The following is a 72,089-nucleotide window of genomic DNA, read 5'->3' as shown; positions in this document are numbered from 1 at the left end:
AGATTCACTGAGGCAGCCACCTCCATTTGTGAGTGTTTCTTATACTTGTTGAATCTCATCTCATGAGCAAGAAGAAGAGCTTCAACTTCTTCAAGTTCTACTGAATCAAACTTGCTTTCAATAACTGAAATAACAGAGGCAAAGTCTTGAGGAAGACCTTCAAGAATCACATCAATGTGTTGCTGATCTGGAACTGGATCTCCTACTGAAGCAAGCGCGTCAACAAGAGCTTTGATGCGAACCAGATAATCACCAACAGATTTGTCTTCAAGTGTTGTAGATCTGAGTTCCGCTCGTAGTTGTCTTGCTTTCGCACGTGTAAGCTTTTGAAAATGCGCAAGAATACGTTCCCAAAGCTCGTAGGAATGAACGCATCCAAGAACACGTGAAAGAATTGAAGGTGAAAGCGTGGATTGAAGCCACGTCATAAGCCACTGATCTTGCGTAATCCAGGTGCGATACGCAGGGTTCTCACGAGCAGCGGCACGATCTTCATCAGTCAGGTATCGATTCGGTATGTCACGAAGGTAAAGGTAGTTTTGAAGATTGTTCGCGTTAACGAAAGGATCTACTTGTTGGCGCCAAAGTAGGAAATTCTTCTCATCAAGTTTTTCTGTGATTTTGAGTTGGAAGGACATAGATGTTGGGGTGGCCGGAGCTGTAGTTACTGGAATCGCTGCCATGGATAGAACCGAAGCTCTATGATACCATATTAGAGTGAGATATGAGAGAGAAGAGAGAAAAAGCTAAAAGAGAAAAGAGAGAAACAGATTCTGTTATTGCTGAATTGGAAAGGAGCATTATGCTCTATTTATACAAGAGGAGATGAACATTCAAGAGTTGAATCATTCAAGCTCTACAATTAAGGAAGACTTTTCTTATTCTATTAAATTAAGGCTGGACTTAATTATTCTATAGTGCTGATTATTCATATTCTAAGATATAACTCTAATACCCACTAAGTGGAGTCGGCGACATCACATGGATAAAACTACGTCATAATGTTCTATCAACAAGACGAAAACCATGTTTCTATCAGATTCATTTGTGCCGAGATCTTTCTTAATAGCTTTTCTTAAGTTTTTCTAAGTCTTCCTCTACCTTTATCGGTCTGATTACCTTCCGAGTGAAGGAAACAGAAAAACATTGAATCATATATTATATTAAAATTCTGAAATATAATCAGCAAGGATGCAAAAGACCTACTCTTTTTTTTCATCTTTGTGACACAACTTATCTAATTGTTTATAGCACAATAGTCTAGAACATAATGATAGCTGATGTCATAAGTGCTTAATTGAATAGGCTAGTTGTGTTTTGATATGTACATTGAAAAGTACTTAAAAAATTGGAATCGTTATTACATAAGCAATTATAAGATACTATAATTTTTAAACTTAAAAAAACATGGAAAGTTAAACCATAATTAAAAATATACTAATAATTTATAAAATACCATAATATATCATATTATTTTTAAAAATAATCACCAACCTCCATAATGCAAAATTATTATTTAAACAAAAAATTGCAAATCAAACTAAATACATTAAGAATAATAAATATAGAAAATGAAATTATTAAACAAAGACTAATAACTACATGTATAAATATGTCATAAATGTATGACACTTTTATTTTCCAAGCACTGTGTGCCAATATCGCATGGTATAAATAAAAATTGAATTAATAAAGTTATTTCAGTGTTAGGATAGAACGAACGAGGACTGCTTCCTTAATTGAGACTACATGATGCATTTGGGTGAAGAGATGAATGTGTCCACACTTAAAGAAAATTAGAGGGGTTGGCGTGGACTTGTTGGAAACTTGGAATACACTAGAAAGTAGCACCTATGGAGTATGGGGTAGGGCTTAAAATTGTGAAATAAAATTTCAGTGAAAAAGGGAAGACGTGATTGAACGCAGGTCAGTTAAGTGTGTTATGCATCTGACATGCATAAGGTCCGCACAAACCAATAGGTAAGCTATTGGTTAGAGTTTATGAAGAGATGGTAAGCTTATGGGATAATCATAAAGATTTTTCATGAGTTCACCAAACACACTTACAAGTGGTTATGTAGTAGATAAGCTCAAGTAAGCTAACAATAAGCCAATTCAACCGGGCCCTAAATATAATAAGCCCTATAAAAAAAATTTGAATGTTTATGAAGAGAAGAGAATCATGCGTGCATAATTTTCACATGAAAAGTTCAAAATATCTTTTTAAGAGTAACTTAGTACCTTATCAGTACTTGTATCTGATATAAAGACAGAACTAAGGGGGATATTGAAAGCTGATGCCGCAATCTGAGCCACTTTCGTATGTAAACCTTGCCCCATTTCCACACCACCATGGGTAACTAGGACAGTTCCATCTGTATAGACATTAACCAAAGCCCCTGCCTACAGTTGTTGAGAAATTATTTCATAAATAAAATAGGAATATGAAATAAAAACAATATCTTCAATTTTTCATACTACAATTTTTCCTACTCTTGATCATAACTCTTAAGAAGTCTCTCCCTATCTACTTTCTTGGTATCAAGAGAGGAACAATAAAGTATATTGGTACTTAAAGGAATAATAAACTTAAATTTTTCACTATATGGTAATGTTTTAACCTATTTAAAAGGCACAGTGCTCGAGAGTTCAAATGAAACATTTATTCGAGAAAGCTTGACTACGGACAGTAAAAAACTGAAGACAGAAAAGTTAAAGAATTGAAAAAATATTGAAACCAAATTAGGAGACATCTATAACAGATAAATAACCTCTGAACCTATCCCTTACAGCAGCTACCCAATCTTAAGCCAGATAATTGTTACCACGTCAACATATAAAACAAAGTTGACACAATTCCTTCTAAACATCCCTGAATTACCTAGAATTTCAGTTGCAATCACTTTCTTTTAATTAAATAACGTGATAGAATTCAGAATTTACCTGGTTCATAAGCTTCGTTGTAAAGGATATACCAAACTTAGTAGGAATCATAGCAATGCCACGCTTCCTCCAGCGGTTGTGAGTATTGAATTGGTCAACTTCTTCACGTGTCTTCACAAAGTCACAGGATAACTTCAATTCACTCCATAGCCGGGATAGAGGGCAGTGCTCAACTATCTGACCATAATGCAATATGGATCCTTCACCTTGAAAATTAATTTCCTAAAAAGAAACTTGGTTTAAGAAGATTGCCAGGAAAATCCCACATTATGTACAAGGACAGTAAAATTTCAAGTGTTACTAAAAAATGATAAGATAAATTGAAAATAAACCAAAATTGTATATCTCACCCGTATCACTTCTGGGCTCATATTGAGTTCCACAGCAATCCTATTAATCCAGTTTTCAGTAATAAGCATGCCTTGAGGGCCACCAAATCCACGAAAAGCAGTGTTACTAGGGAAATTAGTGAAGCAAACCCTTCCCATTATCCTCACATTTGGTATTTCATACACATTATCCGAATGAAACATAGCACGTTCAAGTATAGCAAGTGACAAATCCAGTGAATTTCCAGCATTGTTATAAATTTCAAGATCCAATGCAAGCAGCTTCCCTTCATTTGTAAATCCAACCTGAATCAAATAATGTCTCTAATTAATTACTCAACACCATCAATAATTAAGAAAATAATGTTGATAATCAACTCAACGCCTCAAACAATGGGCAGGAACAAAATAAGGTCAATTAATTCTCCTGTGTCAAATTTACTTTCCAACATTTCATTCTTGTAATCTTTTTTCTTATTCAGAAAAATGCAAACACCTAAGACGCAAAAGCTACACCTCACTTTTATTTTTTTTATTTTTTGAGGGATTCAGGAAAGATTTTGCCCAACGGTTGGAGTTTCTTGTCACTGTAACTACACGGGTAAAGGTTCAAGTTACGGAATCACACTCTTACATAATCCGAGGTAAGGCTATTTATAACTGACTTACAATGGGTTCAACATCTTAGAAATTGAGCTAACTTATAAGGTGAAGTTTGCCCCTATTTATAAACATATATATTCAATTCATACATTGTCCGAAGTGAGACTCTTAACATGCTCCCTCACGCTCAACACTATTGGGCTCGGTGCGTGGGTGACCCGATAGCGAAAACCTTATAGCAAGTGGATAAATGGATCTTAAACTTGGTTTTGATATCATCTTAGAATTTGAGTTTGGCATAACTCATCCCAACAACCCAACAAAACTGACCTGTAAAGTGAGGTTTGTCACCATTTATAAACATATATTCAAGTCCCAAATTGTCTAATGTGAGACTCTTAACACAACTCTTCCGGGATCCTACCACGGTGGGTTCTTTATAATGTCAAGATGCTTTATTTTTGTGGGATGTCACAGTCCTAATTAACAAGTTGATAGTAGAAAATCTAAATTGAGTCGTGCTGACTGCTGAGAGGCTTTGGAATAAAAGGAATTTTGATTAGTAGGACTAGGAGGTGAAGGTTGATAAGATCATCATACTAGAACCTGTATAGTTTCGGTATATTTGATGTATCTAACAAAGTGATGAGGATGTTGATGGCAATGTTATACACAGAAATTTGGAGTAGCACTTCTTTGGGAGAAAACTATGGAAACTCTACTAAGGTAATTTGATCATAAGATGAAGGATCAAATTGATGACAATCCATTTAAATGGGTGAATAAAGACCTAAGGAGTAATTATTCAGAGAAAGTACTAAAAAGACATTCAAATGGGCTTAAGACTGATAAAGTAACCCATTCATCTCAACACCAAGTAGTGGGATAAATCATGGTTGTTGTAAGAAAGCAAAACAAGGGGCAATGGGAGTCACTACTTGAAAAAGTAGGGTTTTAGACGGTCTATTATGTGCACCATATCAAACGTCACTCAGAAATATCAAGATATTATCAAATTAATTTTACAATAAATATTAATGTAGGATGGAAAATACAAATTAAATCTATCTATGTAACTAAGCAATACCTTATACTTCCCTAGGAAACTATGGCGTTGCCCAGATATCATCATGTCTACATCTCGATCCAGTGTGATTTTCACTGGTCGATTTAATAGATAAGATGGGATCGAAGCTGCTGCGGCAATAAAAGCTGATCTTGTCTCCTTTCCCCCAAATCCACCACCAATTCGCTTTGTTTTGCAAACAACTTTTGACATGGGAAGACCTAGAACATGAGAAACATATTTCTGGTGCTTCTGAGGAGCCTGCAATAACACAATGATATTAACACAATGCAGTAACTTTTTTCAAGCCAGAGTTTATCAAGTTGTCTAGTTTGATAATCCTTTTCAGTGAAGCTGTCATCATAAGATATAGTATGAATATCCCTTTGACCACCACCTCATAAGATGGTTTTTTCAAAGAAAAATTCTATTTCCCTGTTCAAAGAGTTTTAGATAACTGCTGATATAAAAACTTTTATTCAATACCCATCTCAGTAAATTTCCCTTTATGTACCATATTTACAGTTGCACAGCATAAGAAAAAATATTCAGTAGCTAAGAAAGATTAATTACGCCAACGACAAAGCTGCCAAAGTGGTTTCATAATATTGTCCATTAATATTTTTTACTTCTTGAACATCATTTCAGCCTCTCTTAAACTTTTCATAATGCAATGGATACAATGAAACATAAAAAAATTTAAGAAAACTTCAGTTTCCAAAAGATACATGTTATAAATTTTAGGCATTCGCCACAAAATTGTGTAACTTACTTGAGTGGATGATATCATATGAACTTCGTTTCCACCATCTAATGTCCAAACAAAACTGCCGTGTGGCTCCAAATAAAAGTGTTCCTGACCTCCTATCTGAACTTCCCCTTCAATTATTCTGTCACACTTGCCTGACTGAAAACAGTGATCAACATCACCTTTATTCATATACTTTTCTGTGTTGGGATGAAAACTTCTAGCATTGATGGCATCCTGTATTGACAAGATAGCTGGGAGCTCTTCATACTCAATGTGAACTTTTCTTGCAGCTATCTTTGCATTTTCATGAGTATCAGCCACAACAACTCCTATTGCCTGGAAAATAGATGTAAAACCAATCAATTAATAATGGCAAAAGGCTAATGCAAGACTAGATATTCCACAAGAATTCATAACCAATACGTCATATGCCATCCACCAACTTCAAGATTTGTTCATGTATATACCAGAAATGAAAGACGATTATTAGCACGGGGTCAAGTGGGCATTCAGAACGAATGAGAATAGGTAGACACAATGAATTGGGAAATTCAACACGATACTATGAGATCTAAAAGTACAATTTGTTGTATAATTAACTGATAAGATCATTGTGTAGAGTATTATAGAGGCTCCAACTCTGTTCAGCAACCAGGTTTTGTAGGAATATAATTGTGTTAAAAGAATTGTAGGCAGCGCGTGCAGTGAACAAATAAAGAAAAGTGAAGTGTGTGACAATTGAAGTCAATAAATGAAGAGACGTGAGCTGGGACCACTTGAATAGGGAAAAGTAGTAACATACTGGTGTTATTTGTATATGCTGAATTAAAATTCTAATATATAGACCGTAAAGTGTTGTATACCAAAATAATACAAGTCTCCTCACTAAATCTAGCATGCAAGACAAGCCTAAATAATGAATATGCACAATATATATTGACATCTAATGCATTGCATATTATATTTTTCTTTTCTTTTGCAAGTGACTTTGCAACATTTGCAAAGTGACTTTAACGGATAGCATGACACCATCCATTATGAACGGGTACAAACTTCAAATGCCATACAAAGGAAGTAGGAGAATTCCATTCCCTTCAAGCTCAGAATCATAATAAACAGATCAGAAGTGACAGAATATTCAGTAAGCTAGATACCTGACCCACACATGTGACATATTCCACGGCAAAAAGCTCCTCATCGGCAACAACCGCTCCAATCATATTATCACCTGGTACATCTTTCGCTAGAAACAAGCCCACAAATCCAGGTGAAGTCCTTGCCCCTGAATCATCAATTGAAAGTATTCGGGCATGCGGTTTTCTACTCAAAACTAAGACAGCATGCAAGCCATTTGGAGGCATTGGTATGTCATCAGCATATAAAGCTTCTCCTGTGACCTGAACGTAAGTTGTAAGAATCATTTAGCCAAGCATTCTACTAAAAAGAAAAAGACAATTTGATAAAGAGACCATGCAAGCCAAACCTAACTGAAAGATAGAGAATATTAATTGAAAACATGACATATAGGGAGAGAGGGAGAGAGACAGACACAGAGAGAGGTAGAGAGTGAAGGTAAAAAAGGATGCAAGCAATTAATATGTACAGCAAGTAATAAAACTACAAAAACCTTGATTGATATGATTAGAATTTTCTCAGTGCTCTATATATGTATTAGCACTATTTTAGGACAAAACATCCATTATATCTTTCTTTTTATACATATCTGTGACAGCCTATATTTATTACGAGATTTGGGTGTTTGTGTGTGTATTCACGTGATTATCGTCACTCTATATAATAGCATTGGTAATGATGCTCGATCACAAAATATAAACAAATTTGCGATGTGATTTTCCATTATAAGCTCAACGAACCTGAAGTCTTGAAGATAGATGAACCTCAGGAGAACCCACGGATGTCCCTTGTTTCATGATTTCATAGTCCTGAGATCCTGTAACTGGTGGGCGGTGGACTGAGTGCACTGCAGATAGATGGGATAACGGTATAGACTCTTTGATGCCATCCATTTGATGTGACACCCAGAGAAAAAATTTAAAAAAGAAACTCAGAGTCAAAGATTTCCGGAACTCTACCATTCCACCAGGAGCATCATCCTTAATTACTATATCCTTTTGCAGAATTTTCAATGCATTTTTCAACAGATCTTGGTCCCAAATCTTTTCAATGAGAAATTCCTTAGTTTTAATTGCAGAAAGTGAACATGGTGCCACCCCACCATAAACAATCGATGCATCAGCGACAACCCAGTTATCACTATGTTCCTGAAGATGAACGCGAATACCAGCATTTACAATCGCAATATCATCATCCCTTCTATGAGACTGTTTAAATTCTTTCACAAACTCAAAGGTCTTATTCCATGGCAAGAATACTGAGAGCAAGATTTCATCATACGCCAAATCCACTTTGCGATAACCCAGGAAGAAATTTTCTGCCAGTACTGTTTTGATGTTTCCTTTTGAGTCAATAATTCGAAACTTTGCTCTAGCTGCCATCCAGAGAGGATTCAAGTCTGATATTGGGCTGGCAGTACATATATTCCCACCAATCGATGAAACATTTCTTATCTGTGATCCAGCAAACCATTTCAGTTGCTCAATAAAAGCTTTACAAGATGAAGTTTCATGAGCAGCTCGCTCAGTCACAACCTTCCTGAAAAAATTCAAGAGAACGGATAATCTCACTGCAGCACCTATTTCTATGCCATCATCTCTAGCATCCAAAACATTTAGTTCTGGTACATGCATTACAGAAACCAGAACTTGATATTGTATTCTCTTTAGTCTCATCTCAATTCCTACTTCAGTATTACCGACTATCAACTTTGCATTAGGATATTTGGCTTTTAAATCCAATACGTGTTGAAGTGTTATAGGCCGATACCACTTTAGCCCGCCAAATCCAGTCAAATTTAAGAAGGTTGGTTTCTTTAACAACAGTTCAGGAGGAAAAATAAGTTCCTTTTCTGTATATTTGGTCCCATCTACTTCATTATAGGAAGTAGGTTTATGTCTGTCAACACTGTCTACACATTTATCATTAACACTGTCTACACATTTATCATTTACACTGTTTAAATTACACGAACAGGGTTTCCCAGTTGATGGGCAAACAGACTGGCCTTCTTGAAGGCTCAATGAAGAAACGCCAGTATATAAGATATCACTAGTTTTGGCAAAGACACGGAATGCTTCAATTATTGCTCTGTAACCGGTGCACCGGCATAAATTTCCAGCAAGACATTCTTCTATTTGTTCTTCAGTAGGCGGTGTTTGATTTGACCGTAATAACGCATACATGGACATAACAAAACCAGGTGTACAAAATCCACATTGTGAACCGTGAGTACGGGCCAGAGATTCCTGGAGAGGATATCAAACAAATATGTTCAAAGTCTTGATGACTAAATATAAATTTAAAATAATGAGATAATAACCAGAGCCAATAAGTAATCACAACATGAGAACCAAACATATAAAAGATATTTTAAACAAAAGCAGTGCATCACCTGGATAGGATGCAAACCATGCCTGCAGCTTCCAAGTCCCTCCACTGTAATCACATGCATCCCTTCAACAGAATATAGAGGTGCTAAGCAAGCATTGACAGCATAGTGTCTGAAAAAATATTTTCAAATTAAAATCATAAGCTTGATTTAATACAAGAACGAACCGTTTCAGAAGTAATAGGACTGTTAAATACAAGCACAGCGTGAGAAAGAAAAACTTACAAGCTTTTCCTCAAATTTGTATCATAATGAGAAACCATAACAGTGCAAGCCCCACAACCTCCTTCACCGCAGCCTAGTTTAGTCCCTGTAAGACCTATATCTTTTATACCAAAGAGAGTAGAAAACTACAATCAGTTTAGCTTCTACACATATGATAAAAACAAATTTTAAATTAAATCATGAACTGTAGGGTTGGTAATCAACCAAACCAGCTCAAAATTAGTTCAAGACAAGATTTGCCAATGAACTCATTGAACCAATTCATGAACCAAACAACTTTAACTTAAGCTAAAAAATGATCTTATTAAGTGTTTACCAAATAAAGTGCTTATTTATAAACTATTTCTATAACCAGAGCTAAAATAGTCCTTATCAAATGTTTCCATAAACTATGACGAGAGTTTAAAGAAATAAGCTAAAAAAACTTATGGACAAGTTATAGGTTGTTTGCATAAAATTGCAAACATTGCTTATTTTAGAAGGTAAGTTCATATAAACCAATTCAAAAAAAAACCCTAAATACAGCTTAAAAGTTAATTTCATGAAATGATTGATATGATATGAAATTGAGTTATCTATATATTTTTATTAATTTTGTGTATGTTTGGTTCTGCGATGGGAAAAATTGGTTCTGAGTGAATTGATTTTGTAAAATTGGTTATAATTAAAAATTTCAATGTAAAAATCACGTTTAAACTCAAAAACTACAACTTGTAACTCAAGTATAATCAATTTTGAAGGTAGAATTAATTCTACTTTAGAAAAACCAAACACCTCAATATCATTTAAGAATCAATTCTACACCTCTAGAAATAGGATGCATGCCTTTGACGGTGATGATTATGAGTGAATTGATTATGCTACAAGTGAGTTGGATGTAAAGTTATTTATGTAAAAGCTCGTAGAATCAATTCTGAAGACAGAATCAACCCTACGAAGATCCAAACAGCTCACAATCATTCCAAAATCAATTCAACTTTTAGAATCTTCCAAAAGCTAAATCAAATATTCTTTGAACTCATTTGATTCATAAACTAACTCAATTAAAGTAAAAGCTGAAGAAGTTGGAATCGATTAAGCATGTTGATTTGAATATAATTGAAGAAAACGAAAAGGAAAACGAAGTGATATGTAAAACTGAATACCTCTGAGATACTCAAGTAAGGTCAAATGAGCTAATCCATCAGGTAAAACTCTACGAACTCCATTAACGTATAAAATAGGAGAATCGTTTGAAGAAACCTGCAAATCGTGTTCAACTTCATCGATCTTCTTCAATGATCCCATTTTCTTCTTCTTTCTTTTTTTTATCTGTTTGTTTATCTATAAGTTATAGATAAATAGATAAATAGGAAATAAATGACAGATATAGAAAATAAATAACTGTTGTGATTTGTGTATGATTATTTTATTTTGGATGAAGACGAAAGAAGCCAAGTCAGAAGGTATCTTGTTGAGTTCTAGTCGTAATCCAAGTCTCTAGTCAAAAGGATGTCTCTCAAACTATCTACTCGATCCAAAGATTGATTAGTTACAATCCATTAAATAAAAAGGCGGTAGCCTAATCATCTAATTTTTTTTTTCGGTTTGGAATGTAAAACAACTTCTTCTCTTTTTATAATAAACTAATCATCTAATGCATGTGTTATTGAATAAGTATTATTGATGATAAAAAATATATAAAATTGAATTATAAATTTAGTAAATAAATTATAAATATTTGTCAATAAATGAAGTAAAAGATAGAAACATAAAAGTAAAAAATTAGAATAAAAGAAATATATCTCACACCAATTGTTAATTGATCCAATGATAAGAGACATTGAATATGATAGGTATATCATAAGTAAGATTGTATCACTTACACTTTTCATAAGTAAAATTTTAAATGTGGTGTCATAAAAATTATAAAATAATTTAATAATTTATATTTTAACTATTTATTAAATTATTTTATATCTAAAAAAATTATATAGTAGAATTAAATTATTTTTATATTTAATAACAAATTCATAAAGTATATGGGATGATATTATTTTACTTCTTAATTACTTCTTAATTATAAAAAAATAATAATTATAAAAAAAATTAAAAATAATAATTTACTTCTTGATTACTTGTTAATAAATTCACATGTTAATTGAAGAAAAATAAAAAGAGTTTAAGAGTGATATATTTATATTTATCGGATAATGTTTATTTAATAAATTTTGCCATATTTTATGGCTAATCATTATTATTTTATTATTATTATTGTTTATTACAAGTTTTAATAATTTTTTTCTATTTTTTAAAGTTAATTATATTATTATTTTATTATTATTATTATTATTTATTATTTGTGTTAAATAAAATATAATATAATTAAATAAAAAGAAAGTGGGAAAAGAGGTTAAATAATTACATGATTAAATCTTATATTTAAATCCTATTCTATATATAAAATACTATATATAAAAGTCATTAAGTTAGCCAAGAAAGTTATGAAGTCAAAATGAAGAATGATTTAGTAATTTTTTTTATTAAATTAATTTTTTATTTTATTATTTTATTTTTAATCTAACTATATAAAAGTTGTTTTTTTTAATCAGATAAACTTTGCATTAATTCAAAAAAAACGATTAATACAAGGCAGTCGCAAGGATCTAGCCCATCAAACCGACGAAACGATCTGCAAGGATCTAGCCCATCATCAATCGAACTACATGTGTTTTTAATTTCTCATTATTCCACCCTTTAGAAACTATTATATCTATAATATTCTCCATTATCTTTGTATTATCCACATTATTGACAAAGCACTTATCATTCTGGTACTTTCAAACTCCATAGATAGTCTCAGTTGCAGCCAATTTTAAGATGGATGCCTTGTGTAACACCATACTTTCCGACTCAATAATTAACTCAAATAATTCAGAAATAACGCATAATTCTCTAGGTAGGATGTTACTCAAATAAAACCATCATCCAGAAGTGAACCATATATTTGTCAATAAAACTTTTCAATACGTAGCGGGAATTTTTTATAACGTATTTGGCGTTAAAGGCCTCAACGACAATTTCAAAATTAAGCATGGTTCATCTCCAAAACAAAGGAAAGGTATGCAATATAACATAAGTAAGGAACAATCAATTTCTCCGGTGTTACATATCAGAGCAACCCCCACTAAAAGACTTGGTCGTCAAGCAACTTAAGAGGCACAACATTATCCTCAACCACAAGCTTCTACTCAGGTACCTGGTGTGAGTGCACTTACCCGTTAGATGTTTTGCATGATGTCAAAACTAGGAAAGCTTTAGCATTTATGTATATAGGATGGTACCTCTGAGTCATCATGTGCACTTTTGCATTAAGGATCTTAAACTTAAAACATGTTTGGAAAAATTATCATGCATGAAAAGTCAATTACATAGCTTTAAAAATCAGTAACAAGTGTTGAAGATCAATTTTTGCTCAAAACACAAATGTATGTGTCGACACATACATTTTATAGGTCGGCACACGTGCTTCAATATTAAAGCCTATATAGATTGTTTCTATGAGTTGACATATAACATTGTACAGGTCGACACATGGTATAAAATTTGCTCCTAGGTGTTGACAAATATGTGTTTCAGGTCGACACATGTATTGTATTTTTAAAACTTGTAACCTCTGTTACATACAGGTCGACACGTGAATTGATATGTGTCGACCCATGACTTATATGTGTTGACACATGTAGGTGTTTTTCTTAAAATTTGCATTCCTTTTCAGTTTCTAAGCATTCTTTTTGCCTCCAACTTGCATTACTATAAATACTTCATACATGCATCATTTCAAAGTTAATGAAACTATAAATACATACACCTTTGCATTTTTGAACATAGGATGGTACCTCTGAGTCATCATGTGCACCTCTGTACATAGCATTTCTGTACATAGGATGGTACCTCTGAGTCATCATGTGCACCTTTGCATTAAGGATCTTAAAATATACTTAGAACATGTTTGGAAAAATTATCATGCATCAAAAGTCAATTACATAGCTTTAAAAATCAGTAACAAGTGTTGAAGATCAATTTTTGCTCAAAACACAAATGTATGTGTCGACACATACATTTTATAGGTCGGCACATGTGCTTCAATATTAAAGCCTATATAGATTGTTTCTATGAGTTGACATATAACATTGTACAGGTCGACACATGGTATAAAATTTGCTCCTAGGTGTTGACCCATATGTGTTTCAGGTCGACACATGTGTTGTATTTTTAAAACTTGTAACCTCTGTTACATACAGGTCGACACGTGAATTGATATGTGTCGACCCATGACTTATATGTGTTGACACATGTAGGTGTTTTTCTTAAAATTTGCATTCCTTTTCAGTTTCTAAGCATTCTTTTTGCCTCCAACTTGCATTACTATAAATACTTCATACATGCATCATTTCAAAGTTGATGAAACTATAAATACATACACCTTTGCATTTTTGTACATAGGATGGTACCTCTGACTCATCATGTGCACCTCTGTACATAGCATTTCTGTACATAGGATGGTACCTCTGAGTCATCACGTGCACCTTTGCATTAAGGATCTTAAAATATATTTAGAACATGTTTGGAAAAAGTATCATGCATCAAAAGTCAATTACATAGCTTTAAAAATCAGTTACAAGTGTTGAAGATTATTTTTTGCTCAAAACACAAGTGTATGTGTTTGTTGAATGCAGTATAGGGCAAGCAACGAAAAAAGATTTGGAAATATTGATCCGGGATTTATCGTCCACAGAGATGGAGAGATGCCATTCAACAGTTTCTACGGTTTCGAACTTGGGTTTGAATGAGCAAAAAGTAAACAAAGATATAGACAGGAAAAGAATGAACACATTCTTAGAAGAGAAATAACTTATCAGGAATGTAAATATATTCACTCTACACAAACATACACTTACCAACCCGTTATACTCAACCTACGATACTCATCCATGTCATCACGTATCTCTCACATAAGCGTCCATCTCTGGAGCACAAACGAGATCATCTCACAACTAAGGTTATCTCTAACGCGAATTCGCGAGAACATTCGTATTCTCGCGTCGGCGATCTCTCGCGCGCCGCTCAAACACGAAAGCATTAAGTACAGATACCCATAGTGAATGCTAGCTCTAAATCCATCTCTAGAGTTCAGAAACTAACAGATAATCATCCTAGATAAGAATTCAAGAAGTTTATCTCTAAAGCACCCCAAATCCCCAGCATAGAGCAAAAATCCAAGATAACATCAACACAGATTCGTAAAGCAAGTTAAATATAACATTATAATCGGTAAATATACATAAGATTCAAGTAAATATACAAACAAATCCTAACCAAAGAGAAATACACAAAGAAGAAGAGAAATGAACCGAAAATCTCCCGGTTTGTCAGCTCCGTTCGACGCTCAATCGACCCCCAATCATCCTTATGCAACCTCCGAAGTTGTTTTCTAAGCTAATTTTGATCTAAGAATGAAGTTGATGGTGTTGGGACTCAAAAATACCCAACCCATAACCTAAAAATGTGATTTTTGCCCCTTTTAACGAGCTGCTGTCTTAGCAGGGCGGACCCCCTCCGCTCAGCGGACTCAAAATTGCTTCCAGACGCTTATTTGCTCCGCTGGAGCTCCGCTCAGCGGACCCCCCTCCGCTTAGCGGAGTCTGCTAAAAATCAGATTTTGTTTTCGCCATAACTCGAGAACCGTAACTCCGAATTACGCCCGGTTCGAAGCGTTGGAAAGCTTATTCAATGCTCTATCCAATAATGAATGAATGGAACCCAAATTGATGATTTTGGTCATCCTTATTTTGAGTCTTTGGAAGTCCGCTTGACGGTGGCTAAGCGGGCTTTCACCAAAATTGCGAAATCGAAGCCGTGCCTTTGACACTTTATTCCTCAAGGCTCCAATAAGCATGAATACCTATAAAAATAAAGGGAAAACTATTAAATGATACATAAAATGAATCAAAACTCAATTATGCTAATATTTACATAAAAGTGGGGAGTTTATTACAAAAATGGAATGAATAGAATCGATAAGTGCCACAATTATATACTCAAAATATCTACATTTTGGCACTTATCAAACTCTCCCCAACTTGAAACTTTGTTTGTCCTCAAACAATGTCAAATAAATCAAAGAATCAAAAGTAATAAACCAAAGAATTGTGAATCAACAAGTTTTGAAAACCAAAAACAAATGTATGGCTCAATACAAAAATGTATAAACAAAGTAAATACTTACCACTATCCTACAACGACAACATGTAAGCGAAACGAATCCTAAGCACAAAAAGCATACAAAACATTCTAACACAATACATGCTATCTCATGAATCACACCTAGAAAAAATTCATCAATGGATGAAGAACACACAAAGGTGAAGGACTTTTAACACTCATCCAACAATCTTGCAAACAAAAGATTAAATTATGCATTCATCCAAAAATCACATTGAAGATATAAAGGCAAGAATCACAAGGGCTTTTCAAGGTTGTAATGTGGCTTGGTTAATAAACTAGGGATAAGTCCTAAGGCTAATCGAAACAAAAACTTGCCTAAACCTAAGGGAGTGATCAATCCACCAAAGGTTCAAACAACAAAACCTCGATTAAACTTATTCCATAACCACAAGTTTCTCAAACCAATCACATTACTTATTAGCACAATTATTCGCTTCACTTTTCTTTTTTTTTTCTTTTTCAAAACTTTTTCACTTTTTTCTTTCTTTTTCTTTTCACGTTTTTTTCTTTTTTTTCTTTCTTTTCAACCTCATAGCAACAACCACATAAGTAGCAACCATTTCTCTCCCCAACTTGAATTCAACCACACCATCATATGAATACTCCCTACTTTCTAAGGCAAGGTAAAAATTCATACCAAAAATCATGGTTGAGGGTTCAAGAAAACAAAGAATCAATCATCCATGCAAAAATGAGAACTAAACACTCAAAGGTAAGCATTCAGCAAAAAAAAAACATGGACATTGACAAAAAGGCTCAAAAGGGTTAACAAATGATTACACACTCACAAGGTGAATTTAACTATTTGGTTATGGTGGTTGTGCTCAGAATGAAACAAAATGCCTTGATCCTTTTCATGCTTTCATAAAATCAACATAAACAAAAGATTAAGCATAATAAAATCCAGTTAAAACAAAGATTGTGGCCTCCAGCATATGTGTAAACAATGGAAAGCTTCCTCACATTTATGGTTTGGAAACTAAAGTGATTCAATCAACAAGCAAGTAATGCAAAAGAATGAATGGTATGGTAATTGTACAAATGAAAAGTTTCCTAAACATGTTATGCTATAGAAAGCGATAAATGAGTACCTTGAATGATATAACTTCAAAAACAATATCCTACCATACATCCGCAAGTTGAAACACTCAAGCTTTGGAAAATCACCTCAAAAATCTTCGAATTACCGACAAAATTTGAATCCAAACGACCAACAAAAGAATTAGAAAAACAAAACTATTATATACTAATAATTAGCCTTGGTGAAAGTGGGAAAAAGGAGTGAACCAAGTGGAATAGGAACCCCACTGGTACAAAGCAAGAAAACAAAATTTTACTGTCATCGCTTAGCGGAGCTAGGCTCGCTTAGCGGATGACAGAAAAACCAGAAAAATCAGAACTGCAATAGTTGTTCCAATCACACACCACTTCACCTAAATTCCTCTTAACATAAAAATAAACAAAATTTACAACCGTTGGGGTGCCTCCCAACAAGCACTTGTTTTACGTCGTTAGCTCGACGCCTTTATTGTTTCGGTGTTTGGAAAGTAGTTTCCTCCCGTCATGCCATGGTGACGTCTCACCGCACAAGCCTAAAGAAAGTGTCCTAACCAACCACTCAACAAACGTTACGAGTACAAATATATACAACGATTATACGAACATAAAGGAAAACACAAGTATACAAATATGTACATGAACAAACACATATATACAAACATGAAACACATATAACTATTAACATACACAAAGAGAAATTTGGTGAATGTTGGATGCACAAGTTGAAAAGTGAAGAATTGTAAGGAAATAGCTAATCCGAGATCAACATGTTTCACCAATATTCACCAATAAAAGTATAATTATATGTAACATATACAAGTAAACTTATATGGTGAACATAAACAAGTAAACATGTACAAGTAAATATATATACAAGTGAAACTATACAATATATACGATATATACAAAGCTCAAGACCACAGAAACTATTGCGATGCAATCACAACTAGGGGTGGCAAAACGGGCCGCCCGCCCCGCCCGCCGCCCGCCCCGCCTTATGCCCGCCAAAAAACGAGCGGGGCGGGCATGCCCGCCAAGTAAAATGGGCATCAAAATCATGCCCGCCCCGCCAAGATGGCGGGTTGGCGGGTGGCGGGCTTACCCGCCTATTTTTATTTATATTTTTTTAATAGATTAATATGCTTTTTTTACCTTTTAATTAAACTTTTCACTTATTTTTTAAAACAATTTTTTATAAAAGTAATTTTTTAACAAATTTACTCTAAAAAAATATTACATATATTTATAAATAAATGTATAAAATAAACCATCAAGAATTGCAATTACTAGAATTAACTAAAAAAAGAGTGAGTTTTGGAGGAGGAACGGGTTTTGGCGAGCAACGGGCTTTGGCGAGGCGGGTATGGCGGGCGGCGGGTTTTGGCGGGGCGGGCTTTGGCGAGCGGCGAGCCTAAAATCCCAACCCAACCCGCCAATTTTTGGCGGGTGCGAGGGCGGCCCGGCGGGCCCCGGCCCGTTTTGCCACCCCTAATCACAACCATCCCCGGCAACGGCGCCATTTTGTTGAATGCAGTATAGGGCAAGCAACGAAAAAAGATTTGGAAATATTGATCCGGGATTTATCGTCCACAGAGATGGAGAGATGCCATTCAACAGTTTCTACGGTTTCGAACTTGGGTTTGAATGAGCAAAAAGTAAACAAAGATATAGACAGGAAAAGAATGAACACATTCTTAGAAGAGAAATAACTTATCAGGAATGTAAATATATTCACTCTACACAAACATACACTTACCAACCCTTTATACTCAACCTACGATACTCATCCATGTCATCACGTATCTCTCACATAAGCGTCCATCTCTGGAGCACAAACGAGATCATCTCACAACTAAGGTTATCTCTAACGCGAAGTCGCGAGAACATTCGTGTTCTCGCGTCGGCGATCTCTCGCGCGCCGCTCAAACACGAAAGCATTAAGTACAGATACCCATAGTGAATGCTAGCTCTAAATCCATCTCTAGAGTTCAGAAACTAACAGATAATCATCCTAGATAAGGATTCAAGAAGTTTATCTCTAAAGCACCCCAAATCCCCAGCATAGAGCAAAAATCCAGGATAACATCAACACAGATTCGTAAAGCAAGTTAAATATAACATTATAATCGGTAAATATACATAAGATTCAAGTAAATGTACAAACAAATCCCAACCAAAAAGAAATACACAAAGAAGAAGAGAAATGAACCGAAAATCTCCCGGTTTGTCAGCTCCGTTCGACGCTCAATCGACCCCCGATCATCCTTATGCAACCTCCGAAGTTGTTTTCTAAGCTAATTTTGATCTAAGAATGAAGTTGATGGTGTTGGGACTCAAAAATACCCAACCCATAACCTAAAAATGTGATTTTTGCCCCTTTTAACGAGCTGCTGTCTTAGCAGGTCCGCTTAGCGGACCCCCTCCGCTCAGCGGAGTCTGCTAAAAATCAGATTTTGTTTTCGCCATAACTCGAGAACCGTAACTCCGAATTGCGCCCGGTTCGAAGCGTTGCAAAGCTTATTCAATGCTATATCCAATAATGAATGAATGGAACCCAAATTGATGATTTTGGTCATCCTTATTTTGAGTCTTTGGAAGTTCGCTTGACGGTGGCTAAGCGGGCTTTCACCAAAATTGCGAAATCGAAGCCGTGCCTTTGACACTTTATTCCTCAAGGCTCCAATAAGCATGAATACCTATAAAAACAAAGGGAAAACTATTAAATGATACATAAAATGAATCAAAACTCAATTATGCTAATATTTACATAAAAGTGGGGAGTTTATTACAAAAATGGAATGAATAGAATCGATAAGTGCCACAATTATATACTTAAAATATCTACATTTTGGCACTTATCAGTGTGGACACATACATTTTATAGGTCGGCACATGTGCTTCAATATTAAAGCATATAGAGTCTATTTCTATGAGTTGACATATAACATTGTACAGGTCGACACATGCTACAAAATTTGCTCCTAGGTGTTGACCCATATGTGTTTCAGGTCGACACATGTGTTGTATTTTTAAAACTTGTAACCTCTGTTACATACAGGTCGACACATGAATTGATATGTGTCGACCCATGACTTATATGCGTTGACACATGTAGGTGTTTTTCTTAAAATTTGCATTCCTTTTCAGTTTCTAAGCATTCATTTTGCCTCCAACTTGCATTACTATAAATACTTCATACATGCATCATTTCAAAGTTGATGAAACTATAAATACATACGCCTTTGCATTTTTGTACATAGGATGGTACTTCTGAGTCATCATGTGCACCTATGTACATAGCATTTCTGTACATAGGATGGTACCTCTGAGTCATCATGTGCACCTTTGCATTAAGGATCTTAAAATACACTTAGAACATGTTTGGAAAAAGTATCATGCATCAAAAGTCAATTACATAGCTTTAAAAATCAGTTACAAGTGTTGAAGATCAATTTTTGCTCAAAACACAAGTGTATGTGTCGACACATACATTTTATAGGTCGGCACATGTGCTTCAATATTAAAGCATGCATAGTCTGTTTCTATGAGTTGACATATAACATTGTATAGGTCGACACATGTTACAAAATTTGCTCCTAGGTGTTGACTCATATGTGTTTCAGGTCAACACATGTGTTGTATTTTTAAAACTTGTAACCTCTGTTACATACAGGTCGACACATGAATTGATATGTGTCGACCCATGACTTATATGTGTTGACACATGTAGGTGTTTTTCTTAAAATTTGCATTCCTTTTTAGTTTCTAAGCATTCTTTTTGCCTCCAGCTTGCATTACTATAAATACTTCATACATGCATCATTTCAAAGTTGATGAAACTATAAATACATACACCTTTGCATTTCTGTACATAGAATGATACCTCTGAGTCATCATGTGCACCTCTGTACATAGCATTTATGTACATAGGATGGTACCTCTGAGTCGTCATGTGCACCTTTGCATTAAGGATCTTTAAATATACTTAGAACATGTTTGGAAAAAGTATCATGCATCAAAAGTCAATTATATAGCTTTAAAAATCAGTTACAAGTGTTGATGATCAATTTTTGCTCAAAACACAAGTGTATGTGTCGACATATACATTTTATAGGTTGGCACATGTGCTTCAATATTAAAGCCTGTAGAGTCTGTTTCTATGAGTTGACATATAACATTGTACAGGTCGACACATGATACAAAATTTGCTCCTAGGTGTTGGCCCGTATGTGTTTCAGGTCGACACATGTGTTGTATTTTTAAAACTTGTAACCTCTGTTACATACAGGTCGACACATGAATTGATATGTGTCGACCCAAGACTTATATGTGTTGACACATGTAGGTGTTTTTCTTAAAATTTGCATTCCTTTTCAGTTTCTAAGCATTCTTTTTGCCTCCAACTTGCATTACTATAAATACTTCATACATGCATCATTTCAAAGTTGATGAAACTATAAATACATACAAAGATCACTCATCATCTTCAACCTTTCATCTATGCATACACACAAGCAAACTGCACATAATCAGTTCTTGCTTGGGTGTCATATAGGCTAGGTCGATAACGTCCTCTTTAGGTTGGTGTAACTAGTGTATTGGGTTGAGAATCTTTGGGGTTTTCATCGGAAAAATGGTAAGGGTTTTTCCTCCACGATCAAAGTGTTGATTTGGGGGTTTCAACAAGAGTTACGCAATTGGATTCGATTGAGTGAACGACTTTGAAGAACGGGAGGTTCTTGCAAAATAGTAGCGTGAGACGGTGAATCAATTGGTGTTGCTATCGCGAAAAAACAATTGAGTCGCCACTGAACTTTATTTATCTCGATAAGGGAGAGGAAGTATAAAGCAAACCTCAAACACAAAAAAGGGATGGTCTCATGACCAAGAGAAGGGTACGGAAGTCGGTTACGCAAGAAAAAGGTATTAGCACCCATTACGTCTGTGGTACTCCATAAGATCCACTCTTGTTGTTTCTAATTAAAGGGTGTGTTATTCTAATACTTATTTTCTAAAGGTAAATGTAATGCACGAATGGATTAAAAAGAAATGTTTTCAATAATTATGCTCGCTAGGGTTTCCTATATCCTCTGCCTACGTACCTCCACTGTGTAATGGAGAAGTCAGAGCATCGTAGTTCTTCCCAATATTTTTTATTTTTTGTTTGTTTTGTGTTTTTTAGTGGACAACTGTCCTTATGGGACTTACAATTGGTTGGTGTTTTGAATTAGGTGAATCCCTTAAGTGGTCCTCTTAGGCAAGAGGTACTTGAATACATTCACCCTTTAACTTTGAAAATGTTACAACATCTTAAAGTATTTTAAGTTTTTTATTAGGAAAAGAGATTTTAGTCTTACAATATGCAAAAGAGAGCACACAAGCTAAGGGGAATCTCGATCCTACTTGTTGTCATGAGATGATGGTGTTAAAGTCAAAGATACAAGGGAATACTACATATGTTATCATACATGGATTTCAATCCTAAGGTCTATCTCAATTCATCTTAACTAAGATGGAACTCAGAGATCCTAAGGGAACATGTGAGTCACAGGACAAAGAAGGAGATAAGTAACAACTTCAAAGTAGAATATAACAGAGCAATCTCTCAAGTATTTAACCAAACACCTAATAATAAGCAACACCAACTTAGAGGTCACTACCTCATCTTGAGTACTTCACCAAGTCTCAACGAAAGTCTAACTTAATAAATAAAGGCTTACAACAAACACTTAAAAATTACAACTCCTCCTTGAGTACTTCACCAAGTCTCAAGGGAAAATCTCACTTAACAAAGTAAGGCTTCAAACTTAAAGGTTACTACCCCTCCTTGAGTAATTAACCAAGTCTCGAGGACAATCTTACTTAACCAAATAAGAGATAACTTAAAGGTTACTACCCCTCATTGAGTACTTTACCAAGTCTCAAGGACAATCTTACTTAACCAAGTAAAAAACAACTTAGAGGTTACTACCCCTCCTTGAGTATTTTACCAAGTTTCAAGGTCAATCTTACTGAACTAAGTAAGAAACAACTTAGAGGTTACTACCCCTCCTTGAGTACTTTACCTAGTCTCAAGGAAAGCCCCATCTAACAAATTAAGACAACAAACAAGTGTTTAAGCAATAAGGTAACCACCTAACATGCATGCGTCTTAAGTACTTACTAGGACTTAAGGAAAATCATGCTTAACTAAGCAAGACAAACACACAATTGTTCAATTATTTTTAACAAAACTTAAAGTCATTCATAACAAAGTATCATACAACCAACATGCTTTTAGGTGACAACCAACATCTATATCAAGTATTAACAAAGACTTAAAATAAGCCAAACTTGGCAAAGCTTTAAAGGTAACAACCACATTTGAAGTCTAACAAAACTTGGTACGAGACATACCTAACAAAGTAATCATGCACACTTAACACCATGCTTAAGAATTTAGGTAACAACTAATGGCATAGCAAATAGTCAAGTCATGGTATCAACATACATTCATCATGCAAGCTCTTACGAGAACTACCAAAGATGGAAAGAAGATAAGGTGAAGCAAACAAGACCCTTAGGGTTCTCATACTCAACAAAGTAGGGTGCTAAAACATTTAGACAAAGTTAAACAATCAATATGTTTTCAAGGTTACTACCTAAACAAACATGGCACAACTCAAAGAAATAGATCAAAGGAGCTTAAGGATTCATACACAAGTATCTCAACATAGTTACAAACACGAGGAGAAAGATTTAGCATCACCCAATAAGGTTCTACTTAACAAAGTCACAACCTAAACTTGCTAGCATAACATTCATATCCCAAAGAGGTGAGGTGATAGCATAATAATGCAAGTAGTAGCACAACTAAACACATGAGAAATACAAACATGCTTTACCAATCACACACCTTGACATACACCTATTACAACCCCTAAAAATGCTTGAGGCTTAACCTAAACACAAAGGTAACACATGCAAAGGTGGGGCAACAAGCTCAAAATACAAACATAATTGGTTCATTTCACAAGTTCAATATGATTTACATTCAAAATGGATCCTTAAGGTTAACTTTAAGTAACTACTCAAGAAACATGTTAAGGTATCAACATTGGCTCAAGAGATCTCACAACATCACATACATCATCATGGTATTCAACTCATTCAAGTGGTTAGCAAACCGACACCAAGTTTCAAGTATCAAGGCAAAAGCATAAACATGTTCATGTTACAACACTAAACATTTAAGATATTAAACCAAACATGGCATAACATTTACAAATGTCAAAAGATGAGCACTCAACCCCCCTAATCACAACCTTAAAAATCCCTACCTAACAAGACAACAAAGAAGTTCAAGGCTTAAGCAAACAAATCAACTTGTGCACTAGCATTTAGGTAACAACCATTCACTAAAACTTAGCATACAAGTAAGTTTCAAAGCATATAACCAACATATCAAGGCATGGTAGCAAATTGAACACATAATCATGTCTCAAAGTCTAGTTTAAAGTATTCAATCATCTAGAAACTAGGTCAAGGAATGAGGATACTTCACAAATTTGTAACCACAAAGCTAGTTCAATGAGAACATGTCATATAAATGATCAAAGTGACAAAAGATTGGTTCAAAATTATCATAATGAGGAAGAAACTTAACCAAGAAGCAACATACAATCATGACTTAAAGCTTTAAAAAGAAGCACAAGGAGCATGGTCAAGTAACATGGCAACAATTAAGCATACATTCACATTTGTGACCACGTGAAAATGAGACAAACACATGACCTATAATGAGTCAAGGCAACAAGATATGACTTCTAATATGACCTCAAGATCCATACCAAACATACACTAAAGCAACTTCGAATCGTAAATCCTGATGTCGAGCTTATGACCGGGGGAATTGACCCGCTTTATCAGGTGGTTGATGGCCAAATTGGTAACGAGGTTAAGGTCACAGTCAGGGCTTTGACCTCGCGATGTGGACATTCTCATAGTGAGCTGGGCGCCCTGCCTGGATGCTGCTGCGACAAAGGAGCTCGGTAGAGGAATCCCCATCGGGCTAAGGTCCTGCTCGTCAAAAGAGTGAAAAAAACCTACCTTCGTTGAAATTTAGAGTGCGGTGTTCATACCACGACACGATTCTGTGGTCGGGAAAGCTCCGCTGTCGTCTAGCGGGGCGCGTCAGCTGCTAGGCCAAATGACAGGCCTAGCTGCATTATTGTTTCAGCCTCTTACCTTTCCAGGGTCGAGCAAGTTGTTCCCCATGCAAGTTTTCGAGGTAATAGGCTCTGTTGTCCATTTTTTATCGGACGCGATAAGGGTCTTCCCAATTTGCCCAATTTTTCCCTCACGTAAGCCTTTCTAGTTTCTCCGCAAGATTAGGCTGCCAACTTGGAATTCGCGTTTTCTGACTTTGGCATCATGGAGTAAAGTTATTTGTTGCTTTAATGTGGCATCGCAGAGACCTGCTCTTGTCAGGATCTCTTCGACTAGGTCGAGCTCCTCTTTAAGGGACTCGTCATTCATCTCCTCGTCAAGAGGGGACTCAATTTTCCTCGACGGTTCCTTGGTTCCCACAGAAGGCGTCACTGATCTTACTAGGATCATGAGATCTTTGTGGCCTGCAACACTTGACCGTGGTCAGTCCGAAGAGGAATATGGGGTGTACCTGCAAGACACTCCGATGCCAAAGTGAGGTTCAAAGTGAGAAAGCAAATATGAAGTATGGAATGATAGTGAATACTGGCCCCTCTTGTGGAATAGGGTATTTATAGCCCTCAGCTGGGCCAATGTCTCTTATTTTGGACTGAATTTACAGGCCAAAACTAGGAGACTGTTAGGTCCTACGAGGGTAGGGTAAAATCAGCGCGTGATCTTCGTCCTAGGTCAACTGCCCGTGAACCTCAGAAGGTGGAGGACTGATTCTTTCGGAAGACAGTTGGCCACGGGTAAGGGTGGGAATAGGTCAGGCCGACTAACAGGGGCCTACGGTCTAGCCTACACAGGCCAGACCAGACTTTTTTTTTCAAGTAGAAAAGGCCTAGGCTTTTTTAAAAGCTTATTTAGCTAAAAATGCTAGGCCAGAGGCCATACAAAAAGCCTTTTAAGCCTAGTAGGCTGACTTATTTAAATATATATGAATAATCTATTTATTAATATAATATTGTATTCATACTTTGAATTAAAATACAAAAATCAAGCTTAGTCATTTTGATGAACGAATGAAAATTAACTGCAAATTTTTTATGAACAATGTCATAAGTTATTTTCGTAAGTTCTCTCAAATAAATAGTATCAAAAAATTGATGTTAATAGGTTAACTTGAATAAGTCAACGCAAATAAGCATTTAGTCTTATTAATCTTTTAATTTGTTATTCTATTTAAACATTAGTTAAATTTCTTATTGACAAATGCTCAAATAAAATTGGCTTTTATGTAGGCTCTTGGGCCAAACAGGCCTTCGAAAAGGCTAGACTTAGGCCTAAAAATAAGCCTTTGATAGGCCACAGGCCAGACTTAGGCTTTAGAATTTTTGACAGGCTAGGCTCAGGCTTGGCAAAGCCTACCTCGGGCCACCGTATTCCCACCCCTAGCCATAGAGCACGTGGGTGACAAGCTCCCAACGACCACTGCTATCTGGATCGCTCTTGTTGGGTCTTCATTGCAATATGCTGGACTGGGCCCTGCCCGTATTGAATAGTCCAAAAAAACAGAGGAAATAACTTGTCACCCCCTCATTTATACCTGACATCGCTCTATACTGTATGCTTTTACCATTATACCCTTGTTTAAAGTTATCAAATTTCAAAAAGTACGAGTTTTTACTGGAAATTTTAAAACTATATAAAAAATTTCTGATAAAAAATCATAATTTTCATGAGTTTTTCCCAGAAATTTTTGATAAAAGCGCATGAAATTTTTACTAGTAATTTTGAAATCTATGCGCTTTTACCGAAAATTTTGAAATTTCCGTTAAAAAACTCATGATACTTTTTATCAACAATTTTGAAATGTGTGCCTTTTTACCGAAAATTTCCAAATTTTCGGTAAAAAATCTTGTATTTTTTACCAAATTTTTTAAAATGTATGTTTCCGAAAATTTTGTTCGGACTTTTTAACTCAAATTTGTCTGCGACCAATTTGGAACTTACCAAAATCCGAGGGTATCATGTTCAACTTGGGAGTGGCAAGTTAAATGCTCCAAAAAACGTCCAGACCTAAAAAAAACGGCCCAACAAAAAGTCCTAGTCCCAGGCCCAAATATCCAAAAAGAACGAGAAAAAAAGAGTCGTAAAACAAAACAAAAAAAAACTAACGTGGAAAGAAAGACACGAATAGTAGAATTAGAACTCCATAGAAACCAATCCCTAGTCACGCCAACTACCCACATCACCGCCTTCCGACCACCACATCTCAACTTTACTCCGCCACGGTAACACTTTCTCCTCTCCGCTTTCAATTTCACAACCAACCATCTCTTCCTCCCGGTCGTTTTCTATTCTTTTCCTCATTTCTGAGCGAATTCCGATCCCTAATTTGCTCGATTTGGTTATGAGCTATTATCCCTCTTTTTGTTTTGTTTATCGCTTTTGAGTTAGGTTTAACATTTTTCGGTGTTGTTTTTTGCAGTCCTATTCACCATGACTAAAGAACACGCTAATTGGTCTCCATATGACAACAATGGAGGGTACTCTCTTTATTCTCTTCTCTGTTTTAAGTTAATTTTTTACAGTTATTGTTTTTTAATGTGATCGTTATTTGTAGATCTTGTGTTGCTGTTGCTGGATCGGATTACTGTGTGATTGCAGCAGATACCAGGATGTCCTCTGGTTACAACATCCTCACTCGTGATTACTCCAAAATCTCTCATTTGTATGCCGTTTCTGATTTTCTCATTCTACACAGCTTTTTGTTTTTGAAATTTTACTTTGCTGAAACCTAATTGTTGAGTGGTGTTAATTTTCTTGATTACGGCATTAGACAAAGGACACACTTTTTTAGTTATGTTAATTTTGATCTTGAGGGATGTTAAATGTAAAGTAAGTTTTTTGGGGTTTGTGTTTTGTTTTATGACAGAGCTGAGAAGTGTGTTATGGCTTCTTCGGGTTTTCAAGCTGATGTGAAGGCTTTGCAGAAGGTTTTGTCTGCTAGACATTTGGTGAGTCTAAGAGTCTCGATCCTTGTGACAGCAAAATAAATGATACTGTTTAGATTGTAAACATTTTCAGGATGACTTAACATGTGAGAAGCTTTGTTGTTTGTTTGGTTTCCTTGGGTTTTTGTTATGTTTGTATACTTCACTAATGTTGGTTACTTCTTGGAAATCTTTTCTTGTTGAGAAGTTTGGAAGAGAACTTTGTCAGTTCAAAATTCTTTCTAAGAAACTAAAAACTCAGTATTCTTAGGTTGCAACACTGGTGTTGAATATTTGCATTGATGGTTTGTTTATTTATAGGCTCTCATGGTAACCCAAGACCTTAGTATAATTATCCTTTAAGTAAGTTTAACTATAACTAACTTGGTATATAGAGTTAGTTAAATTGATTAATTGACACCAATCGCAACAAAATGCTTGTCTAGTATTAAGTTTTAAGGATTGACATTGACCATTCACAGTATACTTGTTTTAACGTTTTGGACAAAAAAAATTTGATCTCCCTTTACCTAAAATTATTGGACTATATTGGTCAACCCTCATTTGCAGTGTAACTATACTACTATACACATGCCCACACTTATTGCATCTTTTCTATGTATAAGTTAGCCTCTGTTTGTTTCTGCGTCCAAGAGTCTAAAGACGCATGTCTGGCCAATGCTTCTAATTGGAGCTTCTTACTCTTCCAGGTTTTCTTTGCACATGGACGCGAGAAATACCCTCCAAACAAGTTACCAAACATATGCTTAGTCTAACCATTGGGCTTTCCCCTGTATATCTTTTTTGGAAATGTTACCCTGCGGCATAACTAATTTTGGAATTAGCACAATGTTTATTTTAAGATGATACTAATCGTATCACATCAATTATTAAAGCTTCTAGTCTTTCATCAATGTATATAACCTAATTACTTATGCTGTCAGATGTTAGTTAGAAATTTAGTGAAAACTGTGTTGTTTGAATATTTGATTCATAAATTGTTGTGTTCTTCTGTGGCTCTTTTTGTTTTTAATATTACCTTGGCAACAAATGGAATTTTATGGTTGAAATGACAATATTGATTCTGACTGCAGACATATCAGCATCAACACAACAAGCAAATGAGCTGCCCTGCAATGGCTCAGTTGCTTTCAAACACACTTTATTACAAACGCTTCTTTCCTTATTACTCTTTCAATGTGTTGGGCGGCCTTGACAGTGAAGGTGCTATTTCCAGCTTTCTTTTATTGTTCATATCCTATTTTGTATTTGCTCACTCTGACTTCTACTTCAAACTAAAATAGGAAAGGGATGCGTCTTCACATATGATGCTGTTGGTTCCTATGAGAGGGTGGGATATAGCTCTCAGGGTTCTGGATCCACCCTCATTATGCCTTTTCTTGATAACCAACTGAAGTCCCCCAGCCCACTCCTTTTGCCTGCCCAGGTGAAGTTCTTAAATTGGTGTTTTTGTTGAAATTGATGGTTTAAATCGTGTTTGAGTAACACCTCTACATTAAAATATGATTTTTTTGCAGGATGCTGTTACTCCACTTTCTGAAACAGAAGCAGTTGATCTGGTCAAAACTGTTTTTGCATCTGCATCTGAGAGAGATATATACACTGTAAGTTTGTTTACACGTGAAAATGTATTGTCTGCCAAATCACATTCACACTATTGCGGATTTGAGTCGTTCAATCTATATCAAATGATCCATATTTTGACTTGGTGTTTGAGACCCTTATATGCAAAGCCAAAAAAGCAGCTGTCCTATTAAAATCTGGCGGTGGAAATCTCATGACTACTGTGAATGCAGGGTTATTTTGACTGCAGAAAATTTGGGTTCTTTTACATAATTGTCATTTGACATTAAGACAAGCTCTAAACTTACTTTGGATGTATGTTTTTACAGGGGGATAGCATTGAAATTGTCATCCTAAATGCCAGTGGTATTCATCGTGAATTCATGGAGCTAAGGAAAGATTGAAGTCTTTACTCAGACATTTATGTTCATGATAGACTTGTACTTGAATGTTTAGTACTCCTAAATTTCTGAATGTGGTCAGGGTTTTTCCCAGCAATAGATTCAGATTTTCCTTCCAATTTGAACTATTTCTAGTCTGCTGACATTGTAACTAAACTGTATTTTTTTTTTACTTTATATCTGCGTTGGATGTTATCTGAGCCATTTCTTAACTCTATTGAAGTCTACTGCGTTTAAAAATGAATAGCATAAGATATTTTGCTTTAATGTTATCTCAAAAAGAAATCAACTTCAGCATTTCAGTAGTGTGTAATTGGACATAGTTAAGGATTAGTATACCATACAACTCCTAATATGTAATGAAGAGTACTACTACCAAAGTCTCATCCAAAATGGTGGAATCCACATTTTTTTGGACCATTCACCTCCATACTTGTTTTGGACCAAAATTTACTTGCATCAAATATGTCTAAGAGATCAAATGATGGAACTATATCTAAGAGATCAAATGATGCACAATAGAGGTTATACATTCTAAAGTATCATCACTAGACGAAAACAAGTATTTAACTATTTTTGTTAATGAACTTATTATTCTGGCAGGTATTTAATTATTTTTGTTGATGAACATATTGTGGCTGTTGTACACTCTCAAATTCAAAAGTGAATACACTTGAATTGTTTAAGAAGTTCAGAATCTTTGATTGAGAATAAAGGTTCATATAAATCCATTTAAGAAAAATCATCTGACCCTCTATTACTTTTAAAATCAACTTTTTTTCCCTCAAATATATTTATAAGCCCGCATATAATAATTATTCAAATAGAATCACTTAAAAAATCTCAACAAACAAAATCAATAATCTAAAATTTTGATGAAGGATCCTTGATAACTCCAGCTGTGCAACACGCCGGCTATATTATATAGTTTTATGGAATTTATTAATGCATAATTCAACTCATTTACTCTTATTGGCATGTAAAAAAATTATTATTCCCTTTTTTATTATATATTATTTTAAGAGAAAGGTATATTAAATTATAAATTGTTTTACCATATTAATGAATACAACTTTTTATTATTAATTTAAATATTTATTATTATCTATTGAGAAAATTGGGTATATACATACACGGACGTGTAAAATTTTACATTGACAACCAATATCCTCTTATTTATTTTTTTCATTTTTTAAATTTATTTTTTTATATAAGAAAGATTATATTTCTCAAGACCTATAAAATTGTCAAAACTGACTTATAAGAAAAAAACAGATGGAGTATTTGATATAGTATATGGAAGATCACAACATACAAGAAAATAGAAAATGTAATTCTCATGCTAAAAGTTAATTAGATTCATCATTGTCAAATCAATTATATGCTTTCATCTATATTAATTCGTGCTAGCTCATTACTTTTCCTGCAAAACATCATTTTTCTTGAGATATTTAAGAAAACTAAATGGCGAAGTACATTTTAGTTTTAGATGTTATTGTATATGGTCTAATAATAATTTATTATCACTAAAAAGAATTTTGAATTTCTAAATTACAATTGTTACCCCAAAACTAATAGACATCAAAAGAATGTTGGGACCTAGGAATATAAATAACAAATATTTATTTACACATCCTGCATTTTAGAACCAGAAAAAAAATGTATACATGTACAATGAGACAGAGACATTGGAGTAACATTAAATTATTGGAGAAGGTTTGGTAGTATCTGGAGTAAGAAGCCTCTGTTTGATGGGGTCTTGTATGGGTAAATTGGCGGGTAAATTGGCTTTAGATCGCTCTGCTTGAGTTGCGTGTATGAGAACTTCCATAACAACCGTGATAATGACCATGAAAAGTACCGTAAATACGATGCCTTGCCATGTGGAGAGTAGTGAAGACCATTGGAAGAATTTAACAAGAAGAAAGCCGAGGAAACTTGACCAAAAAGCCACAACCTGCAGTAGTTCGATTGGATTCATATTCATCATGAAAATTTATAATAGATGAATTCAATAGTTTTTATTGGACAAAAATTTCAAGCTGTGAAATGAGTAGTTCACTTTACGAAGAAACTTACAAATATTGATCTTTTAGGCCGACGGGTTTCATGAAGTTCTAGCTCACTGAATATCTCTGTTGTATTATATTTCTCGAGTAACGCATCCTGGTAAATATTTGAGAAAACACAGATTATTTGTTTGCAAATCTAACTATTACCATAGGACAGAAAGTTTTGACGAATGTTTATGTAACATTATAAACCAGAGTCATAATAGCAATTACCATCAAGTAAAAAAGAATAGCAATTAATCGACAAATTTTCTACTACTAGAACATATAAGAATCTACTTTTTTTTTGGTGAGATTTAGGCACTCATCTTTTACATTGTTTGTAGTAATACCTTGGCAACAAAAGCATCTGTGCACCATTGTGCAATGCCTTCGGGTGTTTCTGGAAGTTCTTCTACTTTGTGTCGCTGAATTTGAACTTTCACCTGCAAAAGAGCATAGCAGCATAAATATATTTTTAGATTGTGAAACTGTTAACTATAACAACATCCAATAAAACATCTAATTTTGAAAGAATACATAAACAACATTGTTTTTTTATCGTCAGGCGAGGTTTTCAATTGCCTTACCGAAGAAGGAATGCCTTTAAAAATTCTCAGCAGTGTAGGCGAAGGTTCGCCCTTTGGAACTGTAAATGTGCAATCATAAATGGCTGGAATGTATGTTCGCGTTTCTTGTACAGTCGTCACAAAACCCTGTAGAGAGATCATCAACAATGAAAGATATCAGCTATAAAACAAAATCAAGGCGTACACATTCTTTTTTTCTTCCAACCAAACAAATTCTAATTATCAATGCTGTTATAACCTTCGTACGAGGAATCAAAACATTTTTAGGCACTGTCATCCCTCTTGAAATAGCAAACTCTTGAGCTGCTAACAGTTTTGTGTGTGTAAATCGAGTTCCTTCAACGAAAAGAGCCACCCAGAAAGGCACTGGTTTGTGTTCAAGTTGCTTAAAACGCAACTGCCAACAAAATTCAAGAGATTTATAAATACAAAATTCTAATAAGAAACATTACACTTATCATATATATCTAAATGATTAAAATGATTTACTTCGATTTAGTTTAGTTACCTTCAATGCTTCTTCATCTTTAACCCAGTTTCTTTCTAGAAATAAAAATTCAGCAAACCACATTGACCAACCTATAACCTACATATATTCAATATTGTCATTTAAACTAATTAAACGCCTTAATTCAATTCTGAGTTTACAAATAACAAATAGGGGTTTAAAGAAACACACAGGAAAGTATTTAATTTCTTTCTTCATAACAGCGACAGTGCTGCCAAGACAACCCGCGCGCTGAGCCAAAACCCATCCAATAAGCCAATCAATATCACTCCTGTGGTTACATATCAGAAGTGCATTTTCTTTACCTGAAATTTTGACATATACCATTGCAAGTTCATGAAAAATCCTTTTATACTACTTTATTTTCAACAAATATTCATAAAAACATAACATTCACCTTACCCAATAGTTGAAATGTTTCTGAATCTGCGTAAAGCTCAACCTAAAACCAAAGACTCAACAAATTAACAGGCAAGAAAGATGATGATTATAAACAACAAATCAATACGAAGATAATTAATCAAAGTAACACCTTGACACCTGCCCACCAATCAACGAGACATATGAGCTCCAACCATAGTGATTCAGTAAGCACTTTGTTTACTTTTCTGTAACAATATTTTGAAATCGGACTAACAAACACAAAGAGAACTGCCTGCAAATGCATATAAATATACTCATGTAAGAGGAATGCTATTTCGTTCGACATATCCACTTCACTAAACCGAAGAATCACAACATCAACAATTCAGCATTTCGAAGCAGATTTCAACAGGTGAAACAGCAACAATTCCGCATTTGGATGCAGATTTCAACAGGTGAAAGAAACAGCAACAATTCAGCATTCGGATGCAGATTAGTTAGCATCTTTTCTTCTATATGTTTTTGTAAACACTAGCATTTTCCATTATGTAAATACCTTATAATCAACTAACTAACTATCAAAAACTGAGAATCTGTAAACTTAATTAATAGCAATTCGAATTATTATTTTTCTCCACTGCAAATCAAAATCCACAATAAAAAGCATTGTTGATCAAGAAAATTGTAGGTAATCATATATAATATTTAAAAAATCAGTCGGTTACCGCAACACTACAAAACGTTATCAGAAGGTGCCGATACAAATACTACTGTTATTCACTGTTTTTTATAATAAAGAATAAGTTGTGATTATTTCACACCGCGACGACCGCAATCACCAATATACCGATTGAAATCGCCAAAGCCTTTACGCGAGCGCGAACTTAAACCTTGATGTATATAGTTTTGTACATGACAAATTCCAAAATTATATAATAAAAATATAAACAATGTTAAATCTGAATTATTGAGAATACATTATACAGGAAAAAAAATGTAAAGAGAATTGAATGCAGAAGCAAAATGATAAGAATGTTGAATCTGAATCTATGAAAAAATTGATATAATAATGAAGATTTGGATTGAATTATGTTATGTACCTGAATGACATTGATGATGAGGCCTGAAAGAATGAAAACGATTCCTACAGGAAGAATAACCATTGTAGCAGGGAACGCCATGGCATTCTGTGATGAGAATTATCGAAAGATGTAAGAAGATTGAATAGTGTTGTTGTGATTTGGGGGAGAAAAATAATGGAGGTTTTGTGATGAAGGAATCAACAATAGCTGTGCCACGCTGGGTTATGGAAGGAACTTCAAATTGAAAAATCATCTCAATTTTTTATGGACTTTTTCATTTCCATTTCGAGACCCAATAATTAAAATATTATTTCATTCTATTTTTTTTAACTTTTATTATATTTAATGAGTTTATTTCTTTTTAAATAAAAGTGTTGTTTAAATAAAGACGGTAACCTTCAATTTAATTAGATATCGATATTTTTAATCAATCAAACAAGATAATTAAAATAAATTATAATTTAAAAATAATTTGTACTAAATATTTAGGAATTGTTAATGAGTCAATGCCACGTGGAAATGCAAGTGGCTACCTATTCTTAAATGCTTCTCTTAATCAAGCTTCAGTTCATGCTAATCTATAAGCGTATGATATTAGTTATTTTTTCTTTGAGATTTAAAACAAGAGTTTTTGACATTTCTCCTTAATTGACACCATCTCATGTGCCAACTAATTTTCACTCGACTAGTTATTAACTTAAGTTCTTAAACATAAGTTAATAATTTCACTCATCTACATTTTGTTTACAGTGTGAGACAGCTTATTTTAAAATTGCTTATTTGTTTATGTTTTTATTGCACAGAAATGGAAGTGGAAAGCAAACACAACAAACTTTTTGTTATTTTTCTTCAATGACAAAATCAATTATTTAAAACCCATATATGCAGACGGAGGGAACTTTAAAAGTTAGAGAAATATTTCGTACAAAAGAAAACTATCTGAGAGCTATAAAAAAGTTTCATATGAAAATCTCAGCAGATTCTATGTCGTTAAAAATTAATGTACATGTTTTGGCTATTAGTATCTTACAAGTAAAGAAGTTATTCCTGGGACTCTGGGAGATAAGTTCTATTGATCCACCTCACTCTTGCATTACTGCCAATCTGACGTGAGATCATCGGAAATTTAGCTCTCAATTAATATGCCAAAAAATATTGCCTCTCATTAGCAAGGACCCATCATTAAAGGTGAGTACAATAATCTCCCATATTGTTATACGATTCAATTACACTCCCTCTTACAGGAAGGCATGGATAGTGAGGACTAAAGTCGTTGAACTAGTATACGACAATTGGGGGGATTCGTACAAAGAACTTCCAAAATATTTGGAGGCACTTAAGTATTATGCTCCAAAAACTATTGCAACTTTGGAGACACTCCTGACATTTACCCCAAACAAAACTTATGTTCGTGGAAATAGAATATTGCATCGACTGTTCTGGGCGTATGAACCATGCATAAAAGGTTTTGCATTATGCAAACCTAGTATACAAATTGATGGGACACGGTTGTACGAGAAATATAAAGGAACGTTACTCATTGCAGTGACACAAGATAACAACAATATTATTTTTCCAATTGCCTTCACTCTAGCTTTCCATGCTAGGTGTGCCTTAACAGAACCATTGTTCCAGCACTACCGTGAAGAGATCAAATGGTTAAGAAATGGGGATTCATTCAGGTGGATCGATAATATTCCAGTGGAGAAGCGGACTAGGGCATTTCACAATGGTCAAGATGGGGCCATATGACAACAAATCTTATGGAATCAATGAAAGCTCTCTTCAAAGGCATCATAAACCTACCGGTAACCGCATTAGTGAAAGTATCCTGTTTAAGGTTGGGGTCACTGTTAGAGACTAGAGGTTCAAAATATAGGCCAGTGTTACAATCGAGGCAGTTGTTTAGTGAAAGATATATGAAATTTATTCATGAGGAAACTGCCAAAGCTAATACACACAGGGTTACAATGTTTGACTGTATTAAAGTTTGGTTCAGTGTAGAGGAGACAATGGACCATATGAGGGGAGGCCAGAGGGATACTATCCAGTTGAACTAGATAGAGATTGGTGCGATTGCAGAAATTTTCAAGCCTTTCGTATGCCTTACTCCCATGTCATAGCGGAATGTTCACATGCTCGCCAGAACCCTTCAAACATCTATCCTCCATTTACAAAGTCAGAAACGTATTTAATGTGTACAACAATAGCTTCTCGGTGGTATAAAATGAGGATTATTGGCCTACTTATCAAGGGGACATTGTTTTAATACAATGAGAATATGAGAAGGAAGAAAAATGGAGGCCCTAACAACACGCGTATTCGAACCAAAATGAATACGACAAACAAAATGGTAAGATTATGCAGTACAAGCCGTCAACCCGAACACAATAGAAAAAATTATCCCAATGTTAGGTCAAGCTCCGCAACATAATTATTGTATGCACTCTTAATATGTAATTTATTTTTCGTAACCAGGAAATTTCATATTAAATTCAACTTTTATTTGATATTTAAGACAACATTCGGGTACAACAAAATAAAGACAACCACGCATAAAACAACAACACGATAAACAAATAAAAGGACTAAACACATTAATATATCCATGTGATTACAACCATCAGGATAATATCAGTTGATCCATGCATCATAAAACAAACATCATCCTTGTTAGTTTTAACTAGCTCCCACATATGAGTTTCTCTATTTTGGTTAAACACCCTAACAAGCCTATCAATTCTCCTAATCTTTTCACCGTCAAGAATGTCTCCGTCTAACCAACATATCAAGCTCATCTGAAAATGCTCGAAAGTCTTTGAATTCCAAAGTTAGATCTTCATCGGAGGCTTTGTTGGCGAAAAAAAGTTGAACATTTCTTTTGATAATGTAAGACATTTTTAACGAAAGGCTTAAGAATGAAATGAGAAGATGGATGGTAAATGGTGGAAATGAATGACCTATTTATATAAAAACACAAAACAACATAGGATCCAGGAGGAATGACACATGCTTCTAATAGTTACATGCATGCGCCATTGCCATTGGGATGACATAGGAGCATGCGTCACATGCATTGACGCCTTTGTGCAAATTAGAGTGCATGCGTCATAGGCAGTGACATATTCTCTACAAAATGATATTTTTTGTTTGAATTGTAGTTAGTTTGGTAAAATACTTGAAAAAGTGGTTATTTGAGTTTTTTTTTTTTTTTTGAAAAATGTGATTATTCTAAAAAAAAATCATACTTGGATGGGGTGGAAAGGACATCGATACATCAATAAAGGAAACATGGAGCAGGACCATAACCTATGGACCATGACCAACCCATGTCTGCACCAATTCACTCTCAATTTGATAACTATACACTAAGTATGGTGAACTAGGTGAAAGACGTATGTGAGGCCATTTATCAAGATCTTTCTACTCTTGACCCTTACCATCCGCCGACAATACATATAGGCAACAACACAATGTTTACGACCCTTTGATAGGTTTCTAGCCATTATCAACATTAAAAATATTTTTAATGGGAAAGAGTTGTATTCAATGTTTTTAAAACCAGACCGGTCATCAAACCTGTATGGGTATTAGGTCACTAGTTTATTGATCGAACCATTGGGTCACTGGTCGAACCGCATAAGTAAACTAGATAACTCGGTTGAATAAACTGATCTTTATAACAAAAATATATAGTTATTAAACCGGTTGAATCAAACGACTCTATCTCTAAAAAACATCATGACAACTACAAAATTAAAAAAAATAAATCATAATTTCACTAGTTCATTCTTTAAATTTAAGTTCTAAACATAGTCATCACACACAATAAAATAGTACAAAATACAAACTCAAATAAATTTTAAACAAAGTCTAATTGCAACATAAACTGATAATAAAATAATAATTGTCGTGTCTAATAAATTTAATTATAAGGAGGGAAAGTGGTTCCAAATAAATTTTGAACAAAGTCTAATTTTATTTTGGCTTAATTGCAATTTTGATCCTCTATTATATATATATATATATATATATATATATATATATATATATATATATATATATATATATATATATATATATATAATTTTTAGTGACATGACGCTCACATTGTTGACGTGTTAGTATTAGTTCAACAGTGAACTTTTCAAAAAAAGTTATTTTTATTTAAAATTTATGCTGAACATGTCATCAATGTGAGCTACATGTCATTAAAAATTGTCTTCAGATTTACATACAAACTAAAATTCTTAAAAAACTAAAATAAAGGGACTAAAATTATGAATTTTAAAATAGGGAGATCAAAACTCAAACAAATATAAGAAGGGAATTAAGTGTTTTATTATTTTTAAAAAGTTATCAAAATGTCATTTTATCTTAAGAAAAGAGTAAGCATTTCATTCCTACCGGCTAAATAATTTATCTGGTTCAACAATCAGACCAAACCAATAACCTCTATGATTTATGGTCCGACCGATTTGACCGACCGATTGGACTTGATTTTTAAAACACTGGCTGTAGCTACAATTAGAAAAAACTGACTCATACAATTCGAATAAGAATCCTCTCCATTTTCTATATGTCATATGTCTTGATATGCGTGTTTTCTACCTACAAAATTATAATATTAGAGAAAAATAGAAAAAAAATGGAGAGGATCTTATATATGTTAATAAATTTATTTTATTTTTATTTTCAATCATTTTACACTTAAACAATTATTAATATTAATATTACTAGTATATGACCCGCGCGTTGCGCGGTTGAACTATAATATATTATTGTCATTGTATATAATATTTTAAACTTTAAAATATTATTATTATATTTATTATTATGACTATAAAATCTAGAAAAAATATACATTAAATGATTATAATTCAATATCACACATTTATATAAACATAATTATGAATATAATAATAAAAATAATTAATTAATATATTTTATTATTAATTAAAATTTGTATCAAGACAATAAATGACTGAATAAATATAAATAAAAGATAGGAGTTACATAATAGAAAACAAAATAGCTGAAAATTTATTAGTTATATTTATATATATTTATTCAATCAATGACATTTTTAAATTATTAACTTTTGATATTGTATTTACTTTAATATTGTAATGTTTCACTATTCTCCTAAGTATTAATTTTTTAAAAATATTTTTCATAGATTTTAAATTATTCATTAATTTCATTCGTTAATATTCATTTCATTATTGTTACTATTAAAAAATATTTTTATTTACTTAACCTCTTATGAATTTAACATATAAAAAATGATTATTTAAATAATTTATATAGTATTTGTGGATTTAAATATGTAAAATTTATTAAACATTTGTGTAGATAATTATTTAAAAAATAATTCAATATAAAATTAATAAAAGAGAATGATTTTTTAACATTATAGAGAAATTTTTTTATTGAGTTTTTAAAAATTATTTTCAATTGTAAATTATTATTTTAAATTATATATATATATATATATATATATTTATATATATATATATATATATATATATATATATATATATATATATATTTATATATATATATATATATATATATATATATATATATTTATATATATATATATATATATATATATAATTTATATATATATATATATATATATATATATATATATATATATATATATATATATATATATATATATATAATTTATGTGTAAATTTTTTATTCATATTAAAATTGACTTTATTTATTCTCTATTATAGATTATTTATAAATAAATTGTTATTGTAAGTTATTGACGTAGTATTATCATGTAAATAAGAAAATAATTTTTTATATTTAAGGTGATATAAGGTTCATATTTTATATTATTATTATACACAAATTTATTTTATAAAATTAGATAATAAAATTAATTGTATCCAAATAATCATAAACTATAAAAAGAAACATTTTTAATAATAATTACTCTAATTTAAATAGTTAAAGAAATTATTAAGCTAAAATAAATATAATTTAAAGAAATATCCATACTATCATTAAAAAAATTATATAAATTAAGCTATTATTAAGATAAAATAAGTACAAAATATTAAAAAGTTAAAATTTAATTACAAATATCTAAACTTATATAATAACAAAAATAGATTAAATATTTAAATAAATAATAAATCATTATAATATCATTAATATTCTTGATTCTAACAAAAATCTAGTTGAGCATGAGGCAATGTTGCACCCTAAAATTTGCCCTCTTTATTGGAGCTATAAGTTAATAATGACGTTTATTTCGTCATTCAAAAATTGAAGAAAAATAATAAAGAGTTTTCATGGGTTTAAGAAGAAAGGCGTGAAAAATGGTTTAAACAGTGGAAATACGAGAAAATTCGCAAGTCTTATTCTGAAAGTGATATAAGCTAAATTCCCGCGATAGCCCGACTGTTTCGACGATATCTACAACTTTTGTGTTCGGCTCGGAAGCCAATTCTTTGAGGAAGGTTGCCAGATTTGCAAATTACTTGAGATTTCGTAGTGAAAAACAATGCTGAATGTAGGGTTTCGGACCTCGGGAAATTCATATCTCCTAATCCGCTCGTCGGATTCACTTGAAAATTTAACTGGAGCTCCGTACCATCATTACCAAGATTTCATATGTTCGGACTGAAGGCCAATTATGTACGGAAAATTCCCAGAATTTTAAGGATCGTCGCGTTGTTTCGGTAAAAAAGTGTGTTTTCGAGTATGTCGCGCCGAGTTTGAAAATTCATAACTTCTTCGACTTTTATCGTATGAAGTCCATTCCGGCGTCATTTTCTCAGAAATTTCGTTAGCTTCGTTTCTTCGTCACACATGCTTGTTCAGATTTTGAGCCGAAGATAGGGTTTCATCGAGTTCTTTGAGCGGTACTCACAAAATTCTGCACAGTCGCACCAGATGAATCGGCGTTTCTCGTCATTCAAACGGGCGTATTTTCTTCATCGCTTATCGGATTGAGACGATTCTCGCGGCGACGAGTCAAGAATTTGGTCATCTTCACAATGGTATTGGTTTCGTTCCGAAATCCCGAGCCGAACCGAGTTTCCTTGAAAACAAGCCAAAATAAGACGCACCGAGGGCAATTTGGACATTTCGCGTTGACAATATATAAACATTTTGCTCTTCACAAATAAAAAAAAAGAACTCTCATAATTTCAATTCACCAATTCTTCACCAACACATTCTCTCAATTCTCTCTCAATTTTCATAGATCAAAACCACAAATCACATAAAACTTTCATCAAGGTTCATCAATCTTCATCAAGATCAAGAACATGGATTGAAGAATCAAGATCGAAGTTCGAATTTCTCTTCCTCTCTCCACATAGATTTGCGCGCCACTTTCTCTCTCTCCCTCCGGATTTCGTTCGAGTTCGTGTCGTGTTCGCGTTCGCATCGTGTTCGTGTTCGCGCTTCGGTTAGATCTTCATTCGGTAAGCTTTCGGATCTCGAATTAAGTGCTTAATTGTTGATTATTATGTGAATTCGGATCTAGACCTACCTCTTGTTCTTGATTAATTGATAATTGATGATGATTGATCGGTGAATTTGTTCATACTTTGTTCGAATTTGTCGTGTTCATGTGAATTGTGTGTGGATTTTATGTTGATTGCATATAATTGTTGCTCGTTGATGATGAATTGTGTTATTCGTGGTTGAATCCGTGATTTGTTGGTAATTTTGTGTGTATAATTGTTGTTGATAATTGGCGTTATTTGCGATGTACTCAACGTGTTCGTATAAATGCATGTGCTACATTTTCGATTGATATTCGCCTTGCTTGACGCGTCGCACTTAGCATGTGTATTGATATGTGACTCACTTGATTCGCGGATTTACGTATAGCATGAATTTTCAATGTTTGTTTGCTCTAATTTCAAGTTGGAACGGTTTTGGATTGAGTGAGAATGGCTCCGGAGCCTTAAAAATGCATAAAAACCTGTTTTGCTACGCCAAGAACCGGGTTGTCCCAGGCGGGAACCGGTTCCCACTCAATCCAAAATTGTTGGTTCTCTGTGTTTTTGTACCTGGAACCGGGTTGTCCCTAGGTGGGAACCGGTTCCCAGTTTTCTGAAATTTTGACTTTCTGTGTTTTTGTACCAGGAACCGGGTTGTCCCTAGGTGGGAACCGGTTCCCAGTTTTCTGAAATTTTGACTCTCTGGTTTTTAGTACTAGGAACCGGGTTGTCCCTAGGTGGGAACCGGTTCCCAGTTTTCTGAAATGTTGCTTCTCTGGTTTTTTATATGGGGAACCGGGTTGTCCTATGCAGGAACCGGTTCCTGTGTGCAATTTTTGTGTTTTTCTTTTATAACTTCAATCTTACATAACTTTTTACTCGTAGCTCCGATTTGCACGTTCTTTATATCGTCGGAAAGCTTATGAGACGTACTATCTTGCCAGATGTTTTGTTTTCATTAATTTGTAGATCATCCATGTGTTGATTTCTCTTTGATGTTTCATTATCCATTTCATGTTTACATTACTTGTTCGTTTCCTTTCGCTTTATAGTAATAACGCAATTCCGATTGCGGTGTTTGTTATCTCTAACTTGTGTGCTAGTGTGCAAGGCCTTTGGATAGTCACCGATTGACGATTATTACCCGAGTGTTCCGCTTCACTTGCGGACACAATTCCATTCATCTATATCGTGTTCTCGACTTAGAGACACGATCCTATTGCTTTATATCTGCTTGTTTGGTTTGCTTGTTCCTCTTGCAGGTGTATCGTGATTATGCTCGACGTGCGAGTCGACATTTGTGCGCTTTATGGATAATCGGTGTGCTGACTATTTGCTTTTGCTTTGCTAGCTCGCTCGCGGGATTCTTAGTTTCTTCGCTTTGCTTCGCTATAGTTTACGGATCATCATCCGTTTGGTATTGATCCCGTTTCATTTTACTTTTCTCGCACTTTATCGCTTTACCGCATCATCCAATAACATGAGAAGTAGGACCTAGACATGCATCTGGCCAAGTCCTCGAAAGAGGCTCTGTTTTTGTTGGTGTGTTTATATTTGTGCTTTGCGGCAGGGAGTCACGGTGTAATAAGTCCTATATGGCGCTCCGTTAAGTCCTCATGGAAGGCACGCGGGAAGGGTTAGCAATCAACCCCCGCCTAGTTTCATCGAGTCCGTTTGGTATGCGCACGCTACGCGTTGCCCGCTTCCGAACTTGCAAAAGATCTTGTTATCGAGTATGTCAGGAAAAGGGTTCATGTAGCCGGACCCCCGCCTTTCCTATAGCTCGCGTCGCTCGACGTTGATGCTCGGTGTACGCACGCACCGTTTTCCTTTACGATCCGTGACGGCTTGGTTGCTGAGAGGGGTCCGCCCTCTTGTCTATGGCCCGATCATTTTCAAGAGGTCTAATGCTTGGTTGACTTGGGTTGAGCTGCTCCCCTTGGCTATGGCGGGACCGCTTTTCTACCACTCGGTCAGTACCGTTGGTTTGTTTGCTTTACGAGCGGACGCTCGTTTGTGTGATATTATTGTTTGGTTCCCTTATCCCTCGTAGGTTGCTAGTTTAGTTTAGACTTGTACCCTTTATATGATAATATTAGGTAGCAAGCTTTCCCCCTTAGCTTAGGTTTTCCTCATGCATTCTTTAAAACACAAACCACACTCTTTGATTTTCTTTTCTTAAGAGCTTGTTATTTCCGCTCCATTCCCAAGCATAAGCCTCCAAAGGTCGAGCAGCGGAGTGTGAATGTAACTCGTTCACCTAAAAAACACAAAACAAACAAAAATTAGTTAGCCGAGCTACGGTACCTCTGATTCCGCAAAACGGATACGTAGGCAGCGGGGTAGGGCCCGTGCGAGTATGACTCTTTCTTTTCCCTACATTTTGCATGCATTTAGTTCAGATTTAGCGCAGTTTGCTTACACACCCATAGGTTTAGACATAAGCGTGGATACCATCGAGTACGATGGGCGCGAGGGGTGCTAATACCTTCCCCTCGCGTAACCGACTCCCTTACCCTTTTTCTCTGGTCGTGAGACCGTTGTTTTGTTTTGTGGTTTGCTGGCATTCCCTTCCTTTTCAGGATAAATATGTTAGTGGCGACTCTGTTAATTTTCGCGGTAGCGACAGGCAAAGGAAACTTAAAAATGATTTGTAGCTAATTTACAATTACAAGTGAAATTGAAACCAAATATAAACCTCCGCTCCTACTAAATCAGAGTTCTTCAAACACATTTTCAACATGCGAAGATAATCTACAATAACATTAAATCTTTTACTAAGACAAACAACAATTTAACCATCAGACCTTTAAATAACAAAATTACATTCAACTTGTAATTCTAAAACATAATACTTCAAAGACTTATTACTTTTCAACATATTTTATATTCAGCTCCTATTAAATCAGAGTTTTTCAAACATATTTCCAACATGCAAGATTTTTTAATGTTACCTCAAATGAATATATGATAAATTCTTAGAGAGAGAAAAACTATAAAACTATTAGTTTTATAACTTATGCATTAAAATTCGTATGAAGGTAAACTATAAAAATCTCATACCTCGTTGAAAAAAAAATATTGTTTTTCATATATAATGTTTGAATTGTCAAACTATTTTCTATAATGCAATTCATCTCAAAAGAGTAATTCAAAATTATAATGTCATTTGTAAGAAGATGAATAACAAATATAGGACATAAAAAAATACCACATAAGAATCTATCTTTCGATAAAATTCTCAAATATATCTTCAATACGTGCACATAATATTTTATTTTATAAAATGAAAGATTATGATCAATCTTTCAATAAAATTATCGAATATGTCTTCAAAACCTACACATAATGGAAGATTATAAAAATAAAAAAATAAAATCTAAAGAAAAATAGAAGATTATGAAAATAAAATAGAAAGCATAAGGAGAAATAGAGTTTTAGTGAGACAAAATAAACCTATAAACTGATAAGTTGATGAGACACTCCTTCCCCCTTAAATATCATCATAAAATCAATAAAAGTTCAACCATAAATATGAATTAAAATAACAATATAATGTAGAGTAAATTCTACCTTAAATAATATTAATATGAATCAAATAGTAACTGTCATAATTAAATATTTCAATTTTAAAAAAAAATATAAAGGAAATGAAATTATTGTTCATCCTTTTAATTTTTATTTTTTAATTCATATGAATTTTGATTAATTCAATCCTCCTTTATATTTAGTTTAACTCTATATATTCTCTCATTTTTAATAACTTTAATTTAAAATTATTTTACCTATTTAAAATTATCTTATCTTCGGTTTTACATATATTCTTATTCTTAACTTTCATAATTCTCTTTCTTTTTAAAAATGCTCAATAATATTAAGCACATTAATTTATTACAAATATATTAATTGTGGTATAAAAGAAATTAATGACAAAGTTAACTGTTTTTATAGAAATATTATTTATGAGTTACATTTAAAAGAAATTTAACACTAAACTATATGGATAATGCTAACGAGTGCCCCAGGGGCACTGGTTAAGAGATTAATTGTGTATATTCAATGCATTGAATATACATATTTTCTTTATTAGGAATGCTTAACCAGTGCCCCTGGGGCACTCGTTAGCATGACCCAAACTATATTATTACATTTATTAATTATTAAAAGTTAAATTTTAATATTACATTTATTAAATTTTAAAGAGTTTCTTATAACTAATTTTATTATATAAAATTAATGAAGTTAATAGTCTAATAATCTTTTAATTTTTTTAACTTACATGAAGTAAAGAAAAATAATAATAATGAAGAAAGAATTTCTACTCAATAATTAAAAATAAAAATAAATTTGCGTGTATTAAAATCTCTTTTTGAGTTGTGAGAGTAATAATATAGTAATTATTCTTATTTGACTTCTTTTATTTTTAGTTTTTTAGTTTTGTTGGGTTGTTGCAATTATTAAATTGATAATAATAATAATAATAATAAAAATATTTTTTAAATATATTTTGAATCCAAAAATATATATATTAAAATATTCTTTATGTTTTTTATTTCTTTTTTGTTATAAATTAATTTGACTGTTTAAATAATTTTTATAATTTAATCATGATTAATATTATTATTATCATTATCATCATCATCATCATTATTATTATTATTATTATTATTATTATTATTTATTTTTTTTTTTTTGAAATAAAAGAATTTATTCATTTCAAAGAGCAAAATTACTCAAGGTCATTACATCATAAATTGACTATCTCTACATAAGAATATTTACTATATGCTTCCTAAGCTTGGGTTTTCTCCAGCCCCTATATACAATGGAGTCACATACATTTCTAGTAATCCTATGGATATCACTATATGAACCTTTATTATCAAATATAGTGGAGTTTCTGTACATCCAAATACCGTAGCAAGCTTCAGTTGCTGCAGCTTTGACAAACTGGTTTTTCCAACCTTTACCTTTAGCCATTCTCTTCAGCCAATCAAGATGAATATGTTGATTCTGATCTATGTTCAACCACCTCTTCATGTCCATCCAGATGTGAGCAGTAGCTGGACATTTAAACATCAAATGATCAAGGTCTTCCTCATCCTTGTTGCAAAGCTGACATGTGGTGTGTTGAAGTAGGCCCATATTCTTCATTCTCACCTTGGTTGCCAGTCGGTTTTGACAAATGAGCCACATGAACACCTTAGCTCTAGGCCGAGCAAAATTGTGTGCAATCATGTAGTACCAGTCTATCCTGTTATTGTCATCAATCAACAGTTCATATGTCTGCATCATAGCAAATTTCTGAGCAGTTTCCATGTTATACCAGTGTGAACCCAGTTTCCCAATCAACTCCTTCGATGCTAATATGTTCTTAGTAATCCAGGTACAGTTATTATTCTGGATTTGCCTTAGAGTATCCCTGCCTTTTATATAATAGGAGTGAATCCATTTTACCTAGAGGTTGTTTCTTTTTAAGCAGATGTTCCAAAGACATTTAAGAATAGCAACTTGGTTCCATATTTGTAAATTGAGAATGCCCAGGCCTCCTTGTCTGACAGGCCTACAGACTTTCTTCCATGCCACAGGGGATTTCTTGCTAGGATTAGAAGATCCTGCCCATATGAATGCTCTGCAGAGGCTATCAATCTTATGAATGACACTAACAGGGAGAGGTAAGCTTGCCATCCAGAACTGGGCAATTGCTGAGATGGTACTCTTAACTAGCTGGATTCTGCCAGCTATGCTTAATAGCTTAGCTGTCCAATGCCTAATTCTAGCCATGATTTTGTCAATAAGAGGCAAGTAATAGTTCACACTCAGTTTCTTGGGAGCCAAAGGTATGCCCAGGTATTTTATAGGGAAGTTACCTTCAGCAAAACCAGTAGTAATCCCAGCCTGATTTCTCATGTTAGCATCCATTCCACCATAGAAGGCCTTACATTTATTTGGATTCACAACAAGACCTGTGGATTCAGAAAAGCTATTGAATGCAATGAGCATCTTCCTTAGAGAATTATCATCTCCTCTACTAAACAACAACACATCATCAGCAAATGTTAAGTGAGTCAGTCTAAGTTTTTGGCATTTGCTATGAAATCTGAAATCAGTATTCTTTGTCATCTTCTGCATCAACCTGTTCATGTATTCCATCATTATCACAAAAAGTAGAGGGGAGATAGGGTCTCCCTGTCTAATACCTCTCCTTGCATTCATGACCTGAGTATACTCTCCATTCACATTAAATCTATAGCTCACAGTGGAGGTTCCCAGCATAATCCAATTAATGAATTTCATGGGAAAACCTAGCTCCTTCAACACAGTTTCCAAAGAAGACCAGTCTACCATATCGTAGGCCTTCTGCAGGTCTATTTGGAGCATGCTTCTAGGGGTGCCACCTTTCCTATTATAGCCTCTAATCAGTTCAAATGCCAGCATGATGTGATTTTGAATCACTTGCCCTTTAAGAAAAGCTGCCTGACTCTGGTGCACAATATCAGGGAGGACCAATCCAAGTCTAGTAGTAAGGACTTTTGAGAGAATTTTATAGAAAGTGGTGCAAACAGCTATAGGCCTGAAATCCTTAATCTCATTTGCTTTGTCATGCTTAGGTATAAGTGTAACAATAGTGCTATTAAAAGCTTTGAAAAGGTTACTTTCTCAAAAAACTCCTGAGCAGCCTTCATCACATCCTGCTTGACAATTTCCCAGCTAGACTTGAAGAACTTAGCTCCAAAGCCATCCATTCCAGGGGCTTTGAAATCTCCTATGTCCTTCAATGCTTCCCATATCTCCTTTTCAGTGACTGGTTTGGTGAGTTGAATACTTTGGTTGTGATTCACTTGCTTACCCTGTCTCAAGGCCTCAATGTCTACATGTTTTAGATTATGAGCCTTTGTCCCCATTAGGCTTTGGTAGAACTTCAGGACTTCATTCATGATGTTCTTCTGATCTGTCACATAAGTTCCATCAGCAATCTTTATCATCTTCATGCTGCTACTCTTCTGTTTGGCTTTGATGGAAGCATAGAAGTAAACATTGTTATCATCACTCATTCTTATCCAGTCGATCTTTGCTCTTTGCATAAGCATCTGTTCCTCTTGCTCATGTAGCTTGATAAGTTCTGCAGTGCACTGCCTCACCTTACTAATCATATCACTATCCATGTTGTTATTCTGTAGATCAAGTTGAGCCATCTCCAGATCTCTCCTGACTTTCACCAGCATGCTCTTAGTGTTGATCTTGTTTCTACTCCACTGTTGCAGGTCACTTTTAAGTCTTTGTAGTTTTCTCCAAAGGATGAACATGGGAGTCCCTTCTATTGGCTTATTCCAACTTGCTGCCACAGTATCCTCATAACCTGCCATCTGAATGAGAGAGTTATAGAATTTGAATCTCCTTTTGGTAGATGCCCTCTGGTTCTCTTTGGCCACCTGCAATAAGGCATGATCAGAGACATTCGGTGGTAAGACATTCAGGTTCCAGTCAGTGTGCAGTTGGTACCATGACACATTGGCTACAAGTCTGTGAATCCTGGAATGTATGGGATCAGCAGTGTGTCTATTGCACCAAGTGTAATAATCACCACAACTGTCCATCTCACTTAATCCAGTGTTATTCATCATCTCTTGAAGGTCCCTGAACTCAGCTTCCATAACCATCCTCCCCCCTATTCTGTCCTGGGCCTTTGTGACATTGTTATAATCACCAATGATGCACCAAGGTTCTTGATTCCTAGGCTGCAACTGAGTAATGTGTTTCCATAAGATTTTCCTTTGTTCAAGCTGATTTTTACCATACACAGCAGTTAGCCAATACTGGAAGGTACCCTGTCCATCATAGACTCCACAGTGGATAAATTGGTCTGAGCTTGCAACTGCTTTAATCCCTACATTCTTGTCATTCCAGGAAATCCATAATCTCCCATTGTCATGGTGATGATAATTGTCCAGATACTGCTCATGGACATTTAACTTGTCACGGATTCTCTTGGCATTATCTCTTTTGACTCTTGTTTCAATTAAAATCAAAATGTCGGGCTTCATAAGATTGAGACGGGAACTAATCTCTCTTATCTTCCCTGATTTATTAAGTCCCCTAATATTCCATGATATTAACATGGTCCTCCATCTAAGGCCTCTAAGGAGTCATTCAATACTCCAAGGGCCTCAAATCCATTCGTACAGTTAATACATTATTATTATTATTATTATTATTATTATTATTATTATTATTATTATTATTATTATTATTATTATTATCATTATTATTATTTATTTTTATAGCTATGGCTCAATATTATTATTCTTTAATATATAATATATTATTTATTTTAAAATCTTATTTATGTTTTTTATTTCTTCTCTGATAAATTTATTTGATTGCTAAAATGATTATGTATAATTTAATCCATACGATTATTACTATTATTATTAATATTAATATTATCATTATTATTTATTTGTAACTGTTACTGCTATGGCTCAATATTATTATTATTATTATTATTATTTAATTGATTTTTATTGTTATTTAATTATTAATATTGTGTCACTTATTAAATAATATATTCTTTATTATTTATATTATTATTTATATTATTATTATTATATTTCAATTATTATTATTGTTATTTTAATTATTAATATTATATCAATTATTAAATAATATATTATGTATTCTTTATTATTTATATTATTATATTTATTATTATTTTAATAATAATTATTATATTTTTGATTAGTATTTATTTTTTATATAGCGTCAAATTAGTAAAATTAAAATTAGGGTTTATGCTTAGATTGGAGAGTTTTTTTGATGATTATTAAGATTAAGATTAAGATTATTATTATCGTTATAATTAATTATTAAAGTAGGGGTTTAATAAAAAAATAGTATTTAAATAAGCAATTTATTTTGTATGAATGAAAATTTGATAAATTAGATGGACCAAAAAAGTGAATATAAAATTAGGGTTTGGCAACAATTATTATGAAGATGATACATCACCATATCTACTTATTATTATTATTATTATTATTATTATTATTATTATTATTATTATTATTATTATTATTATTATTATTATTATTATTATTATTATTATTATTACTATTATTATTAATATTATTATTATTATTATTATTATTAACATTAATAACTATTATTAATATTACTATTAATATTATTTTTGTTATGATTAGTATTATTTTAATTATTATCATTATATTAGTAATATTAATAATTATTATTAATATTATTTTTTTTATAATTATTATTATTTTAATTATTATTATTATTATTGTTGTTATGATTATTATTATTATTATTATTGTTGTTATGATTATTATTATTTTAATTATTTATATTTTGTCAATTTAATAACTAATAGATTTAAGATTGTGGCAATTAATATATATTACTTATTATTTATTTACATTATTATTAATATTATTTTGGTTATTATTATTATTATTATTATTGTTGTTGTTATGATTATTATTATTATTTTAATTATTAATATTGTGTCAATTCAATAACTAAGAGATTTCAGATTGTGGCAATAAATATATATTACTTATTATTTTATATTATTATTATTAATGGTATTATTATTATTATTATATTTATTCTTAATGTAGAGTTAAATTAGTAAAGTTAAAATTAGAGTGTGGGGTTAAATTTGTAAAATTATAATTAAGATTTGGGCTTAGAGTTGCTATCAGGTTGACATGTGGCTAGGGTTGCCATCAGGGCCGGTCCTAGCCTTTAAGAGGCCCTGGGCAAATAATAAAAATAGACCCTTAACAAAAATATTTGAATAATTAATTAAAAAATTTAGTTATAAATAATATTAATATTTTTAATTTTTATTAAATAACTAGTTAAAAATATTAAAAAAAAAGGACCATCTAAGCCTCGAACTCAAAACCACAACCTACAATTTGAAATTGCTTTCCGTTACCGCTACACTAAATAAGAAACTTTGTAACAAAATAAAAGGTACATATAATCATTTACTCCTTAAAATTCCTAAGGCCCAAATATTTTGAGGCCCCTTCATTTATTGAGGCTCTGGCCTGTGGACCTGCTTGCCCTGGCCCAGGGCCATGACAACCTTTTATTTATATATATATATATATATATATATATATATTAAAATTAAGATAAGATTAAGATAAGATAATGTAACAAGAAAAGATTATTGTATTATTAATTTGTAATAACTATTCGTCTATAAAGGTTGTATGTATATTATTATTTTGTTGTATTAAAATCGGCGGTGGCAGTATTGGAACTGCGTTACTTCCCGAAACCGAGTTCACCGCCACCTAGCACCTAGCACCTAGCACCACCACAATCCACCACTCTTTGACCCATTTCCGCCTAGCAGAAGAACTCTCTTAAACTGTAACAATGGCAACAACCTATCACCAACCCACCACAATAGAAGAAGTCCGAACCCTATGGATAGGCGATTTACAATACTGGGTCGACGAAAACTACCTCACAAACTGTTTCTCCCACACCGGCGAAGTCATCTCCATCAAAATCATCCGCAACAAAATCACCGGCCAACCAGAAGGCTACGGTTTCGTCGAATTCGTCTCCCACGCCGCCGCGGAACGGGTTCTTCAAAGCTACAACGGAACTCAAATGCCGGGAACCGAGCAAACGTTCCGGTTGAACTGGGCTTCGTTCGGTATCGGTGAGCGCCGTCCGGATGCCGGTCCCGATCACTCGATTTTCGTTGGGGATCTTGCTCCGGATGTTACTGATTATCTTTTGCAAGAGACTTTTAGGACTCATTATAGTTCGGTTCGCGGTGCGAAGGTTGTGACGGATCCGAATACGGGAAGGTCTAAGGGTTATGGTTTTGTTAAATTTGCTGATGAGAGTGAGAGGAATCGGGCTATGTCTGAAATGAATGGGGTTTATTGTTCTACTAGGCCGATGAGAATTAGTGCTGCTACGCCGAAGAAAACTACGGCTTATCCGCAGAATCCTTATGCTGCTGTTGGTGCTGCTGTTGTTGCTCCTGCACCTGCTCCTAAAGGTATAACAAAACCTACCCTTTTATAGTTAGGGTTGTTTTGGATGAAGAATTTGATTAGGAGCTTATGATGTTAGTGTTTATGTAATGTATATGTTATTTAGCTTTTCTTAATTAGCATAAGCTCAACAACATTCTGTTTCATGTATAGTTTGAATTTTCTTTCTTGACTGATTTAGAGTGGAAGAAAATACTACATGATTGATGTTGCTATATAGTTAGGTGTATTAGGATGATGAGTTTAATTAAGGGTTTATAGTATAAAATCTTATCATGTAAGGGTTTATAGTATAAGTTGTTTCTATAACAGAGAAATTAAAATAAAGTCAAACCGTCTTCATATTAGGTAGTACTATAAGTTATTTTCATAAGCTATTTTGGATAAATTATGGAATGAATCAGCTTATTGATATGCCCTAAGTTGTTTCCGTATGCTCTCTCAAGCAGTCTTCCAAAGGTTTATGTTAGAAAATAAGTTCGAATAAATCAATCCAAATGGCCTTAGTTTTCAACCTAACGCGTTTTTCAGCTTGCCCTTCAAAGTTCTGACCATAATATTCAGCAACATTTTTTTTCATATATAGTTTTAGTTTTCTGTCTTTACTGATTAGGAGTGTAAGAAAATTGTTCATGATTTGTGTCATTATATATTCTGTACTAGTGAATGGGTTTTGGGCTGAAGACTTGCACTGTTACGTATAAGCCAGTTAGCTGTGTTCTGATTTGATAGAATTGTACTAATTCTTGTTGTTGAGATTAATTAATATAGGATGGAATGGAATATATCTTCAATCTCATTCTGTCCATTATCTCTATATTTCTTCTCTTGATTTGGGATATAAATTGAACTAGTAACTTGTTTAGTAATCTCCTTCTCAAACTGTGGAAAGAAAGCTTTTCTTCTTTTTCTATGGTTAACATTGGTATGGCAATTATTTCATTTCATTTTTTTTTTATTTCACTTATCATTTGATATCTAACATTAGTTTGTGGGTTCTAAAAAAATCTATGCCTTCTTTTTACCAAACCTAGGTCATGCAATCCATCAAATTTCAAATGCTGCCAGTCATGTATGGTGTCGATATACATTTCATAATGATGCGACTAGAACCTTACCTCACTAGGAAAATTATACATTTCATGATGATGCGACTAGAACCTTACCTCACTAGGAAAAAACCTGCATTGGAAGTTGAACATTTAATTATTTTTAGCTTTCTAATATTTTTAGATGTATAATTACTAAAATGGATTTAAATATGTATGTTTATAATTAGATTTTATGTCTATTAATACAAATATTTAATTTTATATTACATTGTTAAATCTAATTGTTTATAGGTTAATTCAAAATTAAATTGTAATGAATATTGCATTAGAAACCTTTGTAAATTGCATCTCTTTTCTTCATCTAAAATTGCTACTGTGTCTCAAAAAGAATGCACTTGTTTTAGAGTCATTAAAACAATTACATACTATAAAAAATAATTAGAACCATTGCCAATTACTTAAACAAATATACACTCCTATAAATATTCAGACTTATGACTTAAGTTAATGGGCTGGTTGTGTAAGAAAAGAAAAGGAATGGGCTTTTACAGGTTACAGCATGGTTCTTCTTCATCCCTAACCTTTAGATAGAAGCTGTTGCAACCTGAAACACAGTTAATAAAAAATAAAGATCTGCAAATGACATGTTGAAAGAGGTAAAATTGATAGATCAAATTGTTTTGCTGGAGAATTGATCACGGTTAAAATGTTAAATGCAGAAGCTAGGAATTGATGCTTCATTTGGAATCAATTTTAATTAAAGTGAATCAATTTTTAAAACAAAATCCGAACATCTTTGCAGCTTCCTAAATTGCGTTTTGACCCTTCAAAGGAGTGTATGATCATCCTTAGAGTGAAACCAAACAGGCACTTAGTACAGCTTAGAAGATTTACTTGTGTTAGGAATTCAATAATTGGATTCCGAAGAAGGAGCACTTTTACTAGGAAATAGGAGAGCAATCTCTCCTCCAAGGATTTCCCCTTCATAATAGAGTTACGTCTCTATTCACAAATGATAACAACGCCGGCTAATTAGCTAACTGAATTCTATAAGCATTCTTAACTACTCTAATCAGCGTAGTCAAGATCGAGTGGTGGATTGTAAGATCTTATGTGCTACGGATGTCTAAGAATGCTACGATCAGAAAAAGATCGTTTACATCGCCGGTGTGGTCAAGATCAAGCTTTTTGAAGCAAGATCGTAAAAAAGATGTGCTGGGTCTTTTTTGGGCCTTTATTATGATTTTCATGTTTTTGTGTGTGTATATATATGTATGAAATTACCCCTTTTCCCTTCAGTAGGATTTTACGTGCCATGCTACTAACGATCCGAATTTTATGATCTTTCACAAGCCGGCCGATCCTACTTAAGATCCTGTGCTTGACTTCATTGACTCTATTCAACCATTGTTCCATATCCTAACAACTTATCTATGATCTCCTTTGCAGCAACATATCCAGTTCCAGCATACACCGCCCCAGTGAATACAGTTCCACCAGAATATGATGCAAACAATACTACCGTAAGTCTTTGTAGCCCTAACATTTTTTGAAATTTTCATTCCCTATGGGGCTCTTAAATACTTTTGAAATGCAGGTTTATGTTGGTAATTTGGATCTTAATGTCTCAGACGAGGAGCTAAAGCAACACTTTCTGCAATTTGGAGAGGTTGTTTCTGTCAAAGTACATCCCGGCAAAGCATGTGGTTTTGTTCAATTTGGGGCTAGGTCTTCTTTTTCCCCCTAATCTCTTTCTAATCATTAAAATCTTTTCGCAATAATATTTTAAAATTGAATCTAAAAAGAAATGATAAGATTTTGATATGTTGCCTTTTAAAAGAAATAAGTTTCCCCTGCCCCATTTTACCATACATCTTGAGCTCTTTCACGATCTCTATACTTTTTCTTATATGATGAAAATCATTTAACAGCTCTTTCACGATCTCTTTATACTTTTTCCTTAGGCCTAATATGTGATGAATCATTTAACTTTTTTCATATCTGATGTCTGCAGAGCATCTGCTGAAGAAGCCATTCAGAAGATGCAGGGAAAGATAATAGGTCAACAAGTGATCCGAGTTTCTTGGGGTAGGCCCCTAACAGCTAGACAGGTATTTTTCCTTTAGAGATGGTTACTTTCTTGACAAAATACTTATACTATATAACCTTGTGCATTTGTGTATATCATTCGTTTGAATTTCAGAAACTCTCTCGATGTACAGTCGCAGATTGCATGTGGTCCAAAATTCTTTAGGTTTTTAAAAATCCTACATGGAGTTATACTTCTAGCATAATTTTTGTTGCCCTTTTCATGTCCTTCCATGCTTCAATGTAGAAGTTTGTCTGTTATGTGTGGGAGATGTGCCTAGATTCTTGTTCTACAGAACAACCGTGACATTGTGAATGTATGGTAACACGTGAATGGCCAATGTGGGACATCGAGAATCCTTTACACATGCTAATAGTTAAAGAATGAAACAGGAGATGATGTCGTTGGAGTCATATGTATAGCTATGGTTGTTGATGTTTAAAATGCTCAAGGTTATATATCAATGAGTTTTGATATCTCTGATTAGTTCAATAAGTAGCTCATGTTTAGAGTGTTATGTTTGCTCTAACAAAATGTTGACCCGAAATGGTTCATGGTTGTAGGACATACCTGGTGGCTGGGGACAACAGGTGGATCAAAGTCAATGGAGTGCATACTATGGGTATGGACAGCAGGGTTATGAAGCTTATGCATATGGGGCTGCTCAGGATCCTTCAATGTATGCATATGCTGGATATGCTGGCTATGCACAATATCCCCAACAGGTAAGTTATCCAATTTTAAATTCAGTTTACACATGGCATTGGTTCTTAATAAGAACTTCTTATTTATTCAAGGCAATAACTTCAAGACAATAACTTTATTAGACCACTCATGCTTGTAGGTTGAAGGTGTCCAAGACGTAACAGCTATGTCTGTGCCTACCATGGAACAAAGGGAGGAGTTGTATGATCCTCTGGCAGTGCCCGATGTTGATAAGTAATTGTTTTCTCTTTCTTTTTTAACATGGGAGATAAACAACTCAACTTCAGCATATAGATTTCTTGTGTATTTCTGACATATCCGTGATTGGTTTGTCAGGTTAAATGCTGCATATCTCTCGATACACGGAAATGCCATTTTAGGGCGGTCTCTCTGGCACAAAACCTCATCCTTGCCGCAAGCTTAGGATCTACTTGCATTTGTACTTCATGGTTTTGTATTTCAATACACTCCCCAACTGCAAATGCAACTATTTATTAAGTTGGGTTAGGTTTAAATTCCGGTGACAAGTCAATCCCAATACTTCTTCCATGTGGCGGTTGGCCGGTGTAAAAACATGACAATTGGCATATCAGTAGACTAGTGTTTAATTTGATCGATCCCATTGATTATACTTCTGATTTCGACCAATTAGGTAAACTGAGTTATATATTAAAGGACAGAGGAAACATTGCTTGACAGGGAAACTTCAGCCTCAATTATGAGTTGATATGTATTTGATTTAAATGCTTCAATTAGTCATTAACTAATTGGTATAACGAGTACATAACTCAATAACTCATTACGTGTTTTTATAGCTATGGCTTGTCCTTATGTGGTGTTTTATATGTTTGTGGGTCTACACTTTAACTTCTTGTCAAGTGATTGTCTTTTCAAAATATAAATAGAGTGATAAAAGTACATTAAAAAAAATCCTTCATTCAAACCTTGCCTTACCCAAGCCTTGTTATAACAAAACAAAGAGGACATACATGATCAATGAAAAATACACACACACATTTTGATAGCATAAATAGTCATAAACATAGACATACATAATTACTAGCACCTGCTACCCTTATTATATGTTTGGCATAAAAATAAGTAATCAGAAAATGATTGGAAATCAATTACAAGCCTGATATAATGCACGTTTTGATCTCTTCAAGCCCAGCACAGCAAGAAGTATTCCAATGTAGTTTAAATTGTAAGCTTCTTCAAGTAATTGAAACTTGTTAAGATTCCATGGAGGAAACCTGAACCAAAAATCAGTATAGTAACTTCTCCTAGCAACAGCTTTATAGTGACTGAACACTTCAAATGAGAACTTTCCATGATACTTGCCAAATCCACATTCACCAACTCCTCCAAATGGCATGGTATCCGCTATATACTGAATAAAAATTAAGCAGACCGACCATCTTAGACTCTGTTTGGTAAAAAATAGTAGATACCGATAAAAAAACTCATCATCGTATGAATACCTGTATAATTGCATCATTGAATACAATACTTCCAGATGATGTTTCAGATACCAATCTTCTCTGCATAGTTTTGTTTTTTGTGAAGGCATAAATTGCTAGAGGTTTAGGCTTTGAGTTTATGAACTCAATACTGTCTTCAATCTTCTCTACCTGCAAAAACCATGGAATTAGTAATAATTGAAACTAGAAAAAGACAATATTTAAGTTGTATATTTATCTTACAGTAATTATAGGAAGGATGGGGCCAAATATTTCTTCTGTCATAATTGCTGATTCAAGTGGTGGATCCAGTACTATTGTTGGTTCAATAAATCTACATAAAATTTTAATGCAAAACACTTCAGATAATAATCATGAAAAGAAAAGTAAGAAAAGAGAGAGTATTAATTACAGTTCATCATCATCTTCCATTGAACCACCAAAAACCACTGATTCTTTGACCCTAGGGTCATTGAGAAAACCCTTGATTCTGTTGGAATGATGTTTGTTAATTATCCTTGCAATGGTGTTAGAACCTTTTGGATCATCTCCAAACATTTTCTTAATCCCTTCCTTCATTAATTCCACCTATAAAAAAAAATACATGCTTCAAAATCAAAGTATACTAACATAACAAAATACTTCAAAAAAAGAACCATTTATTGCTTCTGTACCAATGTTGAACTGAATCTCTTTTCTACAAGAACATAATCAATTGCTATGCATGCTTGTCCTGCACAAGAACCATATTTTGCCCCCAAGATTCGTTTCACCGCGACCTTATTGTTCAAAATCAGACATTCAGTGACAGTAATAGTCATTTTACAAATATCTTAAATTTTACCGCCGAACTAACACTCGATATATTGTACTATATGTTTCAACATTACATGTGATAAGATTGAATGAGCTTGTACCTCTCTGTCCCAAGAAGTTGATAGTGAATCAACCAGTGCAGGACATTTTCCACCTAGCTCCAAAGTTACTGGAGTCAAATTCTCCACCGCTGCAGACATAACTAACTTCCCGACTCGCACACTTCCTAAAAAAGATACCGTATCACACAAAAATTTACTCGTTCTATTCTTTATTATAAATAAAATTTCGGTTTTAAATGAATAACTGATGTATCTGGTCTAAAGAGGTAAAGTAAGGTTGACCTGTGAAGAAAATCTTGTTCCACTTTTGCTGTAAGAGTATCTCTCCAACCTCTGGTCCCCCTTCAATGATCTTAATGCCATTAATGTCCAAATAATTTGGTAGAATAGTTGATAGGAGAGAAGAAGAAGCCGGGGCCAGCTCTGAAGGTTTTAGAACTATAGTGTTTCCAGCAGCTACGGCACCGATTAATGGCTCCAAGGACAGTCCTTTTCATAAAACCAATCATATGTAACTTGTTCATATGCTAACATACACAAACACAACCTTAAATTTTTTTACTTAGATTTAATCTATACACGCTAATAGCGTATTCCGAAAACATGTGATTTGATCAGATGCATGTGTAAAAAAATTATACGCGTAAAAATGAATATATTTTTACTCACCAAATGGAAAGTTCCATGATGAGATTATGAGAACTAGGCCAAGAGGCTCAGCAACAATTTCTGCACTTGAAAGCAGTGCTATTTGTGGCAGTTTAGCCTCTTTGCCAGCCATCCATTGTTTGAAGGATTTTATTGCCAAATCTATGGATTTCTTTAATATTCCAACCTGCAAGAACACATGGATGAAACAAATAGCTATATATCTATATATATAATGTATTAATATTTGGTATAAGGAGAGTATATGAAACAAACCTCATCTCTGAAAGCTTCAACATGATGCTTTCCTAAATCCTTCTTAAGGGCCTTCAAGATTTGTTCTTCATTTTCTCTGACAAAGTTTCTCAAACCGTTTAGCTGTGATTTTCTCCATGAGGCTTCTTTTGTTTTTCCACTTCCATAGTATTTTCTCATGTTGTTTAGATCTTTCTCTAAAGCTTCTGCTGAGAACTCCATGTTACTGTAATATTAGAGACTTGTGCACTAGAACAATGTAACTGTAGTATATATATATACTCTCTCTCACACACACTCTTTTAGGCCTTCATATATGATGGAATTAAATAATTAATTAGTAAGTCTAGTTAGTAGCTGCAAAGGCTTATGCAATAAGTTTTATGATCCAACTACTTGCCAAAAAAAAAAAAAAATAGAGTTAAATATATAGTACCCTTACAATATAAGCTTGAAAAAAAAAATAGAGTTAAATATATAGTATCCAAATAGAGTTAAATGTATAGTACCCTTATAATATAAGCGAGATTCGGTTTTCTTCTGTAAAAAAAAGTTTTAAATTTCTTTAAAATGTTAAAATTCTATATCCTTTACTCCATAAGTGTACAAGTTATTCTGTAATATATTTTTTTGATCTATTCTAAATTTACTGTTCAAATTGTACACGGATTAAAAATATTATAAGATAAAACAAAACTCACCTATATTGCAGGGTATCATATATTTAAGTCAATAAAGAAAAATTAACTAAGTAAAAATAATTTTAATAAATAATCTTTGTCATTTCAACAATTTATAATGAGTGCGTTCTTTTAAGATTAGTCTTTTAAGTTAAAATATTAATTGTGTTTATGTTTTTTTTTTTACTCAAATTTGCAGAATCAACATACATAATAAGAAAATAATAAGAAAATTTAGAGAAGACAATTTTATTTATCTAAAATATTTCAGGCAACTTAATTAAAATTTTCTTTACGTAGAAAACCTTTCTAAGCTTTAAAAAAATTTTAATTACAAACTATTTTAAATCCGTTGTCACTTTATCAAAGTGATATTTCCGAGCAGAACAGGTGGCCAGCAATGGTGAAGCTTGAATTCCGGGATGATTGAGAGAAAAAAGGTAGTTGTACCTGCAAGGCACTCCGATGTTAAAGTAAGTGTTTGGACAACAAGGTACAACAAAAGTGAGAGATTTTGGGTAAGAAAGTGATTACCTTGCCCCCTAGGGTTAGAGGGCTATTTATAGGGCAGTTCTATGAAAAGGACTCCATCTTTTGAGGACCCATGCGAGGCGTTAGGCCAGGAAACGCGGATACTTAGTCGTGGCCGAGCACGAGGCTTCAGCGTGCTCGGTTGCGTCTTGTGTTTGCCCAGAGCGGGTCGGGGAAGGCTACCGCGTGTATGGACCAGAATGCCTTGGGCTAAAGAGTGGATTGGCCCAATTGGAATAACTGGGCCGGTCCAGAACACAAAGTTTAGTGTAATTAAAATTTAACGAATAAATTATCTCGTTATCGTTGATTTCATTTGTAAATTAACTTAATCATGTAATCACTTTTAAAATGCTTTTCAAAATTTCCTCCCTCACTTCTTTAACTCTAAATTTGAAAAAAAAATTATTGGAAAAAAATCTATTTAAATTTTTTTCTCTTCTAAACCATTCTACGATCTTCTTCAAACCAACAATTAGATGAGAGCTGGGCTTTTGATCAAGTCTCATGACTTTAAAAGTTATGAATATATGTAAGAAAGATCCGAATGGTGCATACAATAAAGCTCTCATAGTTAAGGGGGAATATCACACATATTAGAATTAGTGCATGTATGTAAACTTGATGTCAATTGATAAAATACTTTTGGTTGTTATCGAGGACGGTCCTTTTGTCCTAAAAAGTATTATCAACGATGTTTCGATTAAGAAATCCCCTAGACACTGGACTAATGATGAAACTAAAATGCGTGTTACGATTTGAAAGCGAGAAATATATTAATATTCGCCTAGAATGTTGATGTATATTTTTTGATTTTGCATTGTTAAACATCTCAAACAATATAGCATGCACTTTAGGTTCTCAATGAGGAAACTGAAGACGTGAAACAATCTAAAATTAACACTTTAACATAGGAGTATGAACTTTTCTGAATGCAACCCTATGAAAGTGTGACTTCCATGCTGATGAGATTCTTCCATATAATTAATAAGTTAAAAAATTTGATAACACCTTTATCTAATCAAGATTGTGCTAATAAAATATTAAAGTCTATGTGTAAAAAATGTCAACTAAAGGTGGCTACTGTAAAAGAGATCCAAAATTTGAAATTATTAGACATATATACTCTTTTTGGAAAGCCTTTCGAACATGAACCCGGGTTGAAAAGATTCGAAGCAAGTGAAACAAATGTGAATAAAAAAGAAAATGTTAAAGAAAAGAGAAGCATCTCCTTGAAAGCCTCAAATTCTAAGACCAAGATAGAGGATGACGAAGATAATATCGACGAAGACTCTTTGAAAGAAGAAGAGATGAGTTTGTTTCTTGGAAGCTACAACAAATATTTAAAAAGAAAAAATCTAAAGAATTTGGATAAAAACATAGTAAAGTTTAGAAAATCTAACATGTCAAAAAAGTGAGAAGATAAAAAGAAGGAAGAAAGGAAAGTGACCTGTTATGAATGTGGTAAAGCCGATATTGCAAGAATGGTTGTCCATATTTAACTATGCACAAAAGCAAACAATCATTTTACAAGATGAATATTCATAAAGACAAAGGTCTTAGAGCCTACATTGTTTGGAAAGAAGATGAGGATTATTCATTTTCCAATACAAGTCTAGAAGAAGTAGTTACACTCTATTTGATGGCAACATAAGTAAAGATGCTTGAAGGTAGGTGATTCAAACACACATTCTTTACCTTTTTATAATGAGTTGTCTAAAGCTTTTTATAAAATGCATGTTGAAGTCTTAAATGCTTTTAATGAGATGTATCTCTAAAAGAAAATGGTTTTTATACTTAAGGGAGATGTCTTAAAATTTAAAAATGCTTTAAAATTCTTGAAAGAGAATAATGCATCTCTTGTTAAATTTAAATTTAGAAGATAAATTAGTTGTAGTTGAGTGTGATACTTGTCCTAGTTTAAAATTTGAAATTGATAAATTCAAAGGACAATTAACACAACTCCACAAATAACATATTATTACTATTATGAATCCAAGTAATAAAGGGAACTTTTTTTAAAAACATAATAATAAAAATTCCTATATCACTAGAAAAAATAGAAAGAATATTTCTCCTAAAGCCATTGTCACTATTATTGTGAAAAAGGTCATATAAGGCTCGGGGAATATTAAAGTTCTGAGTGGTCTCATGACATGGATACCTAAAGACTCTAATAGTAACCCTAAAAGACCAAACTCCAATTGGATACCTATATTACTTCATTGATATATGATGCAAGAATGTCTAAGAGTTGTGAATAAGACAAGTGTTCCTAGTTAATGAATTCTAAAGATAAGTGAAGAAAAACATATCCAACCATATTTGATTTTATATTTATTTTTTTATATAGTATTTTTATTGTATACTAACTTTTACTTGCGCAGTAAGTTATACAATAAATCATCTTAATTGATAGGATTGTTATAATTCCCAAATCTTCTTATCGCCGTATTTGACTTATCTTAATTATGAGTTTGTCTGATTTGTTGCTAATGTGTGATCATTTGTTTTATTGTGTGTGATCATTTAATTATATTATATGTGCATCTTATATCATATCATATTTCATCATGATCATTCATCATTTTTCATGTGCAACAATTTTCTTTTCAGCATCATTTTTTTTATCCACTTAAAGTTTTTCATCTACACTATTTTCCCCTTCATTAATTTTTTTATGCATTACATTTTTTTCATTAAAATTAAATTTTTTGTTGTTTGATTTAAATCAAATGGAATTTTTGGTTTTGTGATTCAAATCATCCAATCTTTGATTTGAGATAAAACTCATTTGCTTAAAAACCTTTTTTGGTCGAGGTGTGTGATTCGAATCACATACTCCCTTGACTCATATCAAGATGACCCGTGTAAGATTTTCAAGTGTATTTGACTAAAATCAAACACAATCTTGACTCAAATCAAACATTTACCTTTCTGATTTGAATCAAACTCCTTTTTTTATTGAATCAAGCATTTCGTAAAATCCAAATCGTTCAATCTTTTCATCTTCTAATCTCAACCATCCATTTCATACACATATATTTTTCATTTTTACTGTTCATTTCTCATTGTTAATTTTCACTTTTATCTAGGGGTGTTTGCGGTGCGGTTTGGGCGATTTTGACGTAAAAAATCATTCGAACCGTAAGAGAAAAAGTGTGCGGTTTGGTTTGGTTCGGTTGGTTTTTAGAAATAAAACCGAACCGAACTAAACCAAACCAAACTAATGCGGTTTGGATTTGCTCGGTTGGTACGGTTTTTTTTTACAAAAATTTATTGAGCCATACGTACACATATTGATGACAACATAATTTTGTATTTAGTACGACAGCAAAATTCATCATATTTGGATAACAACTTTCCAATTAATATAAAAATAATATTAGATAAAAATGGAATAAAAAATATAAAATAGTAGCATAAAATAATATCAAAAACATTATAATGAAATAGAAAAAAAGAGGAGATGAAATATTAGAGAAGATGAAAAAGAAAGAGAAGAAGAGATGCGATTAGATAAGAAGAGGAACATTAGAAACGTAATTGGAAGAGAGAACAATAAAATAAAAATAATAAGATGAAAAAGAAAGAACTTAAGAGATGAAATACTAGAAAAGAATATGTGATATGTATTTGGAAAAGAAGACGAGAAGTAGGTGCAATACCGCTTGAAGCGATTTAAAAAGTCTTAAACTGAAACCTTAAGTGTGAGGAAGAGAAAATCATTTTTAATCGCAAAGCTAAAACATAATAGGTTTGAGTTTAGGTTGAATATAAGTTAATTGAAGTTTGGGGGATTGTAACATAATGCGGTTTGGTTCGATTTGGTTCGGTTTGTAAAATACAAACCGTAAACCGAACCAAACCGCGCGATTTGTTAAAAATGACCCAAACACATCCGAATCAAATGCAGTTTTTTGCGGTTTCGGTTTGGTTTGGTTCGATTTGTAAAATACAAACCGTAAACCGAACCAAACCGCGCGGTTTGTTAAAAAATGACCCAAACACATTCAAATCAAATGCAATTTTTTGCGGTTTCAGTTTGGTTTGGTTCGATTTTGTGGTTTTCAATTGGATCGGTTTGGTTTTGAACACCCCTACTTTCATCTCATAAAAAATTCTAAAATCCTTTTTGAATCTAAACACTCAAAGTTCATTAGTTCATCTGAATCAAGTTCCAAGATTCTTCAAAGTTAGTTGCTATTCTTAATTAAACTTTATCACATTCATAAACTTATGGTTGCTTAAGATTTTTGCGTGATTTTTGTTTGTGGATTGTGGTTGTTAGGTTCTATGATAATATTCATGTCCATTTCAAGATGCATTCCAGACCTAGCAATGATTCTCTTCCAATGGCCAAAAAAGAAGAGAACTCAAAGGACAAATAAGAAGACAAAAGGTAAATATTCATCAAACCCTTCTTCACCTATTGTTCCTCTATACACTTCATCTTCTACAAATTGTAGTGCCATTCTCCATAGAGTCACTCATTAGATTGGACTTTATGATTACTAGAGATTTAAGGCTAAATGTTACAATAAAGAGACGTCTCCAAAGTACTTTATTACCAAATTGGTTATTGATTATGTCTTCATGAATTTCCTTAAAGTTTTTGAGAAAGACAAGCTTCAATTAATTTTTTTGGCTTTGGGTGTCCCATAGAATTTCAAGGCATTTGACTATAATATCATGAATATGGGTAAGAATGATCCAAAGGGTTTGTACCATAGAACTCCCATATTTAAGAGAGAAATTACACATATTGGAAATAATGCACGTATTTACGCTTGATGTCAGTTGAAAAAATGATTTGGGTTACTATAAAGGATGATAATGTTGTCCCAAAAAGTATCGTTGATGGCATTTCGGTTAAGAAAGCCCTTAAAGATTGGACTGATGATGAGACTTAAAAAGACATCTTGCGATTTGAAAATGAGGAATATATTGATATTCGCCTTGAACGTTGTTGTATATGTTTTTCGATTTTGTATTGCAAAACATCTCAAACAATGTAGCATGCACTTCAGGTTCCCAATGCGGTAATTGAATAAGTAAAGAAATTTAAAATTAACACTATAATAAAAGAGTATGAACTTTTTCGTATGGAATACGGTGAAACCATGGCTTCCATGGAGATGAGTTTCTCCCATATAATAACAAAGTTAGAAAATTTAGGAAAGACTCTATCTAATTAGGATTATTCTAACAAAATATTAAAGTCTGTGTGCAAGAAATGTAATCTGAAGGTGACTGCAGTAAAAGAGTCCAAAGATTTGAAAACACTAGACATATCTATTCTTTTAGGGAAGCTTTCCAAACATGTCTTTGTTAGATCCGAGTAAAGGGTACTGTAAAATTGAAGCTCAGAGCATAATCATTGTGTTTATCAAGTTTGTTGAACCAAGATAATTGAAGATCTTGAGTATTAGCAGTTAAGTAATTTGCATCAACAGAAGGGATTATTATTTTAGATATGTTTTAGCTAAAGCATTGTGTTGTTAGTGTTCAATTTGATAATGATTCATTGCACCAAAATATTTGTATCTTAAACTTTAAAATAGTGGAAGACATTACCATTTCTAATGATAGAAATCATTGAAGAGTGGAGTAGGCATAACGAGGATGAATTTCCAAACTACTATATATCTGATGTACATTTTTATTTCTCTCTCTTTTAATTTTATGCACGTTGTCATGTAAATTAGATATTGTTCATATTTAGAATGCCATCTAGAATTAGATCATGCTTATAGTGTTTTATCATATAAGTTTAGGTCTATGATTCATCTAATTCATTGATCATTCTTTACTTTAATTAAGATTATATTATCCCTAAGTTTCCGAATTTAATTTATTGGTAAAGCAACTATAATTTCCTTCTTTTGTTTATGATATTGATTTAGTTTTTGCAATTGGTTTAAGGGGTCAAGTCTATTCAACCCCCTAGATTGTCTCATTCCCATATGCTTGCCCAACAATTTTACAATACATATTAGATAAATTTTCACTCTCTTTTCCTAAAAGATTAATAAATTATATCCCCTCTTCTTCTTAGAGGCTTGTCTTCCCTGGTCTAGAAGCTCACCCAAGTTGTTGAAGGTTTTAAGGACCCTGATTCAAATACTTTCGGCGAATATGGACCCCAATTGAAATTCTTGAATTAACAAGTACTTCTTCCTCTCATTGTTGGTGCCCTTGACTAGTAATGCTTCTACAGTAAACCTCTATCTATATAGGACCTTATCAACTTGTCTTTTCCTTATCTGATGGATCCCAAGATTTTCATTGACTTGTGTTGCCTTTTCGACACCATGAAGTGCACGGAAGATATCCCCTTATAGTTCCAATAATTTCAGAGAATTTGTACCCTGTGAAGTTCTTGTTTTCTGTACACTTGAGATATCAAGAATGCAACCCATGTTGGTGGAAAGTCTGAGATCTTTCAGATAATGGAAGGGCGAGCCTCTATGATCCTACATTTACAAGTTCAATGAAGAATCCATACTAGTCACGAGCATCAACGAGAAGATGAAGAAGTACATGTTAAGTCTAAGACTCCAACAAGAGTCCAAATTTGCCAAAAATATTGGAATCAGAGCCCTTAAAACCTTTAACAACATACTGGCAAGGGCAGAAAAGGTCATATAATACGAGATAAAATTGACCGCCAATAAGTAAATTTATGACAAAGGGTTTGAGAAGGAAGAAACAAGAAGAAGGGGAAACGAAGAAACCAAAGAAGAAGGAAAAAGAAGGGATGAACTAAGAAATATTCATGGACCAACCGAGATTGCACGTCATTGAACGTAAAAAGCGAGTGTATCTTGCAAGAATGCATCAACATATATTTTAAAGAATAACAAGTTCAAACACAAACCATTCTGAGAAATTTCGGGAGTGTACAAATTTCGATATTGTCATTTCTACCCGTGTAATTTCCATAACACATAAGAATGCGCACAATTAGAGGATGTTGTCGAAAGTTTAATCAGGAAGGGAAAGTTGTCCAGATTTTCCCACCAAGACAAAATCAAATCTAAGGAAAAGAGGGAAGAAGAATAAAGCCTGCAAATGAGAAGGAGTGAAATAGTCCAAGTGTCTAAAAATATAAACATTCCAAGCATGGTGAAGAAAACAAACTTCTAGTTGAATACACCATCACATGATAGACATTCAATGAATGAGAAGGATTAATCATCTTAATGAACAATTAGGAGGAGCCACAAAAATTGAGGAAGAAACTCCATATCAGCATCAAGATAGACCCATTGGGTGCATAGAATGCAAATATTAGATGTGACAAACTAAAAGAGATCCCGCATGAAGAAACCACACCGACTATGACTCAGATAGTTTTAAGAGGGTTCCTTCGTAAAAATTTTAATGGATTAAATTAGCATAAAATACTTAACAAGAGATTGAATAGTATTTAAAAGACCCTTTTTTGCGGGTTTTTATCCTACCCGTTGCGGGTATTTTTGCGGATGTCCACTAGGGATGAGTCAAATTGCCATCCCTAATATAGACTGACTTATTCAACAAAGTTATTCGATTTAATCTGATTTAGTCATGCAGTTCGATCAATGATAAAATAATCCGACTAATAAATCAATGACTTAGTATTCTCACTAGTTTAATGACCGGTCCAATTTTTAAAACATTCCTTATAATAAAACATTATTTAAACTAAATTAACACAAACATAATTAAGATAATTCAAAAGAGTCTCAAGTTGATTACATTATTCATTAACACTAGTACAAAAAGGTTAATTTACACCCGTTTTTTATTAAATTTACACCCATTATTTTTAATAAAAATCGGGTGTATATCCACCGGGTGAGAAATGTCTAACGAATTTACACCCGTTTAAAACGGGTGTAAATACGTTCTAGTTTACACCCTATTTTAATAAAAATTAGGTGTAATTACGTTCTTAATTACACCCTATTTTAATAAAAATCGGGTGTAAATATATCCTATGTTATACACTATTTTAATAAAAAGCGGGTGTAATTACGTTTTTAATTACACCCTGTTTTAATTAAAATCGGGTGTAATTACATTCTTAATTACACCCTATTTTAATATAAATCGGGTGTAATTACGTTCTTAATCACACCCTATTTTAATAAAAATTGGGTGTAATTATGTTCTTAATTACACCCTATTTTAATAAAAATCGGATGTAATTACGTTCTTAATTACACCCTATTTTAATAAAAATCGAGTGTAAATACGTTCTTACACCCTATTTTAATTACACCCTTTTTAATAAAAATTGGGTGTAAATACGTTCTTAATTACATTCTTTTTAAATATAATTTACGCCCTTTATGAATGAACAAATTATATTATATTTAATTTCATTTACACCCTATTTCATATGCTACATTGCACCCTATTTTAGTTATCACATTTCTTCATATTTCTAGTACTAAGAATAATATTTCAAATACTAGAAAATCATACACATAAAAATAAGGGAGAATTATGTATTAATCAAGAAAAGCATATCAACATACAATCCAAAAATGTATTCATTAGTTGACAACAACTAACAAAACTGATTAGATAACTGAAGCAAAGAACAACTAACAAAATCATATATTTTACATGAAGTCCAAACAAATTCACAAAAACCATCTAAGTCAAAAGCCTATAGTCAAGAAGAGGCCGAACAAACTTGTTGTGTTCCAATGACAACTCCACCAATTCCATATTGTCTCAGTTTCACTGCTCAAAAAGCAAAAAGAAAATGATAAAAGCAAGAAACACTAAAATCCACGTCCATCTACAGTTTTATTTAAATAACAAAGCAACAGTGTATATAAGTATTCGTTAGTGGAGATTGAGAAAATATAAGAGGCAGACACATCAAGAAATACCTTAGAAGCTTGCTGAAACAGAAAACTTGTTTGTTCCATACCACTGATCTAAAATATGCAACGAATATATATTCAGCAATAATGAACAACCAAAATTAGTAGTAAACCACTATCTATATCCCCCCAAGAGAGAAAATCATCTCACCATGTTGATGTCGGTGAATATTATGGTACCTGATTCAGACCTTCCAAAGTCACTTTCAGAAGATGATAGCTTACAACCTGAATCAGGCAAAAACCATCCATCAATTCGTGCAAAATCTTGCAGGCCAAGCCGTTGAAATAACACAGATGCTCCTCTGCAAATATTCTCAATTACATCCAAAGGAAATCGAGGTGGAGTGTGATAAGCAACCTGTGGAGAATATATGCTTCACCGAATTAGAAAGAAACTTGCTAGTAGTGTACGAAACCAAATGGAAATTATAATGAGATTGAAAAAGAAAAAAAGTCACTTCCTGTATAAATTATAAGATCAGCAAGCGTGTCATGTGTAACACATTTACACTACTACTGACCTGTTGGGTTGGAAGGTACTTCCTACGGTAATCAAGTGAAGATCAAACAAATCCATTGTAATATGTCTCAAACTCCCCAACCACATTGGATCCAAATAACCGGTAACTAAATATGTAAACTGTGACCATAAAATCAAAGTCAGGATTCAATCTCAAGTTGATAATCCAGATTGAATAATACTTTTAACATAAAGAACATCGGCCAGATTCCCTAAATCAACAAGATGCTCACTTGGCACTGTGCTTGGCCTTGTTATGAGAACCTAAGGCATCTTCAGTCTTAAATGACCTGCAAGTCAAAAAAATTAGTTTTATAAATTGACTTATACAGAATGAGATGAGGAGGCTGATAATTTTAAATAGACAATTCCAATCACCTGTTACAAGGTTTGCAGCTGTAATCCCCATTTGACTTTGGAGTCTGCTGCTGGTTATTTGCAGCTGATTTTAGAGCCTGCTTAGGGTAAGGAGTATCAACATGGACACCACCACTATGGCCACCTGAACATGTCAGAATTCCTATCATTTCCTTTCAGTTGCGTGACAAATTAATGAGTCAAACAAGGTTAATGTGATTCAACCAAAATAACAACAAATACTGGACATGAAGCCACAGGTTATTTAACCTAATTTAAGCCCAACATAATTCACAACATAAGGCAAACAGTTGATTCACAAATACGCTAAGTCATGACAGAATGTTGTGGGAAAGAAATATGCGGAAATTAAAGAACCTACAGGAGCAAAAGTTGTATATTCCACAGAACAACTTTCCCACAGCAAGGCAATTTTATGTAAAAGTAGTGACAAATGTGTTAGAACAAGATTTGTTCTTATCAATTATCTTAGTTTTGATGATAACAATAATATGAATTTTGCTTAAGATAATATGGTACTCTAATCCAATGCAATTTCCCTTTCAGGAAATATATAAAGAGTACGCATAATTCAGCGCTCAGAAGTTGTGTCTCAAATGGTTCAGCATGCAACATCAGAACATGGTCTGGCAAGACATCAGAAGATGGTCGAAGCAGAATCAGAACATGGGTCTATGGAAGCATCAGAAGAACATGAGATCAGAAGCACTGAAGATCAGAAGATGGTATCACGCTCAGAAGCACTTCAAGATCAGAAGATGCTATGCACCAAGCTGTTTGACTCTGATGATATTCAAACGTCGTATTCACAAACATCAGATCAGAAGGAAGTACACGTGGCAGACTACGCTGACTGACAAAAGGAACGTTAAAAGCTACTAAAGGCTACGTCAGTAGACACAGCGTGAACAAGGCTCGAGGTAGTTGACAAAAGCGTATAACATTAAATGCGATGCTGTACGGAACACGCAAAGCATTAAATGCACTCAACGGTCATCTTCT

The 72,089-nt window shown here is 33.4% G+C and overlaps 6 protein-coding genes across 6 annotated transcripts in view; 2 read left to right on the top strand and 4 right to left on the bottom strand.

The window, feature by feature from the left end:
- The window catches only part of LOC131621831 (xanthine dehydrogenase 1-like), a 17,148-nt gene extending 6,269 nt beyond the window's left edge, over nt 1-10,879 (bottom strand). Inside the window, exons 1-10 of the mRNA XM_058892869.1 lie at nt 10,589-10,879; nt 9,444-9,543; nt 9,222-9,330; nt 7,567-9,075; nt 6,847-7,089; nt 5,714-6,028; nt 4,963-5,202; nt 3,294-3,578; nt 2,944-3,165; nt 2,242-2,403 (exon numbers count right to left, since the gene is read on the bottom strand). Coding sequence (XP_058748852.1) covers nt 2,242-2,403; nt 2,944-3,165; nt 3,294-3,578; nt 4,963-5,202; nt 5,714-6,028; nt 6,847-7,089; nt 7,567-9,075; nt 9,222-9,330; nt 9,444-9,543; nt 10,589-10,730 — 3,327 coding nt within the window. The 5' untranslated portion in view covers nt 10,731-10,879. The remainder of the gene's footprint in view (nt 1-2,241; nt 2,404-2,943; nt 3,166-3,293; nt 3,579-4,962; nt 5,203-5,713; nt 6,029-6,846; nt 7,090-7,566; nt 9,076-9,221; nt 9,331-9,443; nt 9,544-10,588) is intronic.
- A 16,217-nt stretch (nt 10,880-27,096) lies between these two features.
- On the top strand, nt 27,097-30,084 carry LOC131621829 (proteasome subunit beta type-1-like). The gene is made up of 8 exons (XM_058892868.1): nt 27,097-27,193; nt 27,389-27,448; nt 27,526-27,633; nt 27,838-27,919; nt 28,990-29,119; nt 29,200-29,342; nt 29,434-29,520; nt 29,809-30,084. Exons 2-8 carry the CDS (start codon nt 27,402-27,404, stop codon nt 29,881-29,883), a joined length of 672 nt encoding a protein of 223 aa, XP_058748851.1. The 5' UTR covers nt 27,097-27,193; nt 27,389-27,401; the 3' UTR covers nt 29,884-30,084.
- Nucleotides 30,085-31,373: 1,289 nt separating this feature from the next.
- LOC131621828 (1-acyl-sn-glycerol-3-phosphate acyltransferase 3-like) lies at nt 31,374-34,712 on the bottom strand. The gene is made up of 10 exons (XM_058892867.1): nt 34,493-34,712; nt 33,562-33,684; nt 33,432-33,471; nt 33,201-33,334; nt 33,030-33,107; nt 32,760-32,918; nt 32,522-32,647; nt 32,285-32,377; nt 31,960-32,046; nt 31,374-31,837 (listed from the first exon to the last, which is right to left on the bottom strand). Exons 1-10 carry the CDS (start codon nt 34,571-34,573, stop codon nt 31,580-31,582), a joined length of 1,179 nt encoding a protein of 392 aa, XP_058748850.1. The 5' UTR covers nt 34,574-34,712; the 3' UTR covers nt 31,374-31,579.
- A 12,004-nt stretch (nt 34,713-46,716) lies between these two features.
- On the bottom strand, nt 46,717-47,271 carry LOC131621788 (uncharacterized). Its single transcript, XM_058892829.1, has one exon. It carries the CDS (start codon nt 47,269-47,271, stop codon nt 46,717-46,719), a length of 555 nt encoding a protein of 184 aa, XP_058748812.1.
- A 4,947-nt stretch (nt 47,272-52,218) lies between these two features.
- Nucleotides 52,219-57,466, top strand: LOC131621827 (polyadenylate-binding protein RBP47B'-like). The gene is made up of 7 exons (XM_058892866.1): nt 52,219-53,008; nt 55,505-55,578; nt 55,653-55,783; nt 56,070-56,166; nt 56,708-56,869; nt 56,989-57,083; nt 57,186-57,466. The coding sequence occupies exons 1-7, from the start codon at nt 52,369-52,371 to the stop codon at nt 57,271-57,273; spliced, it is 1,287 nt and encodes a 428-aa protein (XP_058748849.1). The 5' UTR covers nt 52,219-52,368; the 3' UTR covers nt 57,274-57,466.
- A 250-nt stretch (nt 57,467-57,716) lies between these two features.
- LOC131621826 (aldehyde dehydrogenase family 3 member F1-like) lies at nt 57,717-60,402 on the bottom strand. Its single transcript, XM_058892865.1, has 9 exons — nt 60,112-60,402; nt 59,857-60,022; nt 59,470-59,676; nt 59,227-59,351; nt 58,984-59,088; nt 58,722-58,897; nt 58,553-58,643; nt 58,331-58,480; nt 57,717-58,239 (listed from the first exon to the last, which is right to left on the bottom strand). The coding sequence occupies exons 1-9, from the start codon at nt 60,310-60,312 to the stop codon at nt 57,973-57,975; spliced, it is 1,488 nt and encodes a 495-aa protein (XP_058748848.1). The 5' UTR covers nt 60,313-60,402; the 3' UTR covers nt 57,717-57,972.
- Between the last annotated feature and the right edge of the window lie 11,687 nt (nt 60,403-72,089).

This window comes from Vicia villosa, unplaced genomic scaffold (genome assembly GCF_029867415.1).
Source record: "Vicia villosa cultivar HV-30 ecotype Madison, WI unplaced genomic scaffold, Vvil1.0 ctg.000011F_1_1, whole genome shotgun sequence".
Taxonomy (NCBI): Eukaryota; Viridiplantae; Streptophyta; class Magnoliopsida; order Fabales; family Fabaceae; genus Vicia; species Vicia villosa.
This window is presented reverse-complemented; position numbering and strand designations above follow the sequence as displayed.

Excerpts from the sequence above, each read along its gene's own strand:
- LOC131621829 (XM_058892868.1), top strand. The coding sequence starts at position 27,402 with ATGACTAAAGAACACGCTAATTGGTCTCCATATGACAACAATGGAGG. Across the intron at positions 29,343-29,433 it reads CACTCCTTTTGCCTGCCCAG|GATGCTGTTACTCCACTTTC; the intron begins GTGAAGTTCTTA and ends ATTTTTTTGCAG. Across the intron at positions 29,521-29,808 it reads CTGAGAGAGATATATACACT|GGGGATAGCATTGAAATTGT; the intron begins GTAAGTTTGTTT and ends ATGTTTTTACAG.
- LOC131621828 (XM_058892867.1), bottom strand. The coding sequence starts at position 34,573 with ATGGCGTTCCCTGCTACAATGGTTATTCTTCCTGTAGGAATCGTTTTC. Across the intron at positions 33,685-34,492 it reads TCATCATCAATGTCATTCAG|GCAGTTCTCTTTGTGTTTGT; the intron begins GTACATAACATA and ends ATGCATTTGCAG. Across the intron at positions 33,335-33,431 it reads AGAAACATTTCAACTATTGG|GTAAAGAAAATGCACTTCTG; the intron begins GTAAGGTGAATG and ends TCAAAATTTCAG.
- LOC131621788 (XM_058892829.1), bottom strand. The coding sequence starts at position 47,271 with ATGGAAACTGCTCAGAAATTTGCTATGATGCAGACATATGAACTGTTG.
- LOC131621827 (XM_058892866.1), top strand. The coding sequence starts at position 52,369 with ATGGCAACAACCTATCACCAACCCACCACAATAGAAGAAGTCCGAACC. Across the intron at positions 56,167-56,707 it reads GGCCCCTAACAGCTAGACAG|GACATACCTGGTGGCTGGGG; the intron begins GTATTTTTCCTT and ends TCATGGTTGTAG. Across the intron at positions 56,870-56,988 it reads ATGCACAATATCCCCAACAG|GTTGAAGGTGTCCAAGACGT; the intron begins GTAAGTTATCCA and ends TCATGCTTGTAG.
- LOC131621826 (XM_058892865.1), bottom strand. The coding sequence starts at position 60,312 with ATGGAGTTCTCAGCAGAAGCTTTAGAGAAAGATCTAAACAACATGAGA. Across the intron at positions 58,644-58,721 it reads ATGGAAGATGATGATGAACT|ATTTATTGAACCAACAATAG; the intron begins GTAATTAATACT and ends AATTTTATGTAG. Across the intron at positions 58,240-58,330 it reads TCAATGATGCAATTATACAG|TATATAGCGGATACCATGCC; the intron begins GTATTCATACGA and ends ATTTTTATTCAG.